General features: G+C 33.6%; 5 protein-coding genes across 6 annotated transcripts; 1 reads left to right on the top strand and 4 right to left on the bottom strand.

Moving 5' to 3' along the window:
- Nucleotides 1–14,812: 14,812 nt before the first annotated feature.
- On the bottom strand, nucleotides 14,813–18,586 carry ETFALPHA (electron transfer flavoprotein alpha). The gene is made up of 8 exons (XM_039041188.2): nucleotides 18,166–18,586; nucleotides 17,899–18,081; nucleotides 17,387–17,598; nucleotides 16,802–16,965; nucleotides 16,373–16,531; nucleotides 16,002–16,054; nucleotides 15,428–15,568; nucleotides 14,813–15,137 (listed from the first exon to the last, which is right to left on the bottom strand). Exons 1-8 carry the CDS (start codon nucleotides 18,259–18,261, stop codon nucleotides 15,060–15,062), a joined length of 1,086 nt encoding a protein of 361 aa, XP_038897116.1. The 5' UTR covers nucleotides 18,262–18,586; the 3' UTR covers nucleotides 14,813–15,059.
- Nucleotides 18,587–23,007: 4,421 nt separating this feature from the next.
- Nucleotides 23,008–38,176, top strand: LOC120085779 (protein disulfide-isomerase 5-4-like). Its single transcript, XM_039041963.2, has 15 exons — nucleotides 23,008–23,299; nucleotides 24,015–24,105; nucleotides 24,335–24,429; nucleotides 24,647–24,704; nucleotides 24,961–25,145; nucleotides 25,269–25,326; nucleotides 32,818–32,858; nucleotides 33,013–33,087; nucleotides 33,759–33,815; nucleotides 34,794–34,860; nucleotides 36,258–36,404; nucleotides 36,605–36,826; nucleotides 37,535–37,687; nucleotides 37,813–37,890; nucleotides 37,974–38,176. The coding sequence occupies exons 1-15, from the start codon at nucleotides 23,259–23,261 to the stop codon at nucleotides 38,049–38,051; spliced, it is 1,446 nt and encodes a 481-aa protein (XP_038897891.1). The 5' UTR covers nucleotides 23,008–23,258; the 3' UTR covers nucleotides 38,052–38,176.
- Nucleotides 38,177–38,305: 129 nt separating this feature from the next.
- Nucleotides 38,306–41,100, bottom strand: LOC120085780 (early nodulin-like protein 1). Its single transcript, XM_039041964.2, has 2 exons — nucleotides 40,734–41,100; nucleotides 38,306–39,096 (listed from the first exon to the last, which is right to left on the bottom strand). The coding sequence occupies exons 1-2, from the start codon at nucleotides 40,903–40,905 to the stop codon at nucleotides 38,531–38,533; spliced, it is 738 nt and encodes a 245-aa protein (XP_038897892.1). The 5' UTR covers nucleotides 40,906–41,100; the 3' UTR covers nucleotides 38,306–38,530.
- A 1,475-nt stretch (nucleotides 41,101–42,575) lies between these two features.
- Nucleotides 42,576–46,373, bottom strand: LOC120084794 (COBRA-like protein 10). Its single transcript, XM_039040613.2, has 2 exons — nucleotides 45,569–46,373; nucleotides 42,576–44,014 (listed from the first exon to the last, which is right to left on the bottom strand). The coding sequence occupies exons 1-2, from the start codon at nucleotides 46,143–46,145 to the stop codon at nucleotides 42,576–42,578; spliced, it is 2,016 nt and encodes a 671-aa protein (XP_038896541.1). The 5' UTR covers nucleotides 46,146–46,373.
- A 6,641-nt stretch (nucleotides 46,374–53,014) lies between these two features.
- LOC120085002 (DDRGK domain protein) lies at nucleotides 53,015–56,734 on the bottom strand. 2 transcript variants are annotated; one of them, XM_039040817.2, is made up of 9 exons: nucleotides 56,557–56,734; nucleotides 56,283–56,414; nucleotides 56,040–56,145; nucleotides 55,227–55,333; nucleotides 54,839–54,940; nucleotides 54,584–54,745; nucleotides 54,322–54,378; nucleotides 53,975–54,011; nucleotides 53,015–53,842 (listed from the first exon to the last, which is right to left on the bottom strand). In XM_039040817.2, the coding sequence occupies exons 2-9, from the start codon at nucleotides 56,400–56,402 to the stop codon at nucleotides 53,640–53,642; spliced, it is 894 nt and encodes a 297-aa protein (XP_038896745.1). In that variant the 5' UTR covers nucleotides 56,403–56,414; nucleotides 56,557–56,734; the 3' UTR covers nucleotides 53,015–53,639. The 2 variants fall into 2 exon arrangements, with proteins under 2 accessions (XP_038896745.1, XP_038896746.1); XM_039040818.2 differs by having other exon boundaries at nucleotides 56,283–56,419; nucleotides 56,557–56,721.
- Between the last annotated feature and the right edge of the window lie 15,207 nt (nucleotides 56,735–71,941).

A 71,941-nucleotide genomic window follows, 5' to 3' on the forward strand; every position in this document is an offset into this window, starting at 1 on the left:
ATATATCGACAAAATATCATTATCGACGGATATTTCTATAAAATGGTCACGAATTTTATAAAATTCATTTAGATTACATTTTTTATTTTTTACGAACATGAATAAAAGATGTTAGAGATATCCATCAATATTTAATATCGACATCAAATCTTTCGATTTACGGATATATTTCGATATATTGACAAATATTTTCATCCTCGATTGGAATAGTGTGTATTTTTTTCCACACGTCACCTGACATCAAGAAGGGAAAAAAACTACTTTACTAAATAATATCAAATGTGCTCGTTTTGACTATTTGTTTGTTCTTTTACTCTATTGGTATTCTAAATCAGCCATGTTGTTGTGTTTCTCTTTATATGTTGAATTGCATATAAATACCATTTTAATCCTTCATGATAAAAATAATAATTATAATAATCTTTTATGTTGTTACTCTTAATAAAATACCAAAAGATTCAAATGACTTATAAAACTAAGCCAAAATAATTATAATTCAATTGATATAAAACTTTTATTTTACTAAATTCAAATAAAAACGATGACTTATAAGATTCTAAAGTAAGTGATAAAAAGCTATAATTTTTCTAAAAAAAAATTGTATTTGTATTTGTGTGTGAATGGTTTTGAACTTATAATGTTCCTAATTTCGTGGAGCATGTAATCAAAATGTCTATTAAATTAGAGTATATAGACATAGAGATAGTACATGTCAATTACCACTTAGAGCTATATTTTAGTGAACATATTAAATTAGAATTTTTTTCATAAAAGAAATGTAGGTCAGAAAGATCAAATCTCAAAGTTTTAAGTAATCATACAAGTTCATATTAGTTGAGTCATGTGATATATTAAATTAGAGTTATTTTTTATTAAAAAAATGTAGGTTCGAAAGATCGAATCTCAAAGTTCATAATTAATAATACAAGTTCATATCAGTATTAAATTAGAATTGGGTTCTCAAATAAATAATTAATTTAAGTATCAAAATATGTTGCTTAAACTTTTGTGAAATTAAAATATATAGGAAGACTGAAAGAATAAAATTGATTGAAGGTTCTCTCCAAATTGATAATTTTTATTTTTGTATTTAGTATGAAAAAGGACTAAGTCACACTAAATGAAGATAATGTTTTTTTTTTTTAAATAGAAAGTAGCATATATCAAGTTTTCCAATGAATAACCATTCAAATTTTATTGTCAAAAATAAAAATTTGAGAGATGAATTCTTCTTCTTCAACTTCGAGATTAGAGATTTAATTCTTCACCCTCACATATAGTAAAAAAATAATATCATTTTTTTAAGAATTAAAAAAAATGTAAATGATGTAATCTAAAATCTATCCGAATATAGATTTAAAGGTTATTTGAATTGACTTTTTTTAAATCCTTAAAAGCACACTTTTTTTTTCCTTAAGAACGTTTGTTTGAATATTTATAAAGTGTTTCCAATTTGTATGTTAAAATGCTTAAAAAGTTGGTTTAAATATTAATTTGGTTATGTATTTTCAATTTTTTTTTGTTCATTTTAATTTATATACTTTCAAAACACTTGTTTTAGTCCTTGTTTTTAAAATATAACCTTTTTTTTGTTTTTTTTCATTTTTATTTTTATCTCATAATTCACTTCATGATTAAAATGGTCAATATTTTAATAGAAAAAACAGGAATAAAAAATAATCGTTTGAACAAACAATGATTAAAATGAACAAAAGTGAAACCGGCGAAAATCACAATGAACTAAAGTGAAAAAATTTATACGATGGAAGGATTTATCCTATGTATCCAAATATTATAATATTTATCTTAAATTTTAATGATTGCTTCATACTTGAGATAATGTCACAAAATTATAGATTCATGTAGCAAGTTGTTATATGAATTTTTCTCTCCTCTTTTCCATTTAAAAAAAATCCTACAAAAACAAACTACATTATTTGGTATATTGTGTCAATATTTGAAAAAATAACATGATGTACCATTTTCATTAAAAAAAAAATGTTGACATATATAAAATACACTTTTACATTATGCTATGGTGTTGAAAATTTCTTATCAAGAATATTTATAAAATTAACATGTATTATTTTCATTTTAAAAAATTGACATATATATAAAATACACTTTCAATTATGCTATTGTTGAAAAATTCTTATTAATTAATTTATACCTTATCAAAACTTCCCTTAAACAAATAATATGCCTCCCAATAAGGTGTGTGACTTTAATTTTTAATATAGAGAGAGAGTTGGCCATTTTGAAGAAATTAATAAAGAAATAGCACTTTGGTGAGGGGACTTCCTAACTACAGGTAAACTATAAACAATAATTTGACTATCATCTAATGTCTTTTTAGGTCTGTTTGATAATTATTTTGTTTTTTATTCTTGTTTTTTAAAATTAAGTATATGTATACTATTTCCACCTCTAAATTCTTCCTTTGTTATTTACTTTTCACCAATTATTTAAAAAAAAAACAAACCAAATTTTGAGAACTAAAAAAATAGCTTTCAAAAAGTTGTTTTTGTTTTTGGAATTTGGCGGAGAATTCAACCATTGTATTTTGATGCAAATTATTGTAAGAAATGTGGATGAATAGACTTAATTTTCAAAAATAAGAACAAAAAACTAAATAATTACCAAACATGGCCTTATTTTTATTTTTATTTTTTTGGATATTTTTGCTTATTTTAGGGGGAAGAAGTCCCAATAATTATTTTGATTTGTTTGGGAAGAATATAAGAAAAGAGTAGCCCAACTAACTGATCATTTTAATACAAGAAAATGAGATGAAAATTAAAGAATTTGTGTGTTCTTCATTCATATTGTTTAATGTCACAAAGAAAATGTAGATTTATATATTCATGAGTAACATGAGTTTTTAAAATTACATTAAGGGACCATTTGAAAATAAGTTTAGCCTCAAAGAATCTTCATACTATGTTTTTCACATTTCTTTTCTTAAAGAAAGACACTTGATCGTAATCAAATTCGAGGGTAAAAAAGGTTTTTTAAAATTACTTTTTTTTTTAAAATTTGGTTTGATTTTTAAAAATATTTTTAGAAAGTAAATAACAAAACAAAGAAACATATAAATGAAAGTAGTGTTAATAAGTTTAATTTTCTAGTACCAAAAATCAAATGTTTAATATTTGTTTACCCTTTTTGTGTTTCAAAAATCATGTTTATTAGCTAACATTTTTTCTTTCTTTAGTAACTATTTTTAAAAACAATTTTGAAATTCTGGCCATTTTTTTTACTAAAAAATTGAAAAATAATTTTATATATAGGAATTTAGTTAAAATTTTGAGTATGAGAAATTTTTATAAATTCAAATTTTAGAGACTAGTGATCAGACACGTGCGATGCAAGTGATTTAAATTTTTAGACATAATATTTTAGCTGAAATTTTAATACTAAATTATGATTTAATAGACTTTTCATTAGGTTTAAATTGTAAATTGCTTACATAAATTTAAAAGTAAGGAAAGAGATATGAAAATGGGAAAAAAAATTAGATAGATGGATCAAATTAAAATCCATATATATGATGTAATTACAACTAAAGTATATATTGGATCTATCTACTTAAATTAAGAAGATGTTGACTGTTCTATTTAATTTATAGGGATGGGTATATTAGTTAAGAATCTGCAAATCTTTTTCTTTTTTGTAAAAAATTAATTATTATTACTATATATAGTTTTTACAATTTTATCATATTTTTGTAGAAAACTAGTATGTTATATTTTAAATTGTAATATAGATGGTCATTTCTAAGTCATTTAACAAAGAAAGTAAAATACCATACTTGCTTAATTGATTTAAAATGTTGATTTTGTAATTTATATTAAGATTTATTGTTGTTTTTTAATTTTAATTTTTATTTTTATTATTTCTATTTTTTCAAAAAGAAAAATTCAATATATGGGAAAATATGAGAATCTTCTAATTTTGCTGATATTAATTGAAAATTTTATTAATTATAAGAAATATCGATGTATTGATGAGTTTTTTTGTTTAAAAAATTTTGTGAGTCTTTATATAAAAACTATGGAAATGAAATTTACCTAGTTTAAAAGGAAAAATATAACTTGAACATTTGTTAGTATTTATGTATGGAAAAAGCGATTTTCTTCTTGTTTATTAATTTTATAATCCCATTCAATAGTAAAGAAATTTACTTTTATATAATAACTAATTCCAAACAACAAACAATTCAGAACTCCACCTGATCTCTATTAACTAAGGTATGATTTGAAACTTCCCATTCTTAAATTTCATCCTCAATGAATCTTTTATTTATTTTTTTTCTTCTCAATCTCTAATGGAAGAAAAACTTCAGGAAACATATTGAAAAGAAATACATTTCAACACACCTCACCAAACATGTTCAAGAAAATGATAGACAGTTCTGAATACATAAGAACGAAGATCTTTAATTTCGAACTACTCGTTATAGCTCCAGAAAATATATAAGAAAAAAAATACATTTTAACACACTCCAAAAAATTAAAGAAAATGATAGATAGAATACTTTTTATCTAATATGAGTCTCAATTTTCAATGTTTCCCTTTCTAGTGAATGAAGATTTTTAATATGCACTCTTTTTTGTAAGATTTCAGTTCCCATTCTAGAAATTTGATCATTTGCATGTGTATTGACCAACAATTTTTTTTATATAGGTAAATCGTACAAAGTAGTATCACCCCGACCGAGAGTTCCATTGGCATTATAGATGGAGTGCATGTTGTTTAGAATTCATGATTAATAAAAAAAAAATTAAATTCTTTTCGGATTTTTTGTGTGTTACATGAAAAGAAACGATGATGATAAACATGATAAAAAAAAAAATAAACTTTTTGGTTCTCGATAAGGACCAGCATTTTAGTTCAGGTTTATTATTTGTATCCATTTTTTGGATATGTGGTTATATTTTTATTCAGTTTTGTTGGGAAGGAGTGACAATTATTTGGAAAAATAATAATAAAGTTAGTTGAAGTTTTTTTTTTTTTTAGAGGAATTAATGTAAATCCTAGAAATTTGAGGCTAACTTTGATGCTTGAATGTCTTAAGATATTTAGTAAATTTAACAATTGTTGTGTAGTATAAAAGTTTAGTAAAGTAAGGAAACAAGAAGGAATTTTCTAAGTGTTAGAGCTTGAAAAGGCCTAAGTGAAACTATGTGTAGAATGCTCTCGGAGATTTTAAACACTTAGTGAAATTTTAAGAATGATTTGAGAAAAGGAGGTTAGGCGTGGAACTTGATAGGAGTAGAGGAAGGTGTAGCCCAAATATGGGACTAGGCGATGCCTATAGGATCATGTGAGAGGGATGAGCATAGCTAGAAGGAGTAAGTAGGGAAACCATGGGAGGTCTTGGACGAAAGGCTGGCATGAGGCGGCGAGAGGAAGTGAGGCATGAGGCGATGAGGAGGTGAGGCAATGAGGTTATTAGCCTTGGGCAGTGAGAAGGGTCCTACGGCCGAGAGAGGCATGTAAGTGAAGGTCATTCTCCTTATGTTTTATTTGTGAGAAAATTAGAAAAAGAATATCTTAATTACAATTAATGAGCTAAGTGGCATAATTTAAGACTTAAGACAATAATTAGTGGCATGAGGTGTCACATGATTATGCAAAGAAAGCATGCAAGGGGGAGTATAAATAAGGGCTATGAAGAGGAAGTTGATTTATCCATTTTACTCGTGTAGAGGAGATTTTGCAGCCATCTTGAAATTTGATCTGAGAAGAAGAAGATTGAGGGCTTCTGTGGAGAAATTCAATCGGAGTGATGCTGAAAACTTAAGGAAAGTCGAGGTTGGTCAGAATTTTGGGCTTAGTCGAGCAACCTATGAAGTTTGGTGAATTTTGAGCTACTTAAGGAGAATTAGAAGCTCCAGTTTTGAGGTAAGTAAGTTTAAAGATTATTTAAGAGGTTTATAGGAAGAAAATTTGAATTAGAATGGTTGAAATTGGTGTTTTGAGTACTGAAAGTAAGGTCAGGAAATTAGGTGTTGAAGAAGCAAGCAGCCGACCGAAGGTTGAAGAAGGCACACGAGAAGTTGGGTTGTCAGTGAGCTGTCTCATGCACACACATTGCATGCAACATGCCTACTATGCAGGCAACAACGCCCAACTAGGCGACAAAGGCTGCAATCGCTTGACCCACACTTGCGCCCAGTCGCTTGCCCATGCTCGATACCCAAACATGCGCTTGCTCAGCACCTTACACACGTTCATTGCCTAGCTAGCACACGTTCGTCGTCCAGTCTACGTGCCCTCGACGCCTAGCGCACGCGTGTGTGTCGATGGCCTTGTCATCCATCTAAAGCCCTGTGTGCACGCCCAAACACCCGTGTGCATGTCCCAGCGCCCACATCTGGCCTAGTGGTACGCCTAACTATCGAGGCTTGATATTGGCCTAATTTTAAGAATTTGAAGTTGGTAAGCAATTGTCAAGTCCTTTAAGGAGTACTATGAGTTTTGAGCTATAAAAATATTTAAAATGGACCCTAGGAAGAATGCGAACTAAGTAAAATTAAGAAAAATGACTTGAAAAGCTAGGTTTATTTGAAGCTAATGAGGTCAAGAATCAACTATAAATTAACCAAAGTTTACTAATCTATTTGACCGGCCAAACAGAGGTTGGAAGAGCCTATAAACCTTTGGGAGCTAATCAGTAACAGTGAGTGACAAATGATTTAAGATATTTTCCTTAAATGCTTCCAACACATGATTTTATCTGAAATAAGCTATCTCTTGACAAATGTGATTGGTGGGCTATATGCTTTTTATGTTTCTAAAGTATGTTAAAGCATGAATCTCTATTATATGAACTTTGTGCTTCAAAGTTTTTAAAGCTATGTTAAAACATGGGTTTCTTTTAAAAGAACTCTTTATGCTATCTTTTCAATGACATGTTTCAAGTATGATTTCAATGATGATAAGCATTCCTAAAGTATTACTTAAAGCACCATGTTTATGTTTACCTATTTCAAATGCTAAGTCGTTTATGGGATGCTAAATGAGTTTATGTTCAAAATATGATTTGTAAGAGAATGTTTATTGTACCCTATCTTGAGAATTCCCGATACTTAAGGAAATGAAGGTATCTAGGACCCTAGGAGAAGAAGGTATCCAAAGAACTCATTATCTATATATATATTAAAGTCTTTGGGACCCACTTTAAAACACATATAGGCTTTGGGTCATGTGTTAGGGTGTTTTAGCCTTTTAGGGGTATTTCTACGTGCACGTATGAGAGTTATTGACGTTAAGTGTAGTGAGTTTGCTCTACCTCAACTAAGGAGAAAGGGTAGAAGTTATGTGTGGATGTTTGATAAAAATTGCATAAGCTATACTATGTTTTCAGGGTTTTCTAGCGTTTCCACGTGATGTTGTTGTTGCAAAGCTATTAAATTTCAAAGCATGTTTAAAACTTTGAAGCTCTTAATGATATATGATTTACAGTAGTTTCTCTTAAACTTAAAGCATGTTTAAGTATTTAATTTAAATAGTCACATACTGGCTTTCCAACTCACATTTTTAAAATGTTTTCATTCCCCAGGTAGAGACCGAGTTCCCGGTGCCTAGCTTACAGCTGCCAATCTGTCATACAACTTTTAGAAGATCCTTGTCAACCCAAGAAGTCTGCTAGGTCTATATTAAGTTTTTGGTTGTTTTGTAACCATGTGCATACTAGCTAGGAAAGGGTAGAATCCAAGTTTGTAAGTATGTTTGTGGATCCTGTTATGTGAACTTTGGACTGTAAATATGTATGTAAAGCTTGTTATATGATAAACCTAGTTATGCAAGTTATTTGAGTACTCATTGCCACTAAAGCTTAAGTTTGAGATGTATGAAAGATATATATATATATATATATATATATATATATATATATATATATATATATATATACATACTTGCTTATCAGGTTATGCAAAGGTGAGGAGACATGCTACAAATATTAGATAGACAGTGGGTGTCATAAAAGGGTTGACATCTACGGTCTTCACATCTTTTTCCAGGGTTAAAAAGGTAGCTTGGGAGGGGGTGTGACAAGTTGGCATCAAAGCAAAGCTTTTGGGGAACCTAGGATCATGTACATTAGTCAAGAGCATGTAATCTCTATAATATACCTAATGTTATGATATACTATATGAATAATGCCCCAAAGAAGTAGTAGACTGCATAAGCAACGGGCAGACAAGACTCATTAAGCTACCAATGAACCATTAACAAAAAGTGTAAAGTCTGAATGAGAGTCTAGTCAGGCTCAGACTGATCTTAATATGGAGGAACAGATTTTCACTAGGATAGCTCAAAGGTCAGCTACTAGTGTAGGTGCAATTCAGGAAGATCCAAATAAGAAGTGTGGCATAAAGAGAATGAAGGCATTAAGTGCCACCACATTCGAAGGCACTACAGATCCTACAGACATTAAAGCATGGACAAATTCGATGGAGAAAGGCTTTTAAGTTATGAGGTGTCCTGAAGACCACAAGGTAGAATTAGTTGTTTTCTTGCTCCAAAAAGGAGCAGAAGACTGGGGGAGAGCGCTAGAATCCAGAAGAAGTGATATAGGTGTGATGAATGGAAAGACTTCAAAAAAGTATTCCAAGATAAGTATCGCCCCTGGTCTTTCTATGATGCTAAGAGAAATGAGTTCTCGGGGCTTGTTCAGGGCTCGATGTCAATTGTCGAAGTATGCTTCTACTATCATTGCTGAGAAAACTAATCATTGCAAAAGGTTCGAGGATGGTTTGCAGAAGGAGACTCTAGGAGATATGTTCCAAGTGTGACAGGTAAGAGAAGTTTTAAGCTTTGTCTCAGTGGGCAGTCTACCTCTAGAGGTAGTACAGCTGGAGGCCAACAAAGGCACGGACAGAGAAGATTTAGTCAGCCAACAGAGTCTATCAGTGTTTTCGGATCAGGACAACTAGGAGAGTCTACAGTCAGTTCAGCTAGGAAACCTTTATGTGCTACCTGTAATAATAATCATTGGGGGCAATGATACAACGGAGCAAATGTCTACTACAATTGTGGGCAGAGTGTCTACAGTTGATACAGGAAGATCATGCAGAGCAGAGAATGATTTTTTAGGCTGTAAATCAACCGAAGATGGTAAGAACCGAAGGTGAAGGCACCAGTGGTGCTAAATAGAAAAGTACTGCAAGTTGGCCCCAACAGCAAGGGAAAGTATATGTCACAACACAACAGGAGGCAAAGGATGCACTAGAAGTCATTACTGGTACATTACTTATTTGTAACCAGCCTGCACATGTGTTAATAGATCCAGGATCCACCCATTCATTTATTTCTAGCACGTTTGCTTTGAGTACTAGGGTGTTATAATATATGTCTAATGAGTTGTTTATTTCCACTCCTATTGGGGAAACTATCACAATTAATAAGGTGTTCAAGGGTTGTATACACTATAAGAAATATTGCTTTCAATGACGAAATTAAAACGTCGCTAATAGCCACAAATTTGTTGTAGAAATCTTCAGTAACGTAAATATTAATGTCATATGGAATGTCACTAAAGTCCCGTCGGTGAATACCTTTTGCGTCATTTTTCAAGGGTGGAAATGAAACCCTTTTGCCGCCCACGTGCTTTTGAGTTTTTAAGTTTGCAATGATTTCATACGTTTGTCGTAAATTACGACAAAAATATGAAATCGTCCAAGCATTACTGTGACGAAAAGATAATTCGTCCCAAATTGCGACGAAAATAAAAAATTGTCACGAGATTTAAGCAATAAAAATGCAATTCGTCGCACGAGTTGCAACGAATTGATATTATGTCACAAAAATTGCAATTAAATGATTTTCGTCGCTATAATTTTGTCGCTAAAAGTAGTATTTGTTGTAGTGATATTTGAGATTGATGGGATAACCATGTGAGTAGGTTTAATTCCATTAGATTTGCAAGAGTTTGATGTTATCTTAGAGATGAATTTCTTGTCTAGGTATCATGCATTCATGGACTGTTATAAGAAGAAAATGGATTCAGGAAATAAGGAGAAGTTGAGGTGGCGTTCAAGGGTGATAGGAAGATTATTACTCCATGTTTAATATCAATTGTAAAAGCTAGAACACTGTTACGAAAAGGATGTGCAGCTAAAGCCTGAAGACATTCCTGTGGTACGAGATTATGTGCATGTCTTCCTTGAGGAGCTGTCAGGATTACCACCTGATAGGGAGGTAGAGTTCACTATTGACTTGATTCCAGAAACAGCACCTATTTCTCAAGCTCCTTACAGAATAGCACCTAGCGAGCTAAAAGAGTTAAAGGTTCAATTGCAGGAACTGGTGGATAAGGGTTACATCGGCCTAGTGTGTCCTTTGGGCAGTACCAATACTATTCGTGAAGAAGAAAGATGGTACACTCAAGTTACGCATTGATTATCGACAATTGAACAAGGTAACGATATGTAACAAATATCTTTTACCTCGTATAGATGATTTGTTTGATCAATTGAATGATGTAGCAATATTTTCCAAGATTGATCTGAGATCAAGATATCATCAACTAAATATCAGGGAATCAGATGTTCCCAAGACTACTTTCAGGACCAGATACGGACATTATGAATTTCTGGTTATGTCGTTCAAACTAACAAACGCACCAACAATATTTATGGATCTTATAAACTGAGTGTTTCACCCGCATTTGGATTGATTTGTGATTGTGTTTATAGATGATATTTTTGTATACTCAGAAAGCATGAAGAAGCATGCAGAGCATCTCGGAGTTGTGTTACAAACATTACGTGACAAGAAGTTATATGCCAAATTCAGTAAATGTGAGTTTTGGATTGATCAGGTGGTGTTCTTAAGTCACGTAATGTCAACTGCAAGAGTTAGTGTGGATCTTCCAAAGACAGAGGCTATAGTTAAGTGGGTGACCCACTTCAATAATTGAAGTTCGTAGTTTTCTAGGTTTGGCAGGCTATTACCGACGATTTATAGAAGGCTTCTCAAAGATAGCACTTCCTCTGACAGGTTTGACAAAAGAAGAATGCTAAGTTTAAATGGTCAGAGAAGTGTGAGCAAAGCTTTCAGGAGTTAAAGAAGAGGTTAGTGATGGCACCTATCTTGACTCTGTCAATGCCACGGAAAGAGTTTGAAATTTATTGTGATGCTTCATAGCAAGGTTTAGGTTGTGTTATGATGCAGGAAGGAAAAGTAGTTGCCTATGCTTCAAGACAGTTAAAAAAAGCATGAGTGTAACTATCCGACTAATGACCTAGAGCTAACAGTAGTGATTTTAGCACTGAAAATTTGGAGACATTATCTGTTCGATGAGAGATGCCACATTTACACTGACCATAAAAGTTTGAAGTACATCTTCGAGCAGAAGGAATTGAACTTGAGATAGAGAAGATGGATGGAACTGATCAAGGATTATGATTATATAATATAATAGCATCCGGAAAAGGCTAATGTGGTAGCTGACGCATTAAGCAAGAAGTCTAGACATCCAAAGGCTTCACTAAGTACCCTGAGTGGGTTGTTGTTAAAAGAACTTAGGAGCTTTAATGTTGCTTTAGCAGTGGGAAGTTTAGAAGGCTTACTTGCTCACTTTCAGGTGAGGCCTACCCTAGTAGATGTATTGTTAAAGAACAACCAGGAGATCCAGTTCTCAAAAAGCTAGCTGAGGAGGTAAGTCTGAATCAGAGAGCAGATTACGTATTGAGGTAAAACGGAGCCCTAATGAAAAAGAACAAGTTATGTGTTCCTAATAATGTAACTCTGAAGAATGTCATCCTGGAAGAAGCCCATAGTTCAACTTATGCTATGCATCTAAGAAGTACCAAGATGTATAGGACTTTGAAGAAGTCTTATTGGTGGTCAAGAATGAAGCAGGAAATAGTTGAGTACGTAGACAAATGTCTGATTTGTCAATAGGTTAAGCCAAAACGTCAGAGACCAACAGAACTCTTAAATCCACTCCAGGTGTCTGAATGGAAGTGGGAACATGTGACAATAGATTTTGTGTTCGAATTACCGAGGACTTCTAGTAGATTTGATGGCATTTGGGTGATTGTAGACAAACTTTCTAAGGCGGCTCGATATTTGCCAGTCAAGGTAACATTTGCTCTTGACAAGTTGGCTAGGCTTGATGTAGACAGCATTGTAAGCCAGTACAAAGCTCCAGTGTCTATAGTATCAGATAGAGACTCGAGGTTTACTTCAAAGTTTTGGCCTAGTTTGTAAGAAGCTCTTGGAACTAAGCTTTATTTTAACATAGCTTTTCAGCATCAAATAGATGGTCAGTTAGAAAAGACCATTCAAACATGGGAAGATATGTTACGAGCATGTGTGCTGAAGTCCAAAGGAAGTTGGATGCACGCTTGCCTTTAACGGAATTTTCCTACAATAATAGTTATCGTTCCAGTATTGGAATGGCACCTTACGAGGCTTTGTATGGGAGACAGTGTAGAACTTTTGTATACTAAAATGAAGTTGGAGAATATTAAGCTATCAAGGAAAATTTAAAAACAGCTCAAGATCGTAAGAAAAGTTGTGCAAACAAGAGACGTAGAGAATTAGAGTTTGATGTCAGAGGCCACTTGGGAGACAGAGAACTAGATGAAGAGTAGATACCCATATCTTTTCTCCTAAAGATGTCCAATAGAATTTCGAGGACGAAATTCTTTTAAGGGAAAGTAAATTGTAAACCCTAGAATATGAATTCCTAAGTATCTTTAATTTGAGGGTAACTTTGATGCTTGAATGTCTTAAGATACTTAGTAAATTTAACAATTGTTGTGTAGGTATAAAAGTCTAGTAAAGTAAGGAAACAAGAAGGAATTTTCTAAGTGTTGAGCGTGAAAAAGCCTAAGTGAAACTATGTGTAAAATGCACTTGGAGATTAAGTGTTTAAAACACTTCGTGAAAATTTAAGAATGATTTGAGGAAAGAAGGTTAGGCATGGAACTTGATAGGAGTAGAGGAAAGTGTAGCCTAAGTATGGGATTAGGCGATGGCTATAAGATCATGTGAGGGGGATGAGCAAGACTAGAAATAGGCGAGGAAGCCATGGAAGGCCTTGGACGAGAGACTGGCATGAGGTGGCGAAAGGAAATGAGGCACTAAGTGATGAGAAGGTGAGGAGGTGAGGCATGAGGTGATGAGGTGATTAGCCTTGGGCGGTGAGAAGGATCCTATGGTCGAGAGAGGCATGTAAGCGAAGGTCATTCTCCTTATGTTTTATTTGTGAGAAAATTAGAAAAATAATTTCTTAATTCAATTAATAGACTAAGTGGCATAATTTAAGACTTAAAACAATGGTTAGTGGCATGAGGTGTCATATGATTATTCAAAGAGAGCATGCAAAGGGGAGTATAAATAAGAGTTGTGAAGAGGAAGTCGGTTTAGCCATTTTACTCATGCAAAGGAGGAGATTTTGCAGCCATCTTGAAACTTGATCGGGGAAGAAGAAGATTGAGGGTGGTTGTGGAGGAATTCAAACGGAGTGGTGCTGAAAACTTGAGGAAACTCGAGGTTGGTTAGAATTATGGGCTTAGTCGAGCAATATATGAATGAATTTTGAGTTAATTAGGGGGAATTAGAAGCTTCAATTTTGAGGTAAGTAAATATAAAGATTATTTCAGAGGTTTATGGGAAGAAAATTTGAATTAGAATGGTTGAAATTGGTATTTTGAGTACTAAAAGTAATGTCTGAAAATTAAGTGTTGAAGAAGCAAGCAGTTGGTCAAAGGTTGAAGAAGGCACGTGAGGAGTTGGGCTATCGGTGAGCTATCTCACACAACATGCCCACTATATGGGCAACAGTGCCTAACTAGGCACGAAGGTTGCAGTCACCTTGCCCATACTCATGCCTCAGTCACTCGCCCATGCTCGATGCCCAAACGCGTAAATTTAGCAAATCAACTATGATGTTTTCATCTAATGTTCACCCTAATCAAGGAGATTTCCTATGTAGTATTTTGGGAGTAAATTAGGTGAATGATTTGGAAGCTTAATTTCATGTGCTTGGTTTTGGATGAAATATGCTTAATTTTCAAAAACAAAAACCAAAAACCAAATGATTACCAAACGAGATATTGATTTTTTATTTTTGTTTTTTGAAAATTAAGCCTATAGAAACTATTTACACCTTCAAATTTCTTCCGTTGTTATCTATTTTTTACCAATGGTTAAAAAACTAAGCCAAAATTTGAATACTAAAAAAAAATAGCTTCATATATATAAATATATATATATATATTTTTTTTTTTCTTTTTCTTTTTCGTTTTCTTTTTCTTTTTTTAAAAAAATTAGGCTTGTCACCTTACCATCTATTTACTTATAATTTCACACTTTTTGAAGAAACACTTGAATTCTTAGCCAAATCTCACAAACAAAAATAGATTTTTAAGAACTATTTTTTTAATTTTCAAATTTTTGCTTGGATTCTAAAAACAATCTAAAAAAGATAAATAACAAAACAAAGAAGTGATATGGGAAAAAAATGTCAAAAATAGAAAAATAATGAAAACTATTTACACAAAATAGCAAAATTTTAATCTTCTTTGATAAAGACTGATAGTGGCTAATAGAAGTCTATCAATGTCTATCTGTATTTTTCTTTTTTGTATTATTATTTCTATAAATAATTTGACATTTTCTATTTGGGAAGATTAAAAATAAAAAAAAGATTATATATATTTAAATTAGTGTCTATAGGGCTCAATACACAGTTTTCTAACAAGTAAAAATGAATGACATTTGCAAGGGGATCATATAATACACCAAGTCAATCATTCTTTCACATCACATTCACAATTTATGCAGCCTCTAGATTCAAATGTGAACTTTTCTATTGAAAAACACAATACAGGCTACAGCCATAAATTTGGATAGATGTATATTTTTATTGCCTTTGAAGACTATTTACATGCTTGATTTAAAGATTTTTTGGTGGGGGGTTTGATTTTCTCAAATGACATCCTTTTTTATTATATAAATGACCCAAAGATTCAGATAATGGGATACCATTTCTACACCTTTGAACTCATTCCAGCACTATTTAGTTAGTGATAAGGTTACTTACTTTCAGGTAGCTTTTCAAGCAACTCCGGTATAATCTCAAAAAGATCGCCAACGAGTCCATAGTCAGCAACCTGCATATTAGGACCAATCTCACATACATTTATACAAAATATAAGGATGAATAAACTTGGGAGTGATATCAAAATAGTTAAAATCACTTTAGTCGTGTTTAAAATTACTTTGAAATATGTTTTTAATCAGGATTTTAAATGATATCAAAATTGATTTTTCTTAATGATTAAGAACATGACAAAACTGAATTTATCTATTTCAGAATCACTTTCAAATATGATCAAGATAGGCATAAAACTGAAGGTGATTTTTCTTTTTCGGAGGTGGGTGAGTGTGGGGGGAAGCTGACCTTAAATATTGGTGCATCTGCATCTTTATTCACAGCCACAATAACCTTAGAATCTCTGATCCCTGCCAAATGTTGAATGGCTCCTGATACACCAAAAGCCATATATAGTTCTGGTGCTACAATTTTACCAGTTTGTCCAACCTGAGAAACAGAAAACTTTTAACTAGGTTCATGGAAGAAATTTGCATTCAAGAAAAGAAAATAAAAAATAAAAAATCAACATAGTCTATATGTTATGCCACTCAGTATGAAATATTTGTGCACATATCAAGTATGTTTCCCAAAAAAATAATAATAAATAAAGGGACAAGAGAGAATGAATGGGATATGGGACAAAAATTTTGATTATAGTTCTCTGTTCTTTTTTCTTCTTCTCTTTTTTTTTTTAATTTCTCTCTTTGAATTTCTGATGGGCGGGGGATTCTAGAAGTTCACCTTCCCTACACAGTCAAATTCCAATGAAAGGCTTAACTTAGTAACTTCAGTGTCGGCTTTTAATTTGATTAGGTAAACTACAATTATAAAAGTTAGATAATACTCTCAACTTGGAAGGAAAAGCATTTAGAGACGTTACCTGAAGGTCATTGGGAACAAATCCAGCATCAACAGCAGCACGTGTGGCACCAACTAAATAAATAAGAGAATAAGAAACAGATTAGCGTATAAGATTAGAGAATGAAGAAAACAACATGTTCTTATTCGTGATTGACAAAATTGATTACTTTGATACAGTAGAATGAATAGAAAACAGTGTTCTATGCTAAGAGTTTTGAGATCTAATGTTTCCTGTTCTCATTATTAACAGGCTGCGTATGCCCCCAAATGCCATGATATTTTAGGAAATTTGACAATCAATATTTTGTAAACAGAGAAAATTTGTAATAATTGATGATGCAGAAAGAAAAATAATTTGAAATTCAATTCAAACATTCAAACTGAATCTACCTGCAGCACCAAGCTTCTCTGCAAGTTTCTCAATCATTTTGAAGTTCTCAGCACTTTTCAAACCACGTCCTCCAGTGACAACAACACGTGCATTCGCAAGATCAGGACGTTCTGCTTCCTGAGACGTTTGCTTTACATATCTAGATTTTCCAATAGAATCTGAAAGATTGACATTGCTAATTAAACCTAATTGCATGCCTAAATCGTTTGGCAGGCCTCTGAACTAATATAACAAAACAAAAAATGATCTAGAGAAGTACTATGGAGAGTGTTTCCATAATAGGATCATAGGATGGAACAATCATCAAAACTACTCTTAGGGGTAATCAAATAAGCAGAAGCATCCACTTTCATGATGTATTTATTCTGGCTTTCTTTTTCCAGAGTGAAGAGAATTCTTTGAGGTAGAAAAGTAGGTTGCAGGCTTACCTCCACCAAACGTTGAGAGATCAACCTGAGATATAGGGGATTTAATTGATGCCGACTCAACTGATTTTGAGGTCACTGGGAACGATGTAGATCTTATGGTCAACATACAAGGGTCACCCCCTGTGTATCTGACCGTACAAAGCGCATTGCCAGCATATATGGGCCTATTATGAGTTCCAAATTGTATTGTCAGTCTTCCTTATTCTTTAGAAAAAGAACTATTGTATATCAATTAAGAATGTGCTCAACTAAAAAAGGACATGGACAATTATCGTGGTACATCATAATCACAAACCAAAATTGTCATATAAAATGCAAACTGTGGTTCAGAAAAGATAACAAAACATGGAAATTGGAATGTTGAAAAACGAGTATAGTAAAAGTATTTCTCCAAGTAAATGAATTTCTGCACCATAATCAACATCAGCAGTAAGATGAACATCTGCAAAGTATATTTTTCTACGTATACAGAAAAGGTTAAATTAGTGAGAAATACATTTGTCAGGATTGAGTACACAAAACAGTTCAAAGAGTTGCATATTTGTCACTGTAGTCAAGGATTTAGGGCTAAAAAACAGGATAAACCTCACAAATTGGCGAGATTCAGATATAGCAACGACATCAGTAACTGGAGAAACATCTAAAAGAGCGGCAGCGCGTGGAAGAATGTTTTTCCCAAAGGAACCTGAAGCCGCAATTACATGAGAATACCCATTATTCTGTTGAACCAATTGGACTAGTTGAGCCCAAGGTTCAGCCAAGGGATATGAAAATTTATCCGAATCAGCAACAAGCACCTAAATAGCATTTAACTTCTGATATCAGTAACAAGGGAATCACGAATAGAAATTATCCTAAGAACACTGGATCACTCTAATTACTCTTTCTTGGTTCTAAAAAGATGCCATACGAAAGAGCTTATAACATCCAATCTTTGAATCAAAATAGAACAAACCAACAATCACTATACAATTCCTGGTATTTGCACTAGTTTTACGCGGCAATGCATTAAAAAACAAAAGAACATCCGAAGGAAACTTGTTCGGCAATCAAATCTTCCATGTAAAAGGTCATAGATAGAGACTAAAGTATCATACCTGAGAAATAGATGGGTGACAAGAGGCAGCATGTTCAGCAGCTTCCTGAAGCGAAGGTCCTGAGCCAGCCAACAGGACAGAAATCGAATTATCTTTGCTCAAAGAACCAGCAGCCGCTATAGCACTAACGGAAGCGGCATTGATGGAACCGCCATCGTGTTCCGCCAAAACCAACGTGCTAGCCTGCAATTCCAGAACAATTTTCGAAAATTTTCGAGAGAAATGAATAATGACAAAAGGCAAATGCCAAGCGAGAAAGGAGCATACAAATCGACAAGCGGAGGAGAAGAGAGGAAGTAGAGGCGACGAAGACGATGGAAGAATCGATCTCTTCAAAACAGTGAATACTGTTCGCCTGATCATGTTGATAGGTCTTCTCTCTCTCTGAAACTGCGGGAGACGGCGGTGGAGACAGGGCGGAGGCGGCGGAGGCGACGGCGGAGATTATGCCTTCAATGGAGGTGTGAAAGAAGAATACGGCACTGCTCCAGCAATTGAAACGGCGCGTTTAAAACGCCTAAGCTTCGGTTGGCGCGTTGACATGTGAGCAATTAAATTTTTATTTGGATTAAAAAATTCCCTAATTTTCTCTTTTTTTAGCGATAGAGTTTATCCGATTTGGCTATTATTTTTATTTTTCTTCAAAAATAGTTTGTTGAGCAATTACCTAACAACAATCAAGATCCCCATTCGAAATAGAAAATATCTAATCTAGATAACTCGAGCATATCAAACTCAAAAACAACATCACATGCCAGAATAAAATGATACTTGTTAATAAATCAATTTTATTAATATCATTATTTCTAAAAATACTTCCAAACATACTCTGTTATGTTTAGAAGTGAAATAAAATTGATTTTACAAAAGTTTAAAACCATTTTGATTTGGAAAAAGTCAGTTTGTAGGTGATTTTTGTTTAGCTGATTAGTTGAGAATCAGTTCCAAAAATAACTATATCAACTTTGTTAAAATATTGTTTGTTAGTAATTAATGATTTTTTTTATTTAAATCATTGATCAAACTTGCTTAATAATATCTAGTTTAAGTATTTATAATGATACAAACAATTAGATTGAATGAGATATATGTCTTAAATTTTTGTTCGATATGTATTATACATATTTTTTTTATTCAACATATCAATCATATACATAAAAATTGAACAATAAAATTGTTGTTACATATTTTAAAATATTTAACTTTCTTGATTTTGGAGTTTTATTTAAGCTAAATAGAGAGTCATTTTTTAGTTAGGTTAAAAAATGTACTTGAAAATTGGTTAAAGAAAATGTTATTTATTACATATTAAATTTGGATCTTATAGCTCTCTTGCCATTCCCACAAGACACAATAACAACACTAATAAATATTTAAGATAATCTTTCTCTCTTATTTTTCGCTCATTAATCTTTAAGTGCAATTAGTCAAAAGAAAAATATTTTTCGTTGGGGAGCTTCGAGCTCGACCTTTTGGTGTATAGTGGGTTGAGCTACATAGTATTTCAGTTGAATTGCTTTATCTTATAGGAGATAAGTCAGATAATATATGTTGGATCAATAGTTGTTATAAAAAGATACAATACACGCTACAAAATGCTTGAATCTTCCTAAAGAGAGCAAGATACTTGTCCCTCAACCCAATTGTTCGATGTTCGTTTTTCAATATTTACTCTATTTTCCCCTGTTATTTATAATTATTCCAAAAGATTTAATGTTGGGGTCTACTATTATTATTTACTTCATGTATCTAAGACTCCTTGACTTCTTTTTAGATTTACCACTACATATACAATATTTTCATCGCAAATAAGCTAATAAAACTGTTGTTCTAAAAAAAAATTAATGGTTATTTGCAATGTTAAGGTAGGATAGGAATACATCATAAAGTTCATAGACGTAATTAAAACTTTTTTATTTTGCCATATGTACCACTATTATACAAGTCTTCACTATGTCACATTTTCATATTTATTAAATGAAAAATTGACGTGAAACAAGTTTAAAGTTTAAGGTAATTTTTTTAAAAAAAAAAATTGGGGATAAAAACTAAAATTGAAGGACATTTTTTTATAATATGGTATAATGTAAATGGTTTCAACATATCCATTACTATGTTTAGAATAACAAACGTTCGAAGAAATGATATTAAATCCTGTTATTTGAAACTTGGGTGATGATTTTAAAAGGGTGCTTGGATAAATGGCAAAATTAGTTTAATTAGTTACAAATATAGGAACATCAATATGAATTTGCAAGCATGCTTAAAATATAAACTAAAAAAGTGCATACCCACATATGTAAAATACCAAAATAGCTTTGATACGAGCATTTTAAACTTCTTCCTCTTACAATGTATCGACTCCATGCATCTATCAATTTATTAATGATACATCTATTTCGGTTATAGGCATCTATCATAAATTGACATCTATTATATATTGATATGTCTTCGTCGATAGATGTTGATATACATTAATATGTGTTTATCAGTGATGTACATCTATCGTTGGTACACATATATTAGTCTATTAGTGACCATTACTCATTATATCACTAATATAAAATGGTATAAATAAATTGTGCAAACATGCCTATTATAGGGTGTGAGAATTTTTTTAAATGTCATATTTGCAAAAATCATAATCATGTTGCTATATTTGCAAAATAACAATGGGTTACCACCATTAAAATTTTATGACTTTAAATTATTTATCATATTTGAGACATTTTTTCTATTAAAAAAGAATGTAACTAAATTTATTTATTTGGATGTTAAGCGGAAAGGGAAGAAAATGGAAGGCATTTTCATAGATGGCATAAATTAAATATTTATTTTCACATAGAGTAGAAAGCTTAGGTTTTGCAAAAAAAATAACTTAAATCAAAGTCGAACACTAATTGAATGTGAAACACGTTAAAAAATAAATAAGTTAAATTACAAATTGACCCTATATTTCACGTAAGGTTTTAATTTAGTATTTATGATTTTAAAAGTTAGAATTTTATCTATATAGTTTGATAAATTCTTATAAATAGTTCATCTAATTTGATAATGCTTTGATAAACTTAATCGTCTTAGTCCATTCAATCTTTCATTTACTTATAAAACATGTTTTTTTTTTATTTTTTTTATTTTTTTAACTAGATAAGATTTCAAATGAAAACTAATATGCTAACAATTTTTCGTTTTCAATTTTATAAAAAAAAAAAAACCAATAAGTCATTTGATAATTTTTTTTAAAAAAAGAAAAACTTGTATGCATGCTTTTATAAAAAGAAAATTCAAATATTTCTATTTCTATTATTATTATTATAAGACAGCACAACTATTATAAATGTATTTGAGTACAAATAATAAAATAAACATGTTACCATACTAGTTTTTTGTTTCCAATTTTCTAAAAATACCAAGAAGCCATTTGATAATTATTTTTAAAACTTGTATGTATCCTTTTATAAGGAACAAAAAATAAAATATTTTTGTTTATTATTATAAAACAGCACAACTATTCTAAAGATATTTACAAATATAAAATAAACCCGTTTAAAACACAAATGCCACATCAGTATCTATATAAATAAAAAAAAATCATAATATTTATTTTTAACAAATCAATTAATAAAAATGAAATCAAACTGAACATAATTTAATTAACATCACAATATTTTTAATAACTAATTTAATTTTAAAAGTTAAACTCACCTTAATTTTCATAAAACTAAGAAAAGAGCTTACCATATGTCAGCCACCCTGTCCCAAAAAATAATGGTCCAATCATCATTGTATCGAGTTAAAGTAAAAGTTATGGTTCATTTGAATCATTTTCCAAATTTTAATAGCTAAAATGTCCCTTTTGAAAAAATTTTCAACATTCAATTTTAATCTTTATATTTTCAATATATCTCAAACTTAATCTATCAAAATTAATTTTTATTGAAATTGATTAAATAATAATAATAATTTCATGTAAGAAAATACAACGTGTAAATATATTTCCAAAATTTATAATGGTAATACGAATAGATGATAAAGAGTATTGAAAAAAAATCAATAATAAACTAGTTGTAGTTACTAAAAATTTAAAATTAATTATTAAGTACATAGATTAGAAATTGAAGAAATTCTAAAGTATGGAGACGAATATAACGTTTTATTCAAAATATTTAATTTGATATTTTAATAATTTTCAAAAGATTTGAATCTCAAACATCTTGACAAACATACATGCAATATTCGGGTGCATCCCTATGCACATGTTTTATGCATCTCACTTATATCATTCACAAAAAAACTGAATTAAAATATTTTGAAAAATAAGTAAAGATAATTTATCATGTGACAAATTATGATCGAACAACTTGATTTAGTAGGTTGTATAAAGATAAATATTTTTTTAAAAAAATTATTAAATGAGATCATAATATTAAATTTCCATCGACGTATCGATTTTTCTACATTTCTATAGGTTCGATATCGACATGAGTAGTGAATTGATATTTATATTCATAGAAAAATACACAAAACACAAAAAATAAACATTAAAATGCAAACAATAAATATATAATATAAATAATAAACATGTTTACTTAGAGAATTTTTCACCGATTGAAAAAATGTCAAACTATTTACAGAAATAACAAAAAAAAAAAAAACACTGATAAACTTCTACCAGCTTCTATCAGTGATAGATTTTATCAATTTCAATCATTATAGTATCAACGATAGATTTCTATCAGTTTTTATCACTTATAAATACTAATAAACTTCTATCAGTCTCTGTCAATAATAGACTTCTATCAGTTTTTATCACTGACAAACTTTTATTAACATCTATCGGTGATAGACTTATATATGTTTTCATTATCGATAGTATCAATGATAAACTTCTATTGGTTTCTATCATTGATAGTTTCTGAATGAATAGAAAAATAAAAAAATAAAGAAAACTATTTACACAAAATAATAAAATTTAATATTCTTATTTGATGCAATAAAACGTTTATAACTAATTTAAATTTATTTATTATTTTTTATAATTTTATATTTTTATAAAAAAATTTGTAAAATTAAGACTTTAGATATTTTCGTGATCGATATTTTAAATACGGAGATGCATCCGAGTATTTTTCTCACTAGTTAAGCCAACATCTCCCAAATAAAACATAAAATTCCATAATTTGGTTTTGGTGTGTACTCGGAGCGAGCCAACTGACGTCGTAGAGAAACGCCTTCGTCAGAGACGGGATACTTCTCTCTTTACCAAACCGACGCAAATTCCTCCACCTTCTTCTTCTTCTTCTCGCTCCATCTCTACATTTTTCATTCGAGATTGAGCCTGTGGAGTGGATTTCGCAGCCATGATTTCCTCCACGAAGCTCAAATCTGTAGATTTCTACAGGTCAGATAGATCTCTCTCTCTTTTGCATTTCGCAATTCCACCAGGTCTCTGTTTCTCAGTGCACCCACTGACGCGATATTTCATGCAGTGCCACGCTTCTCTTTATTTATTATGTTTTCTTTACGCTTCTTGTTTGAAATGTTGCTGGTTATCTTCGGGTCTTTTGTCAGAATGTTGTGATTAGCGTTGGTGGTGGTATATGTAAATCGACTGTGTGGGATTTTTGTGTTTTTCTGGCATGTTTGTTTATGATTTAATTGGGAGGGCGAGGTGGCTGAATGGTGGTTTTGTTTGAGGTTCTGATGGCCTTGGTTTTTTTTTTTTTGGTCAAATGATCTACATTCACCTTTTTTGTTCCTGGGGTTGTAATTTTCATAGAGCTGGTTGTTTGCAGATCAAAATGATATCTAACCTAACCGCTTATTTGGAAGGGATATGGCATTCGTTTGGAATTTGATTCTGGCTTGAATGATGTTATGCATTTAGCCGTAGTTGATTTGCACTAGATTAAGAGGCTTGAATTGATTGCAAATGTAGTTCTGCACCTTGACAATTCTAGGCTACAGATAAAATTAGCTAAACATGCGTAGTGGGATGTAATATTCCTGGGACAAGTAGAAAGATTATTACCTAGTTGAATTGCATTCCTATAGGATTTCCAGTTTTCTAGTACAGATATGGTTTTGCACACGTTGAAATATTTCTTTATGTGCAGGAAAATACCAAGAGATTTAACGGAGGCAACATTATCTGGTGCAGGATTATCAATAGTAGCAGCTCTGTCCATGGTGTTTTTATTTGGAATGGTACTTTGTTTTTATCTTTTTAATTAAATATTCAAAATCAACTAATTGTGCATGAAGCTGGGTTACTGTTCCGCCTAATCTAAGACAATCAGCTCAACTTGCTTGCATTTCTTGTAGTTAATATGGGGTTAAGCCATGTTCCTTATTTATGCTTGTTCAATTTTATATTATCCTTTTTATTTTCCTCTATATGTTTTTGTTGGTCTTGATCTTTAATTTTGTATTCCAGGAATTGAGTAATTATTTGAGTGTTAGCACATCTACGTCTGTAATTGTTGACAACAGTACTGATGGTGACTTCTTACGGATGGACTTTAATATCAGGTACTGTATGTTTCTTTATATAACATGTTACGAAAGTCCTTAATGAAATTGGTTTTCATGGAAAAGAATATTGACCCTCCAATGCAGGTTGCGCCAAGGGAAAAAAAGGAAAAGAATATTGATCCACATGTTCTCTACCAACCAAAAATAAAATAAAATAAAGTCGTTGATTGACTAATTTCTCACTCATCTTCCTTCTTTATTTCTCTGATTGTAGTTTCCCTGCACTCTCATGCGAATTTGCTGCTGTAGATGTGCATGATGTGTTAGGAACGGTAAGTTTTTATCCTTCAATGTCTTCAGTCGTTTACCTATGCAAAAACAAGTTTGTAAATATGGCTGAACAATAGTAATACAACAATTGAGTGGCCTAGGTGCCCCCACACCACCAGAAATTAATACGAAACAAGTTAAATTTATGTTTGTTCAAATAACATCATCACTTGTTTCTGCACATAATAACTGAGCGTGTATTGATTCCTTCTGAACTTCATTGGCTTACAGTAGGCTAAATATTTTCCTCCTCTACAGAATAGGTTGAATATTACGAAAACAATCCGTAAATTTTCTATAGATTCAAATTTGCGGTCCACTGGATCTGAGTTTCACTCAGGACCACTATCAAATTTGATTAAGCATGGGGATGAAGTAGATGAAGAAACCAAAGAAGGTTCTGCCGTGTTGAATGCTCGGAACTTTGATAGATATGCTAATCAGTAAGCATTATCAATATCAGGGGCTTAATTCTTTACTTTTTGAGTTTCAGTTCTTAATTTTAACTGGTTTATCATTATGATCAATGCAATTCTTATGATACATTTCAAATTAAAATTCTGCAGGCATCCTATTTTGGTGGTTAATTTTTATGCCCCTTGGTGTTACTGGAGTAATAGGCTGGTAAGCTTGATTCTGTTGTTTGTGCTTTTGTATATAAAGTATATGTGTATAGCAGAGATCCCTAAAGTTATTTGCAGGTGGATATTAATATTCATTTGTGAAAGTTTTTTGAGTACTTGATTTTTCTTTGAATTTTAATTTTTTGTTATGTATATGGATTCTCTTTCATCCTAATTGTTCAAGCTGCCCGTTTCCTGCTAAACTAAGAATCTGTATGGTGAATTAATCAAAATAGAGTCTTAAATTGTTTTCTGTAAACTAATTACTTAAGAATTACTTATATATTATCGATCATAGATGAAACATTGCTCTACAGAACAAAAAACATTTATTAGTTGTCATTTGGACAAGGGTTGGATTCCTTGTTCTTTGACCATTTCATAACTGTTAATGTAATTGTTTCTTGTCTAAAAACTTCTAGCACTTTCTGTCTTAACATCACTTCTCAAAGAACGTTCGGTTTTTTCTCCGAGTCCTACTCTTTTTTTTGAAACGGAAACAATTCATTAATTAAAGAGAATATCGAGCAAAAGCCCAAAGTACAAGAGGATTATACAATGAGCTAAATAACAACTGAAAGCCAAAACGGATCAGCTAGCGCACCCGGGCATCTCAACTAGGTTGACACCCCCTTAGCGCCCTCATCATATCCTATAATTATCTAAGACTAGCTTAAAACAGAAGCATAGCTTCTTTACATTCCCAAAAGGACAAACAACGGGGCTAATAATTAAATGAACATTCTGAAAAATACAATGAAAAAACTAAGAAAATCACTGGATGCTGAAGAGGCTAAATCCCGACACTTGGGAGGGAGGTAAACACCCTCCAATTAAGATTAAACTCTGATAAACTGTAGGCATTAAAGTGCTTGGAGAGGATACACCAAGAAGAAGCTAGTTGACGGGCTGATTCGAACCGATTTTGACATCCAAGCACCTTATCATGGAACACCCTCTGATTTCTTTCAAACCAAAGGTCAACCAGCAGTGCCTTTACTGCATTCAACCATAGAAAATTGCTGGGTTTGTGAAGGTTTATACCAACTAACAGCTGCTGCAAGTTGCCCTTAAAGTCATTACACATAACCCATGAGATATTGAAGAAGGACAACAACTTATTCCAACACCAAGCTGAATAGGAACAATGAAAGAAAAGGTGGAGGGAGTCTTCTGACCAATTTAGACACAAAGGGCAAATTGAGGGAGAGATATTATTGGCTGCCATCTTACTTTGCAACACCGAGGCTACGTTCAACTGTCCACTAAGCATTATCCAGACAAGAATATTAATTCTTCTTGGACTGCAAGTCTTCCATAGGGCCGAGAATAACGATTTATCCATTGGGGAGGAGTGGGAGAGGTATGTTCTAAGTGAGTTGACCGTAAAGAGATCCGAGGCTGAGATAGACCAAACCTTGCTATCAATAACTTCTTCAACTTTCCTTGTTGCAATGACCCCAAGCAAATCTTGAAAGGAGGCGATTTCATCATCTTTAAGCAATCGGCGGAAGGTGATTGACCAAGCTGCCAAATTGGTGTCCCAATGGTCAGCAACCGAAAGATGTTCGGAAGAGAATTGGGAACAAGGAATGGAAAGGAGTCGCTCCCACTCAAGGGTCCAGCCAAAAAGCAATTCTTCTACCATTTTCAAGCTTAAGAGTGGCCAACGATTCAACTTTTAGCCAAGATTTAGAAATACTAATCCAAGGGCTTCTTAGACTTCTACCCCTTTTACCTGCCATATGCCAATTGAAAGGGTTCGTGCCATGGATGCTTCTGATAACTTGCCCCAAAATGAGCCTTCTTCTTTGAAGAACCTCCAGCCCCATTTAGCGAGTAGGGCTTGGTTCATAAGTTTGAATCCACCAAGGCCGAGACCTCCATCTGTCAATGGTTGTTGAACCATAGCCCACTTCACCAAATGATTTAGCTTGCTGCCATTGTGCCCTTCCCAAAAGAAATTTTTTGTGATTCTCTCCAATTTCAAAGCAACTCCTTCCGGCAATATAAATATAGACATGAAGTGTGTTGGGAGGTTGGATAGAACTGACTTGCATAATGTGACTCTACCCCCTCTAGAAAGATTGAAGCGCTTCCATTTATCCAATTTGGCTTGGAAGTTATCCAAAACTGGTTGCCAAAAAGACAGCTTCTTCGGGTACCCTCCAAGAGGCAGCCCAAGATAGAGGATTGGAAGCTGATCAGCCTTACAATTTAATGCAGCAGCCATTGAAAGCAACTCTTTATCATCCACATTTACACCATAAAGGGCTGATTTATCCCAGTTTACCTTCTGCCTTGAGCACCATTCGAAAAACTCCACCGTTTGCTTTAGTTTTGCAAGCATGCTGCTGTCATACTTACAAAACAAGAGCGTATCATCCACAAATTGAAGGATGGAGATTTGGATTTTATCTTTGCCAACCACAAAACCTTCATATAGACCGGCTTGAATGATCTTAGTCACCAAAGCACTTAATACTTCATTTACTAGAAGGAAAAGGAAATGTGAGAGGGGATCACCTTGCCCAATGCCTCTAGTGGCAGCCACTCTTCCCCTTGGTTTTCCGTTGATGAATACAAAAAACATTGGATTTTTAACACAGCCCAGAATCCAATCAATCCATTTCTGATCAAAGTTTTTACTTTTCAACACCTTTTCAAGGAAATCCTAATCCACACGATCAAAGGCCTTCTCCAAATCAAGTTTGAGGATCCATCCTTTCTTCTTTTTCACTCTATACTCTTCTACAGCTTCGTTAGCAATGAGGATGGGGTCTAAAATTTGCCTTCCTTCAATAAAGGCACTTTGGGAGGAGGCTATAATGCTAGGCATTACCAATTTTAATCTTTCAGCCAGCACCTTTGCAACAACCTTATATATCACTGTAGTTAAGCTAATTGGCCTGAAATCACTTACTTTGACTGCTAATTTCTTCTTTTGAAATAGACAAATGAAATTTTCCTTTATGCATGCATTTAGCTTACCATTCTTATAAAAATCTTCAAAGGTGGAGTGCAGATTATCCTTGATCAATTGCCAAAATTTCAGCAGAAACTCCACTGTGAAGCCATCGGGTCCTGGTGCTTTACATTTTCCTAGTTTCCTTACAGCAGTCCTGATTTCTTCAGGAGAGAACTTGGCTTGTAGGCTTATGTTCTGAGTAGCATTGATACAAGACCAATCAAGGTTTAATGGAAGATGCCTTAAATCTGGAGACTTCAGGAATATGTTGCTGTAAAAATTCAGGATTAGATGTTCAATCTCTTGAAAAGAAGTTGTTGGCACCCCTTGATCATCTATTAATTCAGCAATGAAATGTCTTCTCTTCTTTGCAGCTAAATACTTATGGAAAAACCTTGTGTTCTCATCTCCCAACTTCAACCAATTCAACTTACTTTTCTGAATTAAATTAATTTCCTCAAATCTGTAGAGAGACATTAAATTTGACTTTAAAGTGGATCTAAGTGCCAATTCACTGTTATCAAGGATAGAGCAATCAGCAAGGGCATCCCATTTTTCAATTTCTTTTAACAACCCCTCTTCTTTGCTTCTTTGATCTTCCTGAAATTTAGAGTACCACTCCTTTATTGCTGCCTTTACACCTTTCAATTTCTGATTAAGGGCAAAACCAGCCCACCCTTGAATGTTGCTATTAGCCCAAACTGATTCGATGATCTTGACGCACTCCTTATTAAACAACCAGCGGTTACAAAATCTAAAAGGGGAAGGACCCCATCTGAATGACCCTGCTTCTAGCAAAATTGGAAAGTGATCCGAGAAGGATCTTACTTGTCTGTTGGCTCTAGACTTCTCAAACAACCCATCCCACGTTTTGGTGATGAAAAATCGATCTAAGAGAGATCTTGAAGCAGAAGCTCCTTCCCTAGACCAAGTGAAGCTGCCATTTCCCAACTGAATCTCCAAAAGATTGGCTTGGTCTATAAAGTTGTTAAACTTCCTCATTCCTTTAGTGCTTCTGCCCAATGGATATTTTTCATGTGCCCATCTTGTGATATTAAAATCTCCCCCGATGCACCATGCTTCTACATAATAAAATGAAAGAGATAAAAGCTCTGGCCACATGAATTTTCTCTCTTTGTAATCATTTGGTCCATAGACATTAGTGATCCAGCAAGTCTTATTACAAGCAGTGATGCATTTTACTGATAACGAATACCCCCTTCAAAGTTTCAACTACCGAGATCAAATTCTTATCCCATAGAGTCAATAAACCACCTGAATAACCATAAGATTCCACAAATTCCTAGCCAATATCTTTAGAACTCCACAAGCTTTTGATGAAACTCACTTCAAAGCTGTCTTTTTTTCTACTCTTGAATTAGAACTATTGTAGGGTTAATTTTCTTTAGAAAACGCTTGAGAGCTAACCTTTTGTTAACATCTTTCAGGCCTCTAGTATTCCGCGACACAATTCTCATGATTCAGACTTAAAACAAGGATTGTAGCCTCAACTTCTAAACATTAATCGAGGATGAGATGGCAGTCCTTGACAATTGAGGTTAAATGAGCTGGAAGATCACAAGGAATGGCTGGAAAAATTGAACTAACAGCCTCTAAAATAGTGTCATCCTCTGTCTGAAACAGGGGGTTCAAATCTTGAACTATAGGGTCCCTTTTACTTTTTTCTTTTGAAAAACCAACTGATTTTGTCCAAACTTCTTCTCCACTACTCACACTGAAAGGAGAATCAATGAGGACCTCCCCTTTATTTGCTGGGAACTCCCCTGGATGGGTTGTGGAACCTCTCAAGAATGTAAACTCTATATTAGGTAATGAAAAAACAGAGTGTTCAAAGAGAGTAGGGAGAGGAGAAGGGGAGCCTGACTTGAAGCATTGAGGCTGTCCTTGAATTTGGGTGCATTGGGCTTCTAATAAATCCGGGTTGTGAATTGCCACTGACTTGGCTTTAAAGCTTGGTTTCTTGGATGAGTCCTTGGCTAACTTTCTTCTGATGAAATGATTAGGGAATGATTTAAAAAGGCAGGGGGATGCTTGAATTTTTGCTGACGTTTAGCCCCTGTTTTGCTTGCCTTTGGCGCTTGCTTACTGCAGGGAGGGAGGAAGAGTGCCGAGGAGGAGGCATGGATTTTTGGGGCTAGCTCGGGGGCCGGCTGAAGTAGAGGAGCCTGATTTTTAGTGAAAACAGGGGAGGGAGACTTACCCGGACTGGAACAGGGGAGCAGAGCAGCAGCCTTGGAAGACGAAGGGTCACATTTGCTGCTTGATAAAATTGCTACTGATTGCTTCGAAAAACAATTAACTTTAATTCCTTGTGACTTTTCATTTTTTTGAATAGGTGACTGCTCAAATTCCTTGGCCAAGGGGCTGGATACCCCATTAAAGGCTCCCTTCTCTCTCTTCTTAAAGACTCTAGGCACCTTTTCAACTTTTTCATTAAAGTGCAATGACTCTTCGACTTCTTGCACACTAAACTTTTCACTTGCAGTGGGCTGTACAACTTCCTCGACAGTAGAGGAGGCAGGGGTAGTTGGACTCTTTGTAAATAAACACCTTGCAAGGGGGGAATGGGACTTTTCGACTTCCTCTGTGTAAATTTCATCTATTTGTAGGGGTTCTTGAACCGGATTCGGGTTCCTTGAAAAGGTGGGTTTGGAATGTGAAGAGACAAGGAAATTCCACTCCGAAATATCCATTTTGAAATCAACTCCATCTTTAATTACATCATTTAACCTAACAAGGTCAATAGGATTAGAGAAGTCCTTAAATAATAAATTCCCCACTTCCTTAGAAGGAACTTCTAAACATTCCACATCTCCAAAATTTAGAAAAAAATTTCCACGAATTGCATCCTTTATTTCGATTGTGGCTGGCATAAATCCACATAGGTTTCTTCTAACTTGAATTTTGGCTTCCAAACAATTAGTTAGGTTAAGAGTTTCTGAGGCAATTGATTCCAAACCCCCAAAATAAGCACGTATGGCTTCAAAGGTCTTTCTTCCCCAAAAATCCAGTGGAAGATTCTTGATTGAAATCCAACCACCAAAACCTTTCATCACAGAGGCTCTTCCATGTATTTTGGGATTCCACTTTTCAAACAGCAAGTGAAAAGGACCAAACGATTGCCATTTACCCGGATTTGATATCAAAGTGGCCAAATCACCATTGTTGACTTTGATTAAAGCTTTATCTGCAAACAGAGGATTGATAGTGACACCGGTTTTAAAGGCCTCACTCAATACCTTCGAGATATCCTTCCAATCATTGAAGACTAAAAGCCTTGAGATAAGCCATAAACTACTAAAATCTTCCTTGAGAACTTCATGATCTTTTTGAATCCAATAAGAACCCTTTTCTTGATTTAGTTGACCTTTACTACAGGATTTTTGAGCTGCAACATTCTTAAACTTTGAAGGCTTTAGATATGGTTGAAAGAACATACCTTTCACCACTTCTGAGAAACTCTTCACTTGAGGGGCTTGCTGAGCTGAATTATCTTTGAAGATATGGATGCTGGCATCAATCATTTCCTTGAACTCTTGCCAGCCTGAACATCCAACCCCATAAGGAACATGAATATTCTTTCTTCCCCCTGTGGTAGGTCGCACTGCACATTCTACAAACCAATGGTCTTTGACTCTGAATTTGGTTAGATGTATGAAACTCTCATCTACTCTTTCTTTTAACAAAAAGAACTCAACCGTTGAGGCAAACAAAAGTCTTCTGAAGACTTCTTTTAGCCAAATGGCTGCTGCTAAAGAGAGGAACAAGGACCGTCCTTTTTTCAAATCTTCCACTATGAATCCTGGACCCTCTTGCCACATACAAAAGAAATGACCCAATATGTTGCAGCTTTTAATCTCCATGACTGGAAAGCACTCCTATCAAGGAGTCGAAAGGTCTTTACACAAAAAACTCCCTTTTACTTGAAGCAGCAAGGGTTAAAATGGGCAAGAAAGGAGATCAGGGGAAGTGGAAGAGCTGGAAGAGGAGCAGAGGGAGGGGGGCAGAGGGAGAGGAGTGGGAGAGACGGTCAGAAGGAAGGAGGGCTAGGGAGGGCATGGAGAGTTCTGGTGGGGTGGTCGGAAGTGGGGAGGCGGGGGAAGAGAGAAAAGGAGGAGAGAGGGGAGAACATTTTTTTTTTTTCCGAGTCCTACTCTTTAATAAATCGTTTATTATGAAAGATATAAATTCATACATTTTTGCATGGGAGATGCTGTTTCATCATGTTCTTTGATAATTGTTATGTTAGGAGTCTGATATATTGATTAAATTTTGATTAAGATGAAGCTAGGAAGCTGAATCTTGGGCTTGCATCCTTTATCTAAACCTAGAATTATCATGGATTGTACACATCTTAGGCCCAAAAATATAAGTTATAGTTGGTCCTGCATATGGCCATTGTGCAGACAGTATAGTAATTAGTCTTGGCACATGATTCCATCACGAGCATTGGAAAATTACATTACTGTTTTCCATTTTCTTACCAGTTCTATTATATTCCAGAAACCTTCATGGGAGAAGGCTGCCAAAACTATAAGAGAAAGGTGCTCTGCTTTTGGTTATTTATTTATTTATCAGTATTATTATTTTATTTGATTAAAGATAAGAAAGTTTGATAGTTTTTTATTGTCATAGTAACATTTATTACCCTTCTTCAGTCGCCGCTGCCTCTTTTTAATGAAACACCTGTTTATCCAGATATGATCCAGAATTAGATGGACGAATTCTTATGGCAAAGGTTGATTGCACGGAAGAAGGTGATTTGTGTCGGAAGTAAGTGAGAGTTTTATTGATTTGACACTATCTAATAGAATAAAATAAAGAAAAGAAAATTAACTACGTTGGTTTCTGTGAATTTCGAGAGGCCTGGTTCTATCCCTCCCCAGAGAATTTTAGTGTGTAAAGATGACTTACACCCTGCCCCATGCAGGGTTACTGTTATATATGGACCTTACCCAATAGGCCTTACCAAATTGTCTTTATTACAGAAAGACCAACTATCCCCTTGGCTCTCCTCCTTTTCTAACTAACTTTATTCCTTAGCTCTTATCGTCTTTTTTCTGAGTACGTGAAGTGCCTTTGTAGCAGGCCCCATTATTCTTAGCCGAAAGTTGATCTTGTCTGTATGTATATATGCTACTATCCAAAATAGTCAAAATGTTTGGTTTACCCATCCGAAGAGGAATTTGGTATCCATCATTATTGTGATTCTATTTTGATCTCTATACTACCAATTCTTCTTTTAGATCTCTTGAAAGCTGGGAAGATTTATATCTTTGATTCTTATAATACCCCCCCTTTTTTTATATAAGGAATTCTTATAATATCCCCATACTACTGCCTTTCGCCCTTTCTCTTTAAGCTTCTATGGCACCACTCTAATTCTTTGGTTTGCCCAAATTAGTTTCTTTAATGCTAACCATGCTTCACAATGGGAAATTCAGGCATCATATACAAGGTTATCCATCTATCCGCATTTTTCGGAAAGGAAGTGATGTAAGGTAAATGAAGCGCTCCTTGATAAATTATTTCCATCCAGTTCCTATGACATATTTTGTGTGTATATTTTGTTCTCATTGATTTTTCTTTCATCCATTGTGGTGGTGGTGGTATTCAATTTGCTTTGTCTATAATTTTTGTCCATGTTGTTTGATTTGTATACAAATATAGCTGCAGAATCGTTTAGTTTCTGTGATACAAATTTGTTATTTCTTTAAAAAATTTGGGGATGTGTATGTTTGCAAGGACTTCGAGGTTTCTGTAAGCATGCAATGATTAGGAATAAGCACAAACAAGAAAATGATAATAAATTGGGCGATGAAAAAAACGATCATAAATTGTAAAATTTTTAGGCATGCTTATTATCATTACTCGGTTCTCTCTGTGTTCGAAATGTCGAAATCTCTGATAAAATATGTAGAGGTGCAGGTTATTGATGAATTATGAATTTAAATTGCCTTTTTTTTTAAAGGTTATTTGTTTGTGCAACATGGGTTTATAATAAAATTATTTCTTTAGTGCTTCCTCACATTTTCTTGATATTCAAATATTATTATCTTTAGTCATCTTAAATTGACTTCCAGAAACGATAAATTCATAAGAAACTCAATTAGTTGGCCTGCATGAAAACTGGAAATATCCCTTGGTAATATTATGAAAGAATGTCAGAATTGTATCCCCACCCACCCACGCACATGTATACATTATGAAAAACCAACCTTTTATTGAGAAAAAAAGATGAAATAGCACAAGGGACATACAAAAAGAAAGTCTGCCAAAAAGAGCCAAACTAAAATAAGGGGCTCCAATCAAATAAAATAGCTTCAAGTTGTAGTTTACCCCAGTTTGAGCAAATAGTTTCATTCTGAGATTTTTATCCCTTTTGTTCTTATATGATCTTCATCTCCGCTTCTCCACGCCCCTTCTTTTCTGGGTTTCAATCTGCTGCATATTTCAAATTATTCAACATTTTTTTGTAGGGATGACCATGGACACCATGACCATGAATCTTACTATGGAGATCGAGATACGGACACGCTGGTTAAGGTTATATAATATTCAACTTTGAAGTATTATTACATCATGCTCCAAATTTTGGCTGCATTTTTATTTTATAATGAAAATAAAGTGCATGTTTACACTTGCTTATAATTAAGGGAAAAGTGCACTTTTGAATCTTTGATCTCTGAGTTTCAAACTTGACATTTTAACCCTCGATATTTTAGATCGTTTCGTTTTTGGTCCCCATGGTTAGCTTTCCATTATTGTAGTTAACAAAAAGCCCAACTACAAAGCCGACTGGACCTTTCTTTACTATTATTGTTTAGTTGATGGGGCATAAATTTAATAAATTGCTAATGTCATTCAATGTATACACATTAAAGAAAACTAAAATTATCTCTCTTCTTTTTCTTCTAGTTTTGTACTTCCTTCTCTTTTTTCTCTCTCATCCCTTACCGTCACACCAGTGCCCCCAAACTCCACGAGCTTCCCTTTTTCTGAGCTGGAATTTTCCAACCAACTAACCAAAAAATGCTTTTCCATTTTCTAGCAACTCGTCAAAGAACATTTGAACACGATACCACCTACCTAAAAAATGATGATTCACTCGGCCCCTTTGTTTTGTCTCCCTCATATTTGAAATAAGTTTCAGGTGAAGCTCAAGTTTAGATATTAAGCTTCAATATGAAACTTGAGTTAAGGGTGGGAGCTGTCGAATGAGTGTATGTATTGAGTTATTAGATTTAGGGGGGTGGGAGCTGTTGAATCGTGGGGTGGTGTGGGTGGGTGAGGAAAGAGGGAGGAGAGATTGAAAGAAGGGAGAAATGAACCTATTGAAAGAAGGGAGAAATGAACCTTTCTTTTTTCTTTTTTCTTTTTTCTTTTTCCAAATATTCTAATATTAGCTAAAATAATAATTAACATATTTTTTTGGCCACATTAACACATTTCGGGGCTTTTCTATTCAAAACATAGGCCTTAATTAGATTGCCTTTATTTTTCCTTAATCTCAATTCTGTCTTTGTTCTTCACTTGTATTGTTATGCCTTCAATTTCCTTTTTTTTCCACTCATTTCTAAAGGTTATATCTTTTTAGCAATAGTCTTTTTTCATTATATCAATGAAAGGTAGGTCAGTTTCTATATATATATATGTACACACACATATATAAAATTCATCAGTTTATGCCACATCTTACAGAAGAATTTAAATATATCCAATCAGCACCATATAACTGATAATTAACGATATAGACCAAAAGTATTAACGGCAAGGATAATGACTAAAATGTAGAGTTTGAAACTTCCAGGACCCAAATGTACCCCATCATCTCTGACCTCATGACCAAAGTGTATTTTTTCCTAATTATAGTTGTGCTGAAATTTAATTGCACATAAATCTGGCAACGGCACCACCTGATCTTTGAACATTGTTCCTCTTAGACAATGGAAGATTTGATTGCACCTCTTCCAGCGGGATCACAAAAGCTAGCTTTGGAGGACAAATCTAACAATGCAACAGGAAATGTTAAGAGGCCTGCTCCATCAGCAGGAGGCTGCCGGATTGAAGGATATGTTCGTGTAAAAAAGGTCAAATTCTTACTGAAAAAAAAAAAAAAAAAAAAAAAATCTGGGAACTTTTTGCATGTACATTTAAATTGATAGGAACCAGATGTTTCAAGTTCGTCCCCTTGATGTTTGATATTCATGTTACTTTGATTTGATTGGTTAAATAATCCCTGCGTTCTTAAAACTCTGGAAGTTTGTTGCTGAAGTTAACTGCTTTGCAGGTCCCAGGAAGCCTTGTAATTGCAGCTCGTTCAGAATCTCATTCATTTGATGCATCTCAAATGAATATGTCACACATAATATCCCACCTTTCATTTGGTAGGAAGATTTCCTCCAAGGCGTTTAAGGATGCCAAACAAATAATTCCATACATTGGTATAAGCCATGACAGGTTGAACGGACAGTCATTCATTAATCAGCGTGACTTGGGTGCAAATGTTACCGTAAGTTCTTGGATATGATCTGCTGAATAGTTTCTGTTGTAGTGTTCATCATGTGCATGTGGTTAAGTCAGTGATGCATATCATGAGCATTTTTTTGTCAAGTCAACAATTACTGTTATAATTATAGACAGTAAATATTGACTGCTTTTGTACGATTGAATTTCTCCTCATTTAAATTATTTTGCATCGTCTTAAAGAGAGATCAGAGAAAAGCTTTTAACCTGTTGCTTCTAAAGCATACTTGCTTTCACTAGTCCCTTTATGTTGATAGCAAATACCTCCTCTCCATTATGTTATTTTTTCCTTTATTGATTCTAAAATTACTTTGAAGTAAATTTTTATAATTCAAAAGGTACATCGATTAGATCATAAATACTTTGAGATATTAAAAGGAACAAACTTTACTTTATTACAGTTCTTATAATACATATATTTTCAGCTTGAAAGGAACAAAAGACTTTTTTGAAGATAAGTTCGCAAATTTCAGGGTTTTTTTTTTTTTTTTTTTTTTTTTTTTTTTGTTGTGTGTGTGTGTGTGTGTGTGGTAAATTTCAGCTTATTGTAGATATAAACCCTTATTTTGAGTTCACTTTTGAACACATAAATATTCACAATATGATATAACTTTCATTGTCAAGTTGGAATGCTACGGATATTGCTGAACGTGCAATAAATATACTGTTTTATCTTTTGTATTTGCCCTCGCAGATAGAGCATTATCTTCAAATAGTTAAAACAGAGGTGTTGACAAGGAGATCTGGTAAATTACTTGAAGAGTATGAATACACAGCTCACAGCAGTGTGGCCCAGAGTCTGCATATACCCGTTGCGAAATTCCATTTTGAGCTCTCTCCCATGCAGGTTTTGTACATTTGAAACATTTTTCGCCTTTTGATTTATAATCCAATTACTGCATTATTTTGTTAAGTAGTACTTAGTGATTTTGCTATCCCCTAATCCTTCATTCTTTTTCTTTGTATCAAAAGGTGGTGATTACAGAAAACCAGAAGTCCTTTTCACATTTTATCACAAATGTGTGTGCCATAATTGGAGGTGTTTTTACGGTCAGTACTACACGTATCTGTTATCGTTCCTCATCTCTTGTTGATGAGCAGCATGGTCTGATAGGTGTTCCTTTCTGTTACAGGTGGCTGGAATTTTGGATGCACTTCTGCACAATACTATTAGACTCGTGAAGAAAGTTGAACTAGGCAAAAATTTTTGATAGTCATAGTTTTACCAGGAATTTTCACCACATGCCGCTTTTTTTTCAGGACTTGTGAAACTTAAGTTATATATATATATATATACACTTTATTAAACAAGCAAAGAAGTGGTGTTCTGTTGAAATTTTTCCTGCTTGGAAAATGATTTTTTAGGATTTGAACTCCAGAATAAATTCAATTATATGCGTCCACATTTTCTAATAACTCTGAACAGGCGATCTTCCAAGCTGCCAATGGATCTTTACGCAGAACGTGAGAAGACTTTAGCTTTTTTATTCCGAGGAAAATACAAACTCTCCATGAACTGGTGGAATCGAATGTTGAACATAGAGAATTCCTACAGTAGAAAATACATTGCTTGTTCATTCTTTTATATTCTTTTTGACCTAGATACCAAATAGTTCTTTTGAGAAGGTAAATATACCATTTACAAATATTTAAAAGAATAGTCATCAAAGATGACCCACCACCTCTCTACTTAGAAAGCTAAGATAACAGCAGCAACAAACGCTTCAATGGAGCCAATGCTACCCGGGATGATCGAATATCCGACACTCGGTGGTGGCCCTGATACAGGAGGTGCGGGGTTAATCTCAACCGTCCCTGCAGATGGAGGCGGAGACTCTTCCCCAGTAGGTGGGGGAGATGGATTGACTTCCTCAGCAGGTGGTGTAGACGGGTTGATTTCAGTTGACCCTGATGGAGAAGGCACGCCCGTTTGATCACTTGCTGGTGCAGGAGAAGGTGTTGTCTCAGTTGAATTCGAGGGAGATGGAGATGGAGATGGAGCAGAGATTGGAGGAGAAGTAGTGGTTTGATTAGAATTTGAATTGCTTCTATCAGCCAACACAATCACCACAAGCTTCTCATTTTTGAGGCAATTGTCTTTTTTTCCACTGATAAAATAGTAAGGTCCAGATTTGTCAAATTGGAAAATAGAATGGCCATCAGAATACTGTTTAATTGGAGATTGGATGTTGCAATTAGTGTAGTCATCTTGGGTTACTTGAAGCACCGAGTCTTGGCCAGCATCATAGTTGAAAACTGCAAAATATAGGACCATAACCTTAGCCAGGGTTTTATCTAGAATTTAATTATAATGGATGAAGTTATTTAATAATATTAATGAACAAGTTATTGTTGATCCTTCTAAAAGAAACAACTTCCTAAAATAAAGAAAAAAATTGGTAGCTATTTACTTATTCCATGCCCCATAAACCATCACTTGTGGGAAGTCGTTTGGTGTTGGTTTTGGGAGAAAATTGACACCGAAAATAGATCCAAAGAAAGTGTGTGAAATCTACGGTTAGTTTTGTTGTTTGTTTTTGCAAGTAAAGACACAGTGAATGAAAATGAAAGATGAATTGATGAAGTGTGTTACGTTAACATGAAAAAAGATGAACCATGTAGGGGCTTAGAATTTAGGCAATATAAAAAAGAAAACAATAAATCAATACTAAGATAATAGGCTTGTGTTTGGATTGATGGTAGTGGACTTACTATTATATTTATCTTTTAGAAGAAAATTTTAAAAAATAATATTTATATATCAGTTGGTTCTCCAAAATTTTTTATATGAAAATAGACCAACCTCAATTTGATTGATTTCGATCGATTGGATCGATTTTTGGTATTTTCATGGTCATCCAACTTGTACCATTAGTTTATTATATAATGATATTTTAATGGTAGTATATATATATTTCTCCCTTTGCTAGCAAGTCTAGAATATACATGCAGAGAACTTTCATTCTAATTAATAATTTGACTGTTAAAAACATTACAACTGACCAAAAGATCACAAGTGGCATTGTACCCTCAATATATTTTGTCAAAAGCTTAAGTTATAAATTTGGTTTTAAGGTTTGAAAAAAGTTATAATTTATTCTCATATATTTTAAAGGTTATAATTTAATTCTTATGGTTTGATAAAACTCTTATATGAGAACTTTATAGGAGAGTTTCAAAATGTTATAATTTTATCCTTGAGATTTGAGTTTGTTTCAATCTGATCTCCAAGTTTAAAAAATTTACATTTTTAATCTCAATTTTTTTTAATTAAATATTCACTTCATTGACATTAATTTCTATTAATTAATGAAAAATAATTATGAACTTAAATTATAGATATAATTTAAAAAGTGATAAAAAATAGTGAAACATAATTGATGATAATTATTTTAATGGTTTTTAATTTATTAATAGAAATTAACACTAAAGACAAAAAAATAAGTATCTAGTGAATAATCAAGGTAAAAAATGTAACTTTTGAAACATATGGATTAAATTGAAATAAAATTCAAATATCAAGAATAAAGCAGTAACATACTTGGACTAAATTAAAATCAAATTCAAAACTTAGAACTAAATGTATAATATTTTGAAACTTAGAAACTAAATAGAAACTATACCAAAAAATTAAAGACTAAAAATGTATTTTTTTTTCTTCTTTTTACTACAGAGATTACAAAGTAATAAATTTTAAACTATACGAACATAGTCATTACAACTTAAATTTAGAAACCACAAATAAGTCGAGTGTTTTTTTTATTTGAACACAAAATATGAAATATGGACATTTAAATATGATAAAATAAATGAATAATAATAATAATAAAAAAAATCTTTAGTTTGGAATCGGATCAAACGGATATGAATAAGAAAAATTTGGACACACATACCCAAAGAGTCTCCAATTTGAAACCTATTTGCTTCTGCCCATTGATTATAGCTTTGTGCCACTGAAACACCCCATCCCTTTGCTCCTCCAACTATGAACTGAGTGCCCTCACCTTTCTGCATCAACATCATCACACAAACCAAAGCCCCAAATGCAAACCCTAATTTACCCATTGAAATCTCAAATGGAAACTAAATTTAATTTCTTCTCCAAAATCCCAAAAAGTAAAGCTGAGTTTTTTTTTCTCAACAACCCTTTTTGATGCAGCTTTATAATGCAATCTAAATGCCATTTTAAAGAGAAGTGGAAAAGGGAAGAACCTCACAGAGCTGTAGCATTGAAGCTTTTCTTAAAGTACTGAAATTGATGATCTGTCTCATTTAGATTTCTTGATTTCAAATGGGTTTATGCTTTGCTTTACTCTCTTTTAGAATATTCATATCTTGTGATCTGAGTTTCAAGGAAAAAAAACCAAAAAGAAAACATAATTCTGAATTGACCCTCCATTCAAGAACAATCTAGATTATCTTTAAAAGTTTCAACTTTTACTTTGAGAATGATTAATGGATCTTCATGTTGTTTCTTCCTTCATGGCCTTCAAATATATCTCATTCTTCTTCATTCTCTTTTGGTTCTAGATGCCTTATTGTTCTTCAATAATATGACATACGGTTAATTTAGATTCTGTTTCACAATAGTTTGTCTTGAGTTTTATTTTCCTTAAAACTTTCTATGGATTTTTGTTTTCTTTATAATTGATCTCTAAAGTTATATTTACAAAGGGATCCCTCCATTATTTATAAATTACACTTCTACTTATAGTTAAAGTCCCATGTTCATTGTTGTTCTTAATTAGACTTGGAGATTTTCCTCAAGTTAAAGGGTTATATATTCTGAGAACAAAACTGAAAGACATGCTCAAATCTCGTCTGTGTTGGGCTAAGTTGCAAGTCTTTGGTAGACTTGACCTCCAGCCTGCTTCTTCTTCGTTTGATCTCGAGATACTTCGAGTTGATCTATCGATGTGTTGCTAAGCATACTGCACTCCGATTCTTAAGATAGTACAAGGAATGACTAATTCAACTATGCACAAAAAGAAGTAAAGTGGATTCTCTACTTTGGAGATTACATACTCTTCCTTTTAGGGTGGTCGAATGGGGCTATTTATATGCGTGTCCTCTGACACATACGTCTATTTACATGTAATGGCGACAGTGTCAGGGATGTTTCTGGTGTTTGAGATCAAAGGGTGTCAATCTTGATCTGACGTAGTTATTTCCCAAGTATATATTCACAGGCTTGGCTAGCCGGCCCAAATCCTGAGGCATTGACATTTCTCTTTTGGGACATGCTCTCCCCTATGCTTCCTTCCCGTGGACTTTGAACATTTCCTTGGACAACCCCAAACTTTAAAATAATCTTTTGACACCATCCCCAAACGACCATCTAACTTTTATTAACATTTAAGAAGTGGGAATTCTTAAAATTAGATTCAGTACTGTTATTACATATAGAAAATACAGATTACAGAATCATACTTATACATTGTTCTTTTTTAGGATTAATCAGCCACAGATTCACATGATCATCTTCACACTATGAAGAAGAAGAAACCACTAGGATTATACATTTCAAAACTACCCTAACTTTCAAAGAGACAGTTAAAAAGAAACCTTGTCAAAAAAAGTACAGCTTATGGAATTCCATTTGTAAAGCACTTCCACAAACATCAGTTGATCATCCATCCTCCTTCCTCCATCAATCCAAGAACAAAGGAATTAACGCCAATTCTCCCATCACTTGGCTGATCCAAAATCACTTCCTCCAAAACTGTTTTTTTTTGTCAATGAAAGCCATCATTGAAGAGAATGAAAAAGGCCATAATTGTGAGCAGCAGCATTACAGGTTCAGAGTTGACATGGAGGCCATGAGCAGCACCATTTCCTAAAGGAATATGAGGAGGAAGTGCACACTCTTCTCCATTAAAATAAACCTTTGAAGGGAACCCATCTCCTTCCTTTATATTGAGGTTCCTCAAATTCTTCTTAGTGAAAGAGATTACAGATTGTTGCTTTCCCGGTACTCGTGGATCATAACTCGGGTCCGTCCCATTCGTCTCCCCCATCAGGTAATTCAAACCTTCCAATCCTTGGAACAAGATGGTGTTCTTGATCATATCTGGTGGGAGTTTAGTCCCATTGAAAGAGTAGACATTCTCATAGCCTTTAGCAGCTTTATCCAATTGAACAGCAGCAAACCAATCCTCAAAAGGGTATTCTTCCCAATTGAAAAGAGTAATTCTAGCAGTCCAACCACTGATATAATCTGAGTTAATATGCCAATTTAAACTAACCCCACAATTATCAGGACAAGGAAGCTTCTTTGGGATTGGTAAGTGTTTGATTTTGGCCCAAGCTTTTGCTTTTACAGTTCTATTGTCAAATGGAACTAAAAGAGCCTCTGGTGGAAGAAGCAATGGGGAAGAATTTGGGTTGCAAGTTTGAGTTTCATCACATCCACAAGCACAAGTATTGCAAGGGATAACAGAGTCATTATAATAAGCAGAGAATGAAACACAACATCTTGATTGTTTTGGTTTGGGAGTTGTAATGTTGCAAACCACTTGCCAACTAGCAATGGCTGTGGTTATGGCTTGAAGTCCAGTCGAGTCAGGAAATTGTGTTGGTTCAACTCTAATAGGAGCTCCACATTTGTAACTGGGGTTAAGAATGCCATTGATCTTCCATTTCTGAGGAGGGTATAAGGCAGTTCTATTGAAGTCAGGGGGAAGCTTATAGACTTGGAGCTGAAAAATAGACCTTGCTTTGCTTTGATCCATCAATGGCGGTAAGATCGTGCCATTTTTGCAGCAGAAGGGCAACTTCCCGACCTTGGAATCGTTGGCTCGATTGGAGGGAAGGTCAGCGATAATGGGATTTTTCTCACAATTCATGACTTGGGAGAAGTCAAAATCTTGATAGTATTGGCCTTGAGGGCCAAAGATACAGTCAGAGTAGTCAATTTTGTGAGTGTAAGCTCCTCTCATAGTGGAAATGAATTCTCCTCTCTTCCATTCCCAAGTTAAGTTCCAATGGTCGAGGCGGCCGAGAGGGTTGTTGTTGTCAATGGTGACTTGTGCAAGATAGTTGTTGCCATAAGCTTGGAGGACGTCGTAGGTGAGCGAGAGATCGCCGTTTTGTCTCGGTAAAAACTTGGTCTTCTTTGGTGGTTTTTGCTTGAATTTGGGGTCTTTCTTGCAGCAAACGTGCATATAGCTTTTGTCTGTAAAAATGTTGTTTGGAGTTTTATATGAATGAAGAATAGTGAGTTTCAATGTTCAATCTCTTCAAGCTTCAAACAAAACAAGGTGGTATAATGCATTACAAAGGAAAAGCCTTGCCTTTTGCTTACTTACTTGCCTTTACATCACTAAATTTATAACTCAATTGTCTGATATTTAGATCAAACAAATTTGGTTTGTCTTATTACAATATTCAAGTTCACAACTTAATTTTTGAATTAAGTGTAATTGAAACTTGGTTACTTTTAAATTTGTGTCTACTTATTTACTTGAGATATATATCCACGAATTTTCAACTTGATGTCTAATAATTCAATGATATATTCAAAAATTTTAAAAATTACTTAATTTATTAAATATAAAATTCTAATTTTGTGCCTAATAAGACTGGGAATTTAAAAAATGAAAGGAAAAAAAAATCGGCCTCTAGATCTTCAGTTTAGCTTCTATTTGGTCTTTAGGATTCAAAATGTTATATTGTTGGTTTGTGATCTTGATTTCGTCTCATTTCAAAATGTTACAATTTTATCATGAAGTTTCGTTTTTGTTTGAATTTGGTCTCTAAATTTCAAGATTCATACTTTCAGTCTTGGTTTTTCTCTAAGTTCTCACTTCAGTCTTTAGTGCGGTGCCTATTAATGAATTTAAATTAATTATGAAGACTGAAGTGGAAATTTAGAAAAAAAAATTTGTGATTAAAAGTATAAATTTTGAAATTTATGAATCAAATTGAAACAAAACTCAAACCCTAATGGTAAGCTTTAACATTTTGAGACTAGGGACTAGGTGTAAACTAGACCTAAAATATAGGAAACAAAAAATTATTTTATCCTAAAAATTATTGAATGGATACTGATCTATATAACACAAGATTGAAAATTAAGTTCCCATTTGATAACCATTTCGTTTTTTATTTTTGGTTTTTGGAAATTAAACATTTCTTACAAATTTGCATTTTTAGCCAAATTCTTAAATACAATAGTTGAATTCTTAACCAAATTCCAAAAACAAAAACAAAATTTTAAAAGCTACATCTTTTTAGTTTTCAAAATTTTCTTTTTTTTAAACCATCGACAAAAAGTAAATAACAAATAAAAAAATTTGAAGGTAAAAATAATATCTATAAAAAAAATTTGGAGGTAAGAAATTTTTAAAAACAAAAATTAAAAAATCAAATTAGTACCAGACGGGACCTAAAAGATTTATTTGATACAATATTGAAAGTTTAAGAAGACACATTATTCCAAATTCAAGAAGTTATTAAATATAAGTTTAGAAACTAAATCTATATTTTGGAGTGATTTTGAGATTTTACATCACTTTTGTTAGGTTCAAAATAATTTTAAATCACGCCTATAATTATTCAAAATTAATTTAATATTCAATCGCATTAATGTAATTTTTATATCAACAAAATTGATTTTAAACTGTTAAAAATATTTTTATAATAATTTAAAAAATGGAAAAGCGATTTAAACCCTTTGAAAATCATGGACACCGTTTTAAAAGTCGAGATAAAAATCAGAAATGATTACTGCGATGACGACGAGGCTGCGGACACTTAAAGCCTTCATTTTCAAGGCGAATCGTCTTCGGCATCGGAATTCCGTTCTTCTTTACGCCGAATTGCGTTCCGGTGATATCAATCGTCGCCTGAATTTGGTTATAATCTCCGGCGGTTTCTATCGACGTTTTCAAGTCCGTTTGTGTGTACCCAGCTAAGGTCGCCCCTTTCCCGACGGCGGCCGGGAAATCCGAACCGTCGACCAACACGGCGCCAGCCGCCGACACTAAAATCTCTCTATGTTGAAACCCAATATACATTTTCCAATTGTCGAGCTCCGTCGGGCCGGCGTTCACCACCGTGGCCTGAGCTCTGAACGCCCAAGCCTGAGCTGAAACATTCTTCACATAGGGAAATTCTCTTTCCCTTGAAAGGAAAGTGTATGTTAAGAAAATCCCATTACATTCATTTTGCTCCGGTGGTGCCGCCGCTGCCGCTGCAGCAGGCTGAGAGTCGCCAATGATGTAATCTTGAGTAAAACAGAGCTCGAAATTGGACACCAATACAAAAAACAACCAAAAGGGTGTGTGAATAATCAAACATCGCATGGTCGGAAACTTCCAAATTCCGGCGATGAGGGCGGCGGAGGGGTAAGTGAGAGAGAGAGAGAAATCGGGTTGTAAAAGAAAGGGAAGAAAACAGAGTAATCGGAATCGGAGACGACTGAGTCAAAGGATGAATTGTGAAAATTCCGGCAAAAGTGGGCGGCAGATTCGGAAGTGTGCTGTTCTTTTTATTTAATTAATTTAATTTTAAATTTTCGCTCTTGTACGAGGTTTTTAAAGCTTCTGTTTTGTGTTTGAAACTGACAGTTGAGCTAATTAACTAATTAACGGATACTCTCTCTCTATCTTATCTCTATCTCCTAAATTTTGGAGAGTTTTATTGGTTTTTTTAGGGGAATTAATGGTGTGGATTTTGATTCTTTGAAATTTAGAGATTTTTCAATGTGGTTGGAACAATGTGAAGGAATTATAGTCATTTTTAAAGAATTATTGTATTGGGTTCGTGGTTTATATGATGAAAATGGAAACTAAAATCGTTGAGGAGAGAACTAAATTTTGTTCAATTTTCTATGATATAGGGAGATTAGAAGAGAATATTATTAGAGGTTTATAGTTTTCTTTTTTCTTTTAAAAAAAGAGTACGACATCGTAAATATTTACTTTAAAAAATAAAGAAATTTTTACATATAGAAAAAATATTAAATTATTTACATAAATAGCAAAAAAAAAAAAAATACTGATAAACACTAATAGACTCCTATCAGCCTTCAACAAGAGTGTAGCTCAACAACAAGAGTATAGCTCAATTGGTATAATGCTTGTACTTTAAAATCTCATTGCAAAAATATCTTTAAATTTTCGAAAGTCACATTAGTACTCTTAATTTTTTTTTTTTTTTTTTTTTTTTAAAAATGCTCTGCCTTTAGCATAGTGATCAGTTTAGTTGGGGTTATCTTGATTTGGAAAAAAAAATCAATTTTAAAACAACTCATATAGATAACTTTTTTTTTTTTTTTTTTTTCACATAGATACTCTCATTTTTCTTCAATTTGTCCAAGTCTTATACCAAAAGAACCGACAAAGAAAAAACATCTACGATCACGATGAATTTTCTTAACTAGAGTAATTTGAATTGCAAAAAGGGTCAACAATGTTTTCATCGCTACAAATTTGTAATGCACATATTTTCTTTTTTTCTCCTATTAGTTCTCCACAAAATTATGACACAAATCTTAGTGCCAAAAACTTGGTGTAATGCAAGTGTATGTATCAAATGTAGTATAGTAAAACGACCTAAGAGATTGTTCCAATTTTATTTAGGGACCACAATTTGAATCACTGAAATCTCAAATGAAGAAGATATAACCGAAATAAACTTAACGAAAAAAATACATGAGGTGATGATGTTGTAGATTTTTCATCAAAGTAGACAAGTGAAAGGTGACATGTAGTGCAGTGGAAGAGTAACACAGGATGAGCTTTTGGTTTTCGTGGAGTTTTAAAAGAAAATATTTTTTAAAAAAATTATGATTATATTATATTAATTATATTATATTTGTGTCTAATGGCTAGTTGAGTTTAAAAAATACAACATTAATAATAATAATAATAATAAATCAAGCTCATGATCCACTTCCTATTGGTTATACCTTTTCTTTTTAAAAATATTAATATTAATATTATTATATATTATTTTTAAAATATTAAGGCTAGTTGAGTTTAAAGAATATGACATCATAAATATGTACTAAAACACGTTATAAGTAACTTAATGGACCTTTTTGGACCTGTTTTTAGGCTAAATTATTAAAAAAAAATGTCGTGAAATTTGCACTCGATGTAAAAAAATATTTTTGACGTTTAAAAGTTTAAAAAAATACCCTTGAATTTTAAAAATATCATTATCATTAGTTTCGTACGATAATTATTATATTTTGTTTAAAAAACATCCCTAAACTTTCAAAAGTCTAAAAAATACCGTTAAAATAATAATAATAAATGCCCTTGTTGTTAGCATACGAACATAAACATTTAATACCTTGTTGCAAAAGTACCTCTAAATTTTCCAAAGTTGCATTAACTCCTAACCTTTCAAAAAAAAAAAAAAAAAAAATTGATGCTCCTACCATTAGTATAATATGAATAAGTTTATTTAAAGTTATCTTAAGTTGGAAAAGCACCAATTTTAAAACAACTTATAGGGGCTATTTGGAGTGCTGAGTTGAGATAGGATGTCTAGAGTTTACACGTCTGTGAAGTTCATATATCTGTCGAGTTCAAATGTCTGTGTTTAGAGTGTAGAGTTATTTGGTCCGAGTTCATGTATCTGTGTTTGTGTATAAAGTTGAGTTTATATATCTGATATTTGATACAGTTTTTTGAACTCTAAATAATATGCTTTTATAATTACTATTTTTGTTTTGAAACTTTTTTATTTAATAATTCTACCCATCATTGTTTGAATAAAATATGGATTGCAATTTTTTTATTTTAATTTTTAAAACTTTTCTTTCTTTCTTTCTTTTTTGGGCAATGAACAACAATTAATCCATTATATTTCTTATAAAAATATAGTTAAATAAAATGAAAAAGTAAAGCGAAATCAAAATTTTTGCTTCTAGCTAACTTTTCTCCATGAATTTCATTATCATCTTCCGCTTCTTTTTTTTCTTCCTATTGTTACTCTATATTTTTACTATGTCATGAATTTTTTTTTAATTAAATCTCCCTTATTATCGTAACAACTAATAGGATGTCACCACATTTCTTCAACAGTTTCACTTTCATTTCCTCTAAATTTTGAGGACAATAATTCTGGCTAGAAAGTGTTCTAAGAATTTTTTTTTTTCATTTTATGGTTTGTTTTTTGTTATATGTTACATACTTTTCAACTACATACATACTTTTCATCTGAATATTCTTAACACTCATTTGATATGTGAATTCATTACGTATAAGTATTGCAGTTAATGTAGACAGAATAATATATTTTTTTATATAATCAACAACCTACAACATACTTTAACAGTCATTAGTCTTATAGTAGTCGAAAGTGGTTGTCGAAGTTGATTATCGAAGATGATCTTTTTTGGAGTTTGTAGTCGGAGGTGGTTGTTGGATCCTAAGTTGGTCACATGAAGGTGTATTGAAGTTGGTTGTCAAAGTTTGTCATTGGAGGTGATTTTCGAATCTCGGAGTTGGTCGGAAAAAAGTGGTCGTCGAAGTTGATCATCGAAGATGATTTTCACTTAAGATTGTAGTCGGAGGTGATTGTCGAAGACCGTAATTAGTCGCATGAAGGTGGTATTGGAGTTGGTTGTCGGAATTTGTCATCGAAGGTGGTTGTCGAAGCCTCAAGTTGCTCGTCAGAGTTACTCGCTCAAACGTGATCATCGAAGGTGATTTTCATTGGAGTTTGTATTCGGAGGTGGTTGTTAGAGTTAGTCATCGGAGTTTGTTGTCGGAGTCATTTGATCATCAGAGTTGGTAGCACGAAGGTGGTCGCCGGAGTTAGGTCATCGAAGGTAGTTATCGGAGGCTAGAATTGGTTGTCGAAATTGGGCGTGCGAAGGTTGTCAAAGCTCAGAGTTGGTCGTCGGAGCTATCATCGAAAATGGTTGTCGGAGTCCGAATTTCAGAGTCGGAGCCCGGAGTTGTCATCTATCGTGGTTGTCGGAGCTCGGAGTTAATTCTCGGAATGTGACAGTGGCCGATGGGTGGAGCCATTGAAAATATGAGAAGAAGGGAGAGTTGGAGTGAGTTGGTAAAATATACCAACTCAACTCCACCAACTTTTAAAGTTGGTGGGTGAAACAATGAGTTGATATATTATATCAACTCAATTCAACTCATGTTAGTGAGCCAAACGTCCCTTTATATATATTTTTTTTATATAGATACTCTCATTTTTCTCTTATTTGTCCATTTCTTATACCATTTTTTTCTCAACAATAACTAAATATAAATGAAAAATTTAAACATAAAATTCCACAAAATCTCATAAAATTCCAAAATCAAAATCTCCTCTTAAAACTCAACAAACGATAAATAGCCAAATACAAAAAGGACCAACAAAGAAATAATTCATCTTTGGTCACAGTGAATTAATTTTTTTTTTATCATGGTGAATCTTTTTAACTAATCATAATAAATAGAGTAAAATTAAAAAAAGGATCAACAAAGTCTTTATTGTTATAAATTTGGTAATGCACACTTTTTCTTTTTTTCCTACTAGTTGTCCTCAAAATTATGATGCAAATCTCTCATTGTGTCTCTAATTCTCAATGTGCCTCTCTTTTTGTGTGTTAAACTCAAACGACGAATTAACACATAATCACTATTAAAGTACAAGTCAAAGTGAGCTTAGCTCAATGGTAATTGACATCGTCTTCTTTTCTAGAGATCGAATGTGAATGTTCAATTTCCCATCTCTAAAAAAACTACTAGTGTAATAGAGAAACGTTAGGTCTTGGGATTAAAATGGGGGGCAGAGAGGAAATGTAAAAGAGATGTGATGGTATAGGTACTAATGCAACTTTTAAAAGTTTAGAGGTATTTTGTAACAAAGTATTAATAATTTCTATTCATATACTTAGTCAGGGTGTTTTTGAATTTTTAAAACTTTTGAAAGTTTAAGGGTATTTTTTAAAACAAATTACTAACGATTTCCATCTAAAAACTAATGACAAAAGTATTTTTGAACGTTTTCTAAAAGTTTAATCGTATTTTTGAAACTTTTGAAAATTTAGAAATATTCTTTACGCAAAGTACAAATTTCAAAGGCATTTTATATAATGTAACCCTTTTTTATATACAACTAAATAACTTTCTAGTTATAAAAATATTCATGAGGTGGAGATTAACCTTTCATCTGGTGTTGTTTTTGTAAATAAAATTATTATTATTATTATTATTTTTGCTATTGATGATTTTAATTTTCAAATAACACATATTTTTCTAACCTTTTTAAGATAAAAACAGAAAAACTTCTAATTCTTTTTCATTCTCAAACTATAACAAATTCTCTACAAAGTATTCATATGCAGAATACAAATTTTTTAATTCAATTTTTTAAGCACTCAAATAGAAGTGATTATTCAATTAAAAAATCCAACTTAATCATTAATTACCATAAAAATTAAAAAAATAAACTGAAAGGATTAGGGTCATCAAATGAAACTATTGACATTGTTTTAGATAGAAATGATGACACTTAAATGTTAATCTTGAAAAAAACCAAAATTTTACAATTTAAATCATAAAACCAACTATTAGCTAGTTTTTTTTTTTACCAACTTGTGGAATATGGATTTACCCTTTTCTAAAACTGGTGAAATGATTTTAGCAATATTGATATCTATTTTTTCTACTATTATGTTGCATCAGTGTACAAACTAAACTTGAACCATAATTTTAAATTTCACCATTTCATTAGAATTATGTAATATTTGAAAACATCAAGGGATATGTTGTTTAAAACATATCATTGAACTTTTGTTTAGTGAAACAATAATAGGACGTCGTATGTAATATTTTTTAGATCTAAGAAAAAAATTAAATAGAAAAAGAATAATTAGATCTAAAAGAACAGCCATATAAAGAAAAATAAAAAAGAGAAAGGAGGTGTTGAGAAAGAAAAGGAAAAATAAAACCCATATGAGCCAGACAGAGAAAGAAGAGAGAAAATGAGAAAGACGAACCAGACAACTGAAAGAAGAGAGAAGATGAGAGAAGGAGAGTAAATGTGAAGAAAGCATGAGAGAGAGAAATGACAAAGTAATTGAGAGAGTTGAGCGAGTAATGAAAACGCATGAGAAAACGAATGAGAGTGAGAGCGATAAAATAGTGGATAATTAAACCAACCGTTTTATTTTTATCAGTGGTCGTCGAAGTTGGACACACGAAAGTAGTAGGCAGAGTATGTTGCTGAAGTTGCTTGTGTGAAGGTAGTCGCTAGAGTTATCGTCGAAGGTGGTTGGTGGAGTCCAGAGTTCGTCATCGAAGTTGGTCGTGTGAATGTGGAAGTCTGAGTTTTTTTTACCAGGGTGGTTGTCGGAGTGTCGTTGGAAGTGGTTGCCGGAGATCGGAGTTGGTTGTCAGAATTGGCTACCCGAAAGGTGGTTAGAGTATGTCGTCAGAGTGTGGTAGCGATAATCGCCAATGGAGATCGATGGGTGGGACCATTAAAAATATTGAAGGGAGAGAATTGGGGAGAATTGAGATGAGTTGATAAAATAACCAACTCAACTCCACCAACATTTAAAGTTGATTGTCAAACATTGAGTTGGTAAAAAATACCAACTCAACCCAACTCTCCTTGATGGTCAAACATCTCTTTAGATATGTCAATCTCTCTTGGCAAAGTCCAATATTTGTTTTGACCAACCCCAATACTTTTTTGCCTAACAAAACGAATTTTTCATAGCATGGGGAGGATGAAGATTGTTTCTTTATGAGGAAGGGAAATTATAAGGATCGCAAATAGTTGAAGAACAAGGCCATGATTATCTAATATTTGTCTAGCTTAGTTCTGTTGTTTTCTTAATAAATTCATAAAAATCTTTTAGTTAGTAATTTTTCCAATGACCAATTAACATTAAAATAATTTATAAAATTAAATCCATGACCAAACCAACCAAATAATGGAAAATGAGAGGTGTTTTAAACCATGGTTAAGAATATTGATACTGAAAATATCAATAAATGTCCGATATCAATAAATATTTTATAGAATATTATAAACCCATGACACTTAGAAAACATATAATTAATTAGTAAATAAACATTTTAAATTCTTTAAACAAGTTAAAATATTTATGATTTATATTATAAATCGTGAAAAATGTCGATTCACTTCTCACGTCATTGTTGAAGCCATAAAATGTAAAAAAATTGATAGAAATACCAACATGTTGATAAAAATTTATTATCATTTTTGGAACATAACAACCAAATAGCTCTTCTGATTCTCTGAACCATTGACCGTATCTTGTAGACAAAATGCATTTATCCTAAAAATTGTTCATAGACATAATACATAAAACAATTGAAAGCATCCGAACATCTCAACTATTCTCACATGACAATCAAGCAATTCTGAACATGACAAACATTTAAAACACTAACCCAAAGACAAACAACTAATTATTTGTTTCCATGAATCCAACAACTATTTCAGTTAAAACAGTAATCCCAAAAAAATGTTTGAATCATTTAGTCCAATTCTCAGCCGCAGCCACCATTTGCCTCACTTGAGAAAACTTTCTGTCTATTAACATCCTCCGATTTCCCCATATATCACACAACTATTTTTCCTGAACCAAAAGGTTTAACAGATGGGGCATCTTCTGTTTCTGGGTATGAGATGAATCCAAAAGCTTAAAAGCAGGGCATGAAAACTATATAACAAGAGCAGCTCAAGAACCCGTGCAGAGAAGAGTAGTATCGACTGCCACCCGTGATCATTAGGTAAAATATATACTAGTTGATTATGACGATTTGATGTGTAACATTCCTCTCCAAAATTAACAGGTGTTATTAAGAGACAGCTATCTCCTCAACATTGATTTCCTCAGCCAATTGGGCTTTTGGTTCCAAATCAATGAACTGGTTGGACTTACTAGCTAGATGTGAAATGCTAACCCTTCCCTGACGCTTGATGAAGTCAGCAACTGCTTGCATTTCTTCCTTTGATATGTATATGTACTTTCCTCTATCGTCCATAACGCCAGAAAGTCGGCCTATAAAATTTGTTCATTTGTTCGATCAGAATAGTACTTACTGTTACTCATGATATCATAATCAAAAGTTTACAACGGTAGAAACATGCAAGAAATTATAGACGAGAGAGAGAAGAATGAAAAGAGTCATACCCATACTCTCCAGGGAGGAAATCCGATTAATACATTCCTGCATTAGTGATATATACCGTGACATAAATAGAGGGAATATTTGCAAAAAAACCACTGAGGGCAAAACAAACACATATTTGACAAGCCAAGAACGGGAAATCATTCTCCTTGAAACTTCTCAACTCTGTTTTTTTTCTTTTTTTTTTTTTTTTTTTTTTTTTACGGGAAATCATTCTCCTTGAAACTTCTCAACTCTGTTTTTTTTCTTTTTTTTTTATTTTTTTTTTTTTTTTTTTTTTTGAAGAAAAAAGAACTAAGAACACAATTAAATCTCGATCCATACATACAACAGCCATTATCTGAGTTACCTGAGTTCTTAATTTAAATTCTGCAGCAAGATCTTCCAATGGGACACATTTATGACTCTGTAAAACAATGTAAAAAGGGTTTCAGAAATAGAGCCACATGGATAACATAAATTAAACAGCATTAACTAAACATAGTCAGGTTTAGTCATCCATGGGCAGGTTCACTCCCAGTCCCAACCTACACTAAAATGTATACACGTACACAGTAAGATTCTCATAAGGTAAAAGGCTGTGCATCTCATTACAACGTGACATACTTCACCTTTATATATTCCACAAAAGCAGAGAGCAAATCTTGATTTCCACCTTCCACTTCAGCTTCAGTTGTACCTTCAGCATCAACTGAAAATTCCCCTTTCCACTTCTCAAACTCAAATGCAGCAGCCTCTTCCTCCTTGGCCTTCCGTGCCTTGGCTTCTTCTTCCTAAACAAAGAAAATAGACCAATACCACAGAAGTTCCAGCCTACATCAACTACATACAGAGTTCCCAACACAAAAGGTGATTGATTAACTAACCAGTAACCGTTCCTGCTCTTCACGCTCCTCATCTTTCTTCCTCCGCATTTCTGCATACCGATCTTGTTTTGTTAATCTCGAGTCACGGGAAGCTTGTTCAGCCTTCAAAAAAGATAATTTTGACTCATACAACATTAACCAGAAGGTTTAGAAGATAACAAAATGTAAGAAAATATGGAGAAAAAAAAAGAGAAGACTATAAGACACAAATTGAAGCTAAGAGCGTAAGACATCTGCATTTTTGCACATAGTGGAATCATATATATGAATCGTATTCCAACACACAGAATGCAGTTGTTAACATTTTCTAGGAAAATAGACTTCAAACTGGTTCTCCTAAGACCATATTCTTGCACCCATAAGTCAGTCAAAACTTCATATAAGTTACCTGTCTTTGTGCCTCCCGCTCTTGTCGCTTCTTTTCTTTCTTCTTCAACACTCTTCCTTCAGGGTATTCTTCCGCAGCAATTTCATCATCACTTCCATCACCATTGTCTGTCCAAAATCATCAGGAATAATTGTTAAGAGTTGTCATATTCAATATAATAAAATCCTTATTAAAAAAATGACACATTGGTTATTCCAAGCATTTCAAGACTCCATATTGGCTATTTATACCAATAAAAAAAACCTCCATATTCCAGTTCTTTTTGCTCAATACACCTAGTCGGGGTCAATGGCCCTCAATTCCTCACTCACCTTCTTCATCACTAGTAAAGATTGACGAGCTCATACAAAATCTGTGCACTGGATGTCTAGAAACATTATATATATATACATATATATATATCCAAGCAACGGCAACAAGTTATGTTAAATAAACCATATAAGAGTAATGGATATGGTAGGGGAGGCAGTAGGAAAGTGATCCACCTTTAGCTATTTTCTATCCCAGATGATCTGCCATTTCTCTTGCATACAGTCTTTAGTCATTTTCAATGTTTTTAACAGTGAATAGCAACATTTGAATCTAAAACTTAAAAGAAATCTGGAAGAGAAAATTGATTGATCACTATTATCAACTAATTGGCCAATTAAGATGAGGCACGCAGTTGTTTACACTTCATTTCAATTTATATCCCATTTATCAAACTAATTAGAGAGTTGCAACGCTAATCGAGGTTGAACTACTTTCCCCCATACTCCCTTACAATTGATTTTAATAACATTACAGACTTAGAAAGCTAATTGATATACAAACCTTCCAGAGATGCCCCTGCATTCGACGAACTAGCAGCCGTAGTAGGTCTCCGACGCATACGACGGCCTCCACCAGTGGCACGAACAACCGTTTCTCTCCGAGGAACCTGACAAATTCCAACAACCAAGTAAAAACCACGGTAACCTTTCTTCGAAACAAATTGATAACCACAGCAATACCATTTCAATGCAAACAAATAAATAAACCCTCAAAGAACTCATCACCGAGCCTCCAAAACCAAACCTGATCCTCATCTTCATGTGCATGACCGGAGCGGGAGTCCTGATAGCGTCGCCATAGAAACAGAGGAACCAATGCAACAACAAGCAGCATCGAGAGAACTGCCACAAGAAATTCCTCCATTTTCCAACTTCTCTACACTTATGACAAAAAATTCCATCGTTCAACTCGTTTAATCGCTTGAAAATTCGTAAACGAAACATCTCTAAAAAAGATCTAACTTCTAGAACAGAATATTTAGGAATAAATACGATATCAAAGGCGTTGACGATCGTACCTTGCGAAGAGGAATCAGAAAATGGTTCTTCGGAACTGAGGATCGCCGATAAGAATGAACAAACAAAATCGGAAGAAACCGTAACGAAGAGGAAGGCAGAGGAGTCCGACCCCGTTTAGAGCTTCTGCAATTGTTCCTCACATGACCATATGGAACCTAAAAACCGAACCGGGTTTCCGATTCGGTTCGTATTTATATTGGAAATAAATACCAGGGGTTTTTTCTAATGTAATAAAAAACCCAAATTATTTACCATCAATAGCAAAATTAAAAAAAGAACCCAAAAGGGATGGAAGAAAGCTCAATCCAACATGTGAAATACCGGAAATATCTCAGCCCACACAAAAAATCTCGACCCACCCAATGATTAATCGAATTATCCAAAACTCACCTGATACCCGCGTCTTCCACATCTTCTTCTTCCAACGACAATTGATAACCATCTATCGCCCTCTATATTGTCGGATTCTCCCACTTTCGTTGCTTCATTTTCTTCTCCCGCCACTACTTCATTTTTGGTCTCTCATTCTTCTTCTTCCTTTGTCCTACTGCTTCATCTTCTTTTCCCATTGTTGCTTTTAATTTTTCAAGGTTACAATCTATCATGAAATCTTTGAAGGGGTGTTTGGCTCACCAACATAAGTTGAGTTGAGTTGGTATAATATACCAACTCATTGTTTGGCCCACCAACTTTAGATGTTGGTGGAGTTGAGTTGTTATATTTTACCAACTCACCCCAACTCTCCATTCTTCCCATGTTTTCAATAACTCCACCTATCAGCAATTGTCACACTCTGAGAACTAACTTCAGGCTCCAACAACCATCTCTAATGAAAACTCCGACGACCAACTCCGGGCTTCGACAACCACCTCCGATGATAATTTCGACGACGAAATCTGGACTCCAACAACCACCTCTGATGATAGCTCTGACGACCTTCATGAGACCAACTCCGACAACCAGTTTTGGCCTTGGACAACCACCCTCTGGTGACCCAACTTCGAAAATAACCTTCGCTCTACCAACTCTGACGATCAATTGGCTCCAACAACAAAGTCCAATGACCAACTACAACAACCACCTTCGTAGGATCGGACAACCACCTCTGACTACAAACTCTAATGAAAATTTACCTTCGATGATCACCTTTGAGTGAGCAACTCCGATGACTAACTCGAGGCTTTGACAATCACTTTCGACGACAAACTCGGACAACCAATTTTAATACCAACTTCATGCGACTAATTTCGTGCTCCGATAGTTACCTTCAACTATAATCCCCAACGAAAATCATCTTCGATGATCAACTTCGACGACCACTTTCGTCCAACCAACTCCGAGATTCGTTCTCAGAAACATATAACAAAAAAGAAACCATAAAATGGATTTTTTTTTCCTAAAACATTTTTCAAGAAGAATTAGTGAAAAATAGAGATTCGTTCTCTGATGATCCTCCAAATTTAGAGGAAATGAAAGTGAAACTGTTGAAGAAATGTGATGATGTTCCATTGGCTGTTACGATGATGGGGGAGATTTAATTAAAAAAAATTCATGACATAGTAAAATTATAGAGTAACAAAAGGAAGAAGAAGAAAAAGAAGATGATAATGAAATTCATGAAAAAAAATCAGCTAGAATCAAAAGTTTTGATTTCACTTTGGTTTCTCATTTTATTTAACCATATTTTTACAAGAAATGTAATGGGTTAATTGTTATTCATTGCCTAAAAAAGAAAGAATGAAAGAAAGAAAAAAAAAATGCAATTCACATTTTATTCAAATAAAGATGGGTAGAATTATTGAACAAAAAAGTTCCAAAGCAAAAATAGTAATCATAAAAGCATATTATTTAGAGTTCAAAAAACTGCATTAGATACCTAGACATATGAACTCAATTCTACACCTCAAACACAGACATATGAACTCAAACCAAATAACTCTGCACGCCAAACACATACATATAACCTCTACAGATATATGAACTCCACAAACATATGAACTCCGGACATCCTATCTAAACTCAGTGTCTCAAACAACCCCTTAAGGTTATAATCATTCCCTTTTCTTTTCATTTCATTAATTCTTCTATTTAATCATACTTATTAAACATTATTGAACCTAATTTTGTTTAACTAGATGGTAAGCCAAAAAAATGGTCAAAGTTGATGAAAGCAAAGGAAAAGGAAAGAAAATAATGAAAGTTGAATAATCAATAACTAGAGCAAAAGCAAACAAATATGAAGAGAAGATGAAGGTAAAAATAAAATAGTTGATAACTTCAAATTCTCCATGTATCAATAGAACTTTAACATCAATACATACTTGTTGTGCATTATGCTTATTTAATAATGTACTTGTATGTCAACTATCTATCTTAAGAACTTTAGCAAAAACTTTAACATCAATCCATCAATTATTGATAAATTTGAATTAAGATAGACAGAGATAGAGCACTATCTTTGTCTATCTCATTCTATCACTGCCTATCTCAGATAGATAGTGATAGAATACTATCTCAGATAGATAGTGATAGAATACTATCTCTGTCTATCTCAGATAGACCGTAATAGACTTCAATGGTATAACACTAATATCTGTTTCTATAGTTCCTATATGTTTGCGCTCTATATTTGTTTAGTTGAGTGGATCTATTATTGATAACTTTGAATTGAGATAGACAATGATAGACTTCCATGGTAAACACTAATATCTGTTTCTATACTTTCTATATCGTTTGCACTCTATATTTGTTTAGTTGAGTGGATCTATTATTGATAAATTTGAATTGAGATAGATAAATATAGAGCACTCACTACAACAAATAGGGCTTATAATAGTTTTTGAATATAACCTTTTAGAAAGTAGGCTATGGAATATCACACAAAAAAGCGAAAAATGTTGAAAATGAAATTTTAAGGGGCGCCAAAAATTTTCGTGTGAAGTGCCATAAGCCTCACTCCATCAAAGCACAAAACCCTTCGTTTTTTTTCTTTTCCCTTTTCACTTATTTCCTCCCCTCTACACGCAAAAACTTAAACTCTTCTTTCTCTCAAATCCTTACCCCTGTTTCACTTAGAGATGTCCAATTTTCCCATGGGACAGGGCCCCACCCCATCGATTAGGCGGGGAATGGGGGAGGGAGTGGGGGAAAAAAATTCTCCGTGAGCTAAACGGGGACATGGACAGGGAATGCATTCCCCGTCCCCGGCCCCGCCCCATTCTCTGTCCTGATTAGCTTTTACATATTTATTTAGTATAGTTATTTAATGTTATGTTATTATTATTATTATTATATAAATATTACATTTAAATTTCAAATTTGATTATTTATTGAGAAAGATAATGAATATGTTTAAATTGAATGTTTAAATTTAGATTAAATATGTGAATAATTTGATTTATATTTATTTCTTTTTACTAAAAAATTAATTCTTTTTTTTGGGCCAAAATTTGAGTAATTTATCTTTAAATTCAAATTGTCATCTAAAACTAACCATAATAAACAATTTAGTGATAAAGTTAATTATTTAATTAAAATTGGCTCACATTAATGATTTAAATTAATTGGCCCTTTTTTTTAAAAGAAAAAAAGTAACGGGGAAAAATTTTCCGCAGGAAATCCGATCCCCGCGGGGAATCCCTGCCCCGATCCTCGTGGGAAATTTCACGAGGATGGGGAATGAAATGGGGAACGAGGACGGGGATGGGGAATAGCAGTCCCGCCCTGCCCCACCCCATGGACATCTCTAGTTTCACTTGCTGTCGAGAGATGAAAAGCTTGGAATTGTTTTTTTTTATTTGCAATACATGAGAAAATACATCATTGACAATGGTTGTTTCTATAAGGGAGTCTAAACCAATCTATAAGTTTCCTGTTCCTAGGAGTCTTTGCTCTCAAGAGGGGTTATTGACTTGTGCAGTTTCTCCAAAAAAAGGAGCTTTTGTCTACTAGAGTGGTAAATGAGATATTTAGGCTTTAATTTATGTATTATGCATATATTTAGGCTATAATTAGGTTATCGTCCTTTCTATAAATTTTCTATATAAATCTCAAGTTAATATATAGAAATTATTCATTCAAATATTGTTTCCACATGGTATCAGAGCCCAAATCCTAGGGATTTATACTTCTCAATCTACTACTTTTGTTAGCTCTCTGCCTCCGTCGAACGGTCGTTGACGGAGGCAGATCCATCTCTTATCTACACTACTCTACCATACACAAAAATCCAAAGCTTCCATGCCCTTTGTCCAATCGCACGTGCTTTCACCATCGACCAGATTGTGCGTTCTACTCAGATCTGAACATTTATGTGTGCAACTTCATTCTAGTGTTGGTGTTCGACCATTCAAACTTGATCCGATCCAAAACTTGATCCTCGATCGAACTCGATCCAAGTCTTGATCAGTCCAAAACTCAATTCGGTCCAGAACTTGATCCTCGATCCCTACTGTGAAGAACTCGATCCGGTCCAGAATTCGATCCTCGATGGAACTCGATTCAAGTCTTGATCCGGTTTAGAACTCGATGTGGTCCAGAACTCCCCCACTGTGAAGAACTCGATGCTCGCCCAGATTTGCCGCAAACAAAACCCACTCAATGCTCCCCCACTCGATGCTCGCCCCTGCTCCAATTGGTTCAGATGGACTGATTGGTTCAATGAACTTGGTTTAGTTTCATTTAGTCAGCCCAGTTAGTTTAATATAGTCAGTCAAGTTTGGTTCAATTTGGTTCTTAGTTGATTCTTTTATCGATTTCAGTCTTTGTTCAGTTTTCAGATTTTTCAGAGTATTTGTTTCGTTTTATCTTTGGATATTTTCGTAGATCTCTGTTTTCAGCTTAAAAGTTCATGGGCTTTGTTTTAGATCTTTATGAAGGTCTCTGTTTCCAACCTAGATGTTCGTGAGTTTCTATTTTCAGCCTAGAAGTTCTTTGTATTCTAGTTCTTCATGGATTTCTGTTTTCTGCCAGATTTTGAAGGAACTCTAAATAAAGCACCAGTGAGTGGAAGTGGATCATTCCAAATCCCATTGAGAAAGAACACAAACAATTACAGTATAAACAAAAACGATTATGTATAAACAGTAAATTACAACATGCTTCTTTAAATGAACAGACAAGGGATACAGTATGCAAACCTTTGAAAAACCTTTCTTCAAGTATCCCTCGATCGTTCAGCAACTCGTTCAACAACATAAACTCGAATGCAACGATCAGAACTCGATCTCAACGAACGAATGGATGAACTTCGATCAAAATCGAGTTCAACCCGACCTCGAACCTCGAATGGAACTAGAACACCACCACAAGAGTTACTTAAGTATTCTCATTGTGAGAATCCAGAAGTTGTAGGATCTGTGTGACTTTGGACAAAGGAATGAAAGAGGTAGACGGTCGGGTAGACGATCGAGTAAGTGAGAGATGAATAAAGTCTATCGTATAGACTAGATACTCGATCGTTTAGTAAGAAAAAGCCTATTGTATAGACTTGCTATACGAGTAAACGAGTAACTATCGTATAGTAAACTCGGAACTCGATCATGTAGTCTCTCTATGCTATCGTTTAGCAAAACACTTTTACTTGATAGCCTTTTTGTGAGATAAATCCGAGTGAATACATCAACTCATGAATTTTGGAAAACAATTTTCCTTTTATCTCATGGTTACCATAAAACTTCCAATAACCTCCCACTCAATTCGGTTATTAAAGAAAAAGAATAATTAATTATCATATAATTAATATGTTATAAATAAATATAATAACCAACTTATCATATTATATTTATAACCTATAGTTTTAATATTTCATCATATGAACATATAAACCATAGTTCTTTTTCTATTTTATGGTATTTAATATAAATCATATATATATTAATTCCTCCAATTAATGTATCTAATACATCAAATCAATTATATCACATATAATTGAATTTCCTCTTGTTAATTTGAACAATTCAAACTAACCCAAAATCTAATTCTCAACTTGAACCCATTGAGCTATCAAGGGGACCTTATGGACCTGTAACTTGAAACTCCAACGGTACGTGAATAAATGACTAAACTCTTTAATCATAGTATTCACCATTCGTTAATTGTTGGTCACTCCACTAAAGACTGACAGCTGCACTCTTCGTACTACAGATATATTTTTGTGTCCATATGACCAATCAACAGTGCGATGACCCTTCACATATCGCTCGTAAGTATAGCTGGGCCAATTCACCGTTTTGCCCCTTTCTCATATCGCTCGTAAGTATAGCTGGGCCAATCCACCGTTTTGCCCCGTGTAGTTACATCTAACTCCTTAAGTACCATTGATTCCTTTAATGAACAATAACTCATAGTCCTACTATGACTAAGTCCTCTCGGGCCAAGAGAGGGTATGGTCACTATGTTCAAGACCCGGAATCAGCCCTTAAGGGAGAAATTTATCTACTTACCCTTGCTTTAGGGAATGAGTGAATTCCGTCTTGTGTAGCTGAGTTCCCAGCTCCCCAATCAGATGAATCCCCAAAATGGTAGGCTTGTTAAGTTGGCAATCTGGCCACTCTCACCCATACAAATCAAAGGACCGCCCTCATAGGCAGGAGTTTCCAACTCACTCAGGATTAAGGTCATGTCACCTATGATCATTCTAGTGAAATGTAAGTCTCAATTATCAAAGGTGTTATATAAAGAGACTAATCATTTCGTGCTTCGGTCTTATACAAACTCTTTGTATAGGATACCTCCTCTCGCATGTCTCCACATGAGTGGTCAGGATCAGACCATTGGTAGCACTTTACAATACTTGTAACATCTACAAAGCGGGTCGTATTCGTAGTGTCAACAGGATAAGGTATCCCTCTTTTATCCATCTACTACATAGTACAAACCATTTAGGTTATTACTTAAGGCATGATCCACTTGTACGTCTCCACATACATGCTTAAGTTACATAAAATAATCACATATCTTAGTTTATTGGATTGAGTAAATACTTATAAAATAACACTTATTTTATTAAAAATAATGCGTTCACAAAGTGTTTACAAACTACTAGACTTGTCTTAAAAAGACACGTTGGCTATGTTTAAACCATAAGTTTAAGCAATAATCATGTTTGTTAAGTTGTAGAGAAAAACAAAAAACAATGTTTGTATAAATAGACGCAACGTTTTCTCTTATGTATTGTTATTTTGCATCTATTGTGTGTTTCTTTACCTCGTTCATTTTAATAAGTTTATTCGAAAAAACTATTATTGATTACTTTGTTATCTTGTGTTGTGGAATTTAGATTCTTGATTTTAACATTCTTTTCTTTCTTCTCCCTTCAGTTGAGTAGTTTTTTACAGGTCAAGATGGTGATATACAAATGATTCTTAATTTTGAAAGAGTGAGGTACGTGATTTGCTTTTGACTTATTAATTAAAGGAGTTTATATTTATTTAAGACAAGTTTATGTAAGTTCTTAAATTTCACATATTCTGATTTTGATTTAAATTTGTGTATGAGTAAGTGTTGTAATTAGTCACTTAGGATATGAATTTTTTTTTTTTTTTTTACTGCAACTGATTGGCCTTAATATACTATCTTTGGTTGATATTGTTTTCGAAATATGTGGGAATTTGGTTGCATCTTTAGTGAGTTGTTGTGGTGTTTAATTGATCAATTTTTTATTGCTTAGTTTGTTGAAAGTAATAAATATTTCTAGACTTCTTTATAATAAAATTTGCGATAAGTTGTATGTTTATATATTTTTAGAACTTTATTTGAATGTTTATTAACGCGTGGATTTGTTTATTAACACGTGGATTTGAAAGATTTCTTAGTAGACAATCTATTTTAAAATGTGCATCAATCATGCCTATGCGTTCAACCTATGCATAGCAATTATACTCTTCCTTCCTTTGCTAATTTTCAAATCATAATTTTTTAAGGCAATGAAAGGGCTCTTATGGGACAACATTAACAAAACAATTTTTTTGGAAGATTTTGGGATGAGAGAAATTCTAGGATTTTCAATGGGAAAGAAAGATCCCTTAGAGATGTTCTTGATTTATCCATCCATTTTCAATGCCCTTTTTTGGTGTAAAAGTCCAGAATTTGTTGATAATGGTTCTCGTGATTTCCTACTCTTAAGCCTGGTCCAATATTCTAGTGGATGATAGTGTGAGAAAGGAAGTCATCACAAGATTGACAACGAATGTGGTTACGGATAAGGCGTTCTACACTGATTCGAACAGGAGAGACTTTTAAAGCGGGTAATAACATACAAATGCTCAAATTTCAGTTTAAAACATCTTTTAGAACATTTTGAATTATCGCTTTCTTATTCTTTTGATAATAATTTCCTTTTCTTCTCTCTTGTTCTACAATATTTCTCTTCTCGCCTTCAATTGTTTATTGCTTTGTTTTTACCATGAGTATTATTTGTAGGTTCGTGACTATAAACAAGATTGGAATCTTTTTGTCAATGAACCGAAGGTAGGAAAATATTATTTTAGCATGTTTGTCAGACTTATTTTTTGCTTTTTTTCTTAATGGGTAAACAAGTTACACTTTACTCTATTGTTGATTTCAATCTATCATTAGAATTGTAAAACATCTCCATATTTTACATATTGTTCTGAATTTGTTTTTAACATATTTATTCATTGTGCCTTTGTTTCTATTTTACTCTTGTTTTTATATGTTTAGAGTTCATGACCATTGCTTGTATTATTATGGCCTAATTAGTGACATTTATTATTTCAATGATATATAAAGTTTAATGTTAACTTATCCTTCTTGACTAATGCTTATATATATTTGTTACATTGAGAATAGCTAAAATGAATGACAAGCTCGTGAATTTAGAGGTAATTAAAGGTTTAATCTTTGTGTTTACGTAACTTTGTCGATTATTAATGAAACATATATTTTTAGGTTGTTTTGAGAGTCAAAATGACAATTATGTACTTTTTATATAGTTTTGACATTCAATTGTGATTTTGGGAACCAATCTGATGCTAATTCACTTTTTATGTAGGTAGATGAAGATCAGAGATGGAAGCTCAATTCCATGATGCTATAATCCCCAAAACTTGATGAAATTTATATTTTGTGAACCTTGTATGGTTGAAAATTACATTTGATGTATTTTTTGTATTATTGGATAATTTTTGTAGTTTCTAATGTAAATTGATTACTAAATTTCAATAATGAAAGGAAGTCATTGTATTTAATGCATACATTGTGAATTATTTCATATGTCTATTTAACTTAAAACAAGTGTTTGTAATGTAAATGGACATAATTTCAATGTTATAACATAAGATTAAAGCTATATATATGATATAATAGCCTTAAAAAATGTTATCATATGTCAAATAAAGCATTAAGAAAATGCTATTATATAATCAAGATAACATTGAGAGCAAGCTATTATATGTTAAAGATAACTTTAATGACTAATGCTAGTGAATGTTTTTATAGCCATGTATACATGCTATATCTCCATACTCTATTATAGCATCCATTATTAACTCTACAAAAAGCTATAAAAATTCATAGACTTTTAATGACATGGGCTGTCACGACCTTTGAAAAAGGCTATGAAAAGTCTTTTATAATATTTTTCGTTAGCTATTATTTCCATTATTTCTTGTAGTGACTATTTCTGAAGGAACCATTGAAGGTCCTTGAGCAGAAAATGGGATCGGACCCAAACTCAAAATTTACAGAACAATAATTTTACAGCATACAAACAGAAAAATTTATGCATTCAATTGAAAGATAAATACAACATGCTAAAAAAAATTATACATGATAAAAAAATGGGTTAAAAAACCTTACCTTTGAAGATTGTTCTTCAAGAAGAATTCCTCAAACTAAAAGGATACCACCACGATGTTACCACTGTATTCTCTGGATGAGAATACAAGAGGTGTGGGCTTAAAGAGAAGAGAGGAGAAGGAGATGGAAGAAAAACTCAAAACGTTTTTGTGATCTTTCCTATATTTGTCTCTGTGTATTAGTTTATGTAAAAAGCCAGAATGGGAAGAAGAAACCTAATCCTCAAAAACATAACCACCACACCATTCACACGTTGTGAGTTGAGAGATAATAAGGGAGGGAAGTTATTTCCCTCCCATCAAATTTTAAAATTAAAATTAAAATAAATCAATTTTAATTTATAATTAAAACCACCATATATATAAAAAATAACTAGCTTTATATATATAACACACACAATATAACCTATAGTTTTTATTCTCTCACCAATGACATTATAAATCCCATTTATATTAAATTTAATTATATGAATCAAATTCATATAATTAATATTTGAATCATATTCAAATACTTATTTCCTCTCAAATAAACTTTGTATTATAATGTATCAAATACATTATAGTAATTATATCAAATATAATTAAATTAAAATAATTATATCACATATAATTAATTCTCTCAATTAATTTGAACAATTCAAATTAATCCAAAATTTAATTCTCATTAATTCCCGATGAGCTATAGAGGGAACCTCATGCACCTGTAGCTTGAAGCTCTAACGGTACGTGAATAATTACTTAAACTCTTTAATTAAATTATTACCATCCATTAACTTTTGAGTACTCCACTAAAGACCAACAGCTGCACTCTTCATACTACAGATATATTTTTGTGTCCATTGGATATAACCAATCAATAGTACGATGACCCTTCACAAATTACTCGTAAGTACAGTTGGGCTCAAATTACTATTTTGCCCATGTAGTTACATCTAACTCCTTAAGTACCACTGATCCCTCTTGTGAAGAATAAATCATAGTCCAAATATGACCAAACTTCTCTCAGACTAGGAGAGGGTGTGCGCCACATTGTTTAAACCCCGAAATCAGCCCTTAAGGGAGCAATTTATCTACTTACTCCTGAAGGATCTCAAATCGAGAGTTCTATGAGCGGGCTTAGATCGCTCCGATTTCACAATGACCGAAACATAAACGATATACATTCTATACTAACAGTTATGCATATTAAACTCATTAATAGCATGCTCAGAATACGATAAAACGTAGAGAAAGGGATTCATACTAGAGGAAAACGGTCTTCGTTTGTGTGAACCCACAACAGCGGAAAACTCCACCGATCTACCAGCATCCGGCGAGTCTCTCGACTGTTACTACACGATCCGAATGTACACAAACAAGGCTTCGGGGAAAACACCACCAATAGGGAAACCCAGGTATCCTCGACGTCAAAAACCCAAAGAGTGGACTCTGGTGAGTTTGGTAGAGGACGAAGGAGAGGATTTTGTGTAGACGACAAGCGCGCACAAGAAGAACTCTGCTATCGTATAATGTGGACGCTTATCGTATAGTAGAACTACATGTTCGTTTAGGAAAAATTGGACGATCGTTTAGGAAAGTGGTATACGATCATTTAGGGAACGCGTGAACTAGATGATCATTAGATGAATGAGAATCTATCGTATAGGCTCTCAACGATGATCTTTCACGGTTTCTTTTGGGGCGCGGGATATTGAATGCACGAATGAATAATAAATCTCAAAATGAAAACCATTTTCATACTTCAACCCGCAGATTACCTTAACCTTCGCGGCCCACGTTCCCACGTTCCCACGTTCAAACGTTTAATTGGTTAATTATTAAATAATTAATCAATTAATTTAATTAATAAATATAATCATATTATATTTATATCCTATAGTTTGTTATCTACTATAGTATTTTTCCTCTACTTGATATAAATCATATTTATATCTAATTTCTTCCAAAATAATGTATCTCATACATTTAGCCAATTATATCATATATAATTAACCAGTCTAATTATATCATATATAGTTAGACTTTTTCTTGTCAATTTGAACATTTCAAATTAACCCAAACACTGGTTCTCGATGTTATCCAAGCTACCCAGGTGACCTAATGGACCTGTGGCTCGAATCTCCAACGGTTCGTGAATGGCTGACTAAACTCTTTAACCACGAGATTCACCATCCATTAACTGTAAGTGATTCCACTAAAGACCAACAGCTGAACTCTTCTTACCATAGATATATTTTTGTGTCCATTGGATATAACCAATCATGAGTACGATGACCCTTCATAGATGCTCGTAAGTACAGCTGAGCCAATTTACCGTTTTGTCTCTGTAGTTACATCTCACTCCTTAAGTACCACTAATTCCTCTAATGAACAATACAACATAGTCCAAATATGTGTGAACACCTCTCGGGCTAAGAGAAGAAGTGTGGCATCACATCATTCAAGCCCCGGAATCATCCCTTAAGGGAGCCATCTATCTATTTACCCCTGCCTCAAGGAAGGAGTGAACTCCACTTGTGTAGTTGAGTTCCCAGATCCCAAATCAGACGTATCCTCAAAATGGTAGGTTTGAATCGGCGACATGGCCACTCGCACCCATACAAATCAAAGGACCACCCTCAATGGCAGGAGTTCCCAACTCACTCAGGATTAAGGTCATGTTACCTATGGTCATCCTAGTGAAGTGAAGTCTCTAGGATGACCATAGGTAACATGACCTTAATCCTGACGATCGTTTAGATGAATGAGAATCTATCGTATAGGCTCTCAACGATCGATCTTTCACGGTTTCTTTTGGGGCGCGGGATATTGAATGCACGAATGAATAATCAATCTCAAAATGAAAACCATTTTCATACTTCAACCCGCCGATTACCTTAACCTTCGCGGCCCACGTTCCCACGTTCAAACGTTTAATTGGTTAATTATTAAATAATTAATCAATTAATTTAATTAATATATATAATCATATTATATTTATATCCTATAGTTTGATATTATATATCTACTATAGTATTTTTCCTCTACTTGATATAAATTATATTTATATCTAATTTCTTCTAAAACAATGTATCTCATACATTTAGCCAATTATATCATATATAATTAACTAGTCCAATTATATCATATATAATTGGATTTCTTCTCTTCAATTTGAACATTTCAAATTAACCCAAACACTGGTTCTCGATGTTATCCAAGCTACCCAGGTGACCTAATGGACCTGTGGCTCAAAGCTCTAATGGTTCGTGAATGGTTGACTAAACTTTTTAGCCACGAGATTCACCATCCGTTAACTGTCAGTGATTCCACTAAAGACCAACAGCTGAACTATTCTTACCACAGATATATTTTTGTGTCCATTGGATATAACCAATCATGAGTACGATGACCCTTCACAGATGCTCGTAAGTACAACTGGGCCAATTTACCGTTTTGTCTCTGTAGTTACATCTCACTCCTTAAGTACCACTAATTCCTCTAATGAACAATACAACATAGTCCAACTATGTGTGAACACCTCTCGGGCTAAGAGAAGGAGTGTGGTATCACATCATTCAAGCCCCGGAATCAACCCTTAAAGGAGCCATCTATCTATTTACCCCTTCCTCAGGGAAGGAGTGAACTTCATCTTGTGTAGTTGGGTTCCCAGATCCCAAATCAGACGTATTCTCAAAATGGTAGGTTTGAATCGGCGACATGGCCACTCGCACCCATACAAATCAAAGGACCGTCCTCAATGGCAGGAGTTCCCAACTCACTCAGGATTAAGGTCATGTTACCTATGGTTATCCTAGTGAAGTGAAGTCTCTGTCATGAACGGTGTTATATAACGAGATATTAACACTTCGTGGTCAGGTCTTATACAAACTCTTTGTATAGGATGCCCCCACTCACATGTCCCCAACACGAATGATCAGGATCAGATCATCCGTGATAAGTCACAACACTTGTGACCATGCCACAAAGTGGGCCGCGTCTGTAGCATTACCAGGATAAGGTTTCCCTCCTATATCCATATACTACATACCATTTTGGTTATCACTCAAGACATGATCCACTTGTATGTCACCACATACATGCTTGAGTCACATACAGATAACTAGGGATTTTATGTTTATTGGTTTGTGGTAAAGAAAATAGAACAATTAACAGAGCAAAACAACAAGATGTGAAGTAAGTATCATATATTAACAATCACCAGTGTTCGTATATACTGTTTACAAACTACAGGACACGAGACTTTAGGGCATCAACCCTAACAACCCTGACGTTGGGGGATGAGTGAATTCCTTCTTGTGTAGCTATGTTCCCAACTCCCTAATGAGAATCTCCCAAATGGTAGTCTTATTGAGTCGGCATTCTGACCACTCTCACTAATACAAATCAAAGGACTGCCTTCATAGGCAAGAGTTTACAACTCATTCAGGATTCAGGTCATGTTACCTATGGTCATCCTGGTGAAATGTAAGTCTCTATTATGAACGATGTTATATAATAAGACTAAACATTTCGTCGTCCAGTCTTATACAAACTCCTTTGTATAGAATACCTCCACTCACATGTCTTCACATGAATGATCAGGATCATATCATTTGCAGCTCTTTACAACAATTGTAACATCTACAAAGTAGGCCGTACTCGTAGTGTCACCAAGATAAAGTATCAGCCTTATCCATCTACTACAGACCATTTAAGTTATTACTTAAACATGATCCACTTGTAGTCTCTACATACAAGTTTAAGCTACAAGATAACCTTGGATGTTATTTTATTGTTTTGTGAATTAATGCAACTAAATGTCAAATAAAACATCACATATTTTATTAGATAAATAAGATGTTTGTACAATACAATTACAAACTATAGAACCCTACGAGATTTAGGGCACCAACCTGAAAATCTCCCATTTGACCTAAAGCTAGTGGAGTATACAATATAAAAGTCAAACTAATATATAAAGTCCACAAACAATAAACTAGGGCATAACACGTCCAGTACAAATCTCCCACTTGCCCTAGTCTAAACATGGCCTGTCCTATAGACCCATACTCTGTAGTTTTATAAATGCATCGGCAACGTTGTGCTCCAAAGCTATCTGTGTGACGATCACGTCCCTTCGATACACAATCTCTCGGATGAGATGATACTTCTGCTCTATGTGCTTCCCATGTTTGTGACTCCTAGGCTATTGGTAATTGGTCATAACACCACTATCATCAATAAAGAGTGATTGGCTTTGACATGTCTGGAACCACTTCCAGATCAGTCAAGAATTTCCTGAGCCGTACAGCTTCCTTAGCAGCTTCACAACCCGCTATGTACTCTACCTCCATGGTGAAGTCAGCAATGCATCCCTACTTGGTGCTCCTCCAGACTACTGCTCCTTCGTTAAGAGTGAACACTGATCCTGATGTGGATTTCTTAGAATCTTTATCAGTTTGAAATTCAAAGTCTGTGTATCTTGTAAGGATCAGATCCTTAGAACCATACACGAGCATGTAGTCCCTCGTTCTTCCATAGATAATTGAGGATATTTTTAACGGTGGTCCAGTGATCACATCTT

Source organism: Benincasa hispida, chromosome 9 (genome assembly GCF_027475165.1).
Source record: "Benincasa hispida cultivar pf3 chromosome 9, pf3_genome.v1.1, whole genome shotgun sequence".
Classification (NCBI taxonomy): Eukaryota; Viridiplantae; Streptophyta; class Magnoliopsida; order Cucurbitales; family Cucurbitaceae; genus Benincasa; species Benincasa hispida.

What these genes read in the sequence shown, in the direction of transcription:
- ETFALPHA (XM_039041188.2), bottom strand. Translation starts at nt 18,261, where the DNA reads ATGATCAGGCGAACAGTATTCACTGTTTTGAAGAGATCGATTCTTCCA. An exon ending in TCTCCTCCGCTTGTCGATTT is followed by an intron (nt 18,082 to 18,165) that starts GTATGCTCCTTT and finishes CTGGAATTGCAG; the next exon opens with GCTAGCACGTTGGTTTTGGC. An exon ending in GAATCTCGCCAATTTGTGAG is followed by an intron (nt 16,966 to 17,386) that starts GTTTATCCTGTT and finishes AACTCATAATAG; the next exon opens with GCCCATATATGCTGGCAATG.
- LOC120085779 (XM_039041963.2), top strand. Translation starts at nt 23,259, where the DNA reads ATGATTTCCTCCACGAAGCTCAAATCTGTAGATTTCTACAG. An exon ending in TGGTGTTTTTATTTGGAATG is followed by an intron (nt 24,106 to 24,334) that starts GTACTTTGTTTT and finishes TTTGTATTCCAG; the next exon opens with GAATTGAGTAATTATTTGAG. An exon ending in ATACGGACACGCTGGTTAAG is followed by an intron (nt 34,861 to 36,257) that starts GTTATATAATAT and finishes TGTTCCTCTTAG; the next exon opens with ACAATGGAAGATTTGATTGC.
- LOC120085780 (XM_039041964.2), bottom strand. Translation starts at nt 40,905, where the DNA reads ATGGGTAAATTAGGGTTTGCATTTGGGGCTTTGGTTTGTGTGATGATG. An exon ending in TCAAATTGGAGACTCTTTGG is followed by an intron (nt 39,097 to 40,733) that starts GTATGTGTGTCC and finishes TATATTTTGCAG; the next exon opens with TTTTCAACTATGATGCTGGC.
- LOC120084794 (XM_039040613.2), bottom strand. Translation starts at nt 46,145, where the DNA reads ATGCGATGTTTGATTATTCACACACCCTTTTGGTTGTTTTTTGTATTG. An exon ending in GCAGCCTCGTCGTCATCGCA is followed by an intron (nt 44,015 to 45,568) that starts GTAATCATTTCT and finishes ACATTTTTACAG; the next exon opens with ACAAAAGCTATATGCACGTT.
- LOC120085002 (XM_039040817.2), bottom strand. Translation starts at nt 56,402, where the DNA reads ATGGAGGAATTTCTTGTGGCAGTTCTCTCGATGCTGCTTGTTGTTGCA. An exon ending in TGCAGGGGCATCTCTGGAAG is followed by an intron (nt 55,334 to 56,039) that starts GTTTGTATATCA and finishes GATTTTGGACAG; the next exon opens with ACAATGGTGATGGAAGTGAT. An exon ending in AAGAGCAGGAACGGTTACTG is followed by an intron (nt 54,746 to 54,838) that starts GTTAGTTAATCA and finishes TTCTTTGTTTAG; the next exon opens with GAAGAAGAAGCCAAGGCACG.